The 66,999-nt window shown below is 45.9% G+C and overlaps 9 protein-coding genes across 15 annotated transcripts; 5 read left to right on the top strand and 4 right to left on the bottom strand.

Moving 5' to 3' along the window:
• The first annotated feature begins 15,552 nt into the window (after positions 1–15,552).
• Positions 15,553–18,941, top strand: LOC123112205 (probable LRR receptor-like serine/threonine-protein kinase At1g67720). Its single transcript, XM_044533136.1, has 9 exons — positions 15,553–15,834; positions 15,928–16,477; positions 16,570–17,039; positions 17,154–17,289; positions 17,375–17,446; positions 17,538–17,606; positions 17,754–17,825; positions 17,962–18,030; positions 18,140–18,941. Exons 1-9 carry the CDS (start codon positions 15,753–15,755, stop codon positions 18,171–18,173), a joined length of 1,554 nt encoding a protein of 517 aa, XP_044389071.1. The 5' UTR covers positions 15,553–15,752; the 3' UTR covers positions 18,174–18,941.
• Positions 18,942–19,349: 408 nt separating this feature from the next.
• LOC123112208 (uncharacterized) lies at positions 19,350–20,651 on the bottom strand. Its single transcript, XM_044533140.1, has 3 exons — positions 20,508–20,651; positions 19,957–20,161; positions 19,350–19,819 (listed from the first exon to the last, which is right to left on the bottom strand). The coding sequence occupies exons 1-3, from the start codon at positions 20,597–20,599 to the stop codon at positions 19,505–19,507; spliced, it is 612 nt and encodes a 203-aa protein (XP_044389075.1). The 5' UTR covers positions 20,600–20,651; the 3' UTR covers positions 19,350–19,504.
• On the top strand, positions 20,432–26,909 carry LOC123112206 (uncharacterized). Of its 3 annotated transcripts, XM_044533139.1 has the most exons (6): positions 20,433–21,832; positions 22,524–22,681; positions 22,755–22,977; positions 26,208–26,279; positions 26,416–26,484; positions 26,594–26,909. In XM_044533139.1, exons 1-4 carry the CDS (start codon positions 20,761–20,763, stop codon positions 26,228–26,230), a joined length of 1,476 nt encoding a protein of 491 aa, XP_044389074.1. In that variant the 5' UTR covers positions 20,433–20,760; the 3' UTR covers positions 26,231–26,279; positions 26,416–26,484; positions 26,594–26,909. The 3 variants fall into 3 exon arrangements, with proteins under 3 accessions (XP_044389073.1, XP_044389074.1, XP_044389072.1); XM_044533138.1 differs by lacking the exons at positions 26,208–26,279; positions 26,416–26,484; positions 26,594–26,909 and having other exon boundaries at positions 20,432–21,832; positions 22,527–22,681; positions 22,755–24,910; XM_044533137.1 differs by lacking the exons at positions 26,208–26,279; positions 26,416–26,484; positions 26,594–26,909 and having other exon boundaries at positions 22,755–24,910.
• Positions 26,910–27,803: 894 nt separating this feature from the next.
• LOC123112210 (uncharacterized) lies at positions 27,804–29,103 on the bottom strand. Its single transcript, XM_044533143.1, has 3 exons — positions 28,960–29,103; positions 28,410–28,614; positions 27,804–28,273 (listed from the first exon to the last, which is right to left on the bottom strand). The coding sequence occupies exons 1-3, from the start codon at positions 29,049–29,051 to the stop codon at positions 27,959–27,961; spliced, it is 612 nt and encodes a 203-aa protein (XP_044389078.1). The 5' UTR covers positions 29,052–29,103; the 3' UTR covers positions 27,804–27,958.
• On the top strand, positions 28,895–35,359 carry LOC123112209 (uncharacterized). Of its 2 annotated transcripts, none has more exons than XM_044533141.1 (6): positions 28,895–30,284; positions 30,974–31,131; positions 31,205–31,427; positions 34,657–34,728; positions 34,865–34,933; positions 35,043–35,359. In XM_044533141.1, the coding sequence occupies exons 1-4, from the start codon at positions 29,213–29,215 to the stop codon at positions 34,677–34,679; spliced, it is 1,476 nt and encodes a 491-aa protein (XP_044389076.1). In that variant the 5' UTR covers positions 28,895–29,212; the 3' UTR covers positions 34,680–34,728; positions 34,865–34,933; positions 35,043–35,359. The 2 variants fall into 2 exon arrangements, with proteins under 2 accessions (XP_044389076.1, XP_044389077.1); XM_044533142.1 differs by having other exon boundaries at positions 30,977–31,131.
• An 893-nt stretch (positions 35,360–36,252) lies between these two features.
• LOC123112212 (uncharacterized) lies at positions 36,253–37,553 on the bottom strand. Its single transcript, XM_044533147.1, has 3 exons — positions 37,410–37,553; positions 36,859–37,063; positions 36,253–36,722 (listed from the first exon to the last, which is right to left on the bottom strand). Exons 1-3 carry the CDS (start codon positions 37,499–37,501, stop codon positions 36,408–36,410), a joined length of 612 nt encoding a protein of 203 aa, XP_044389082.1. The 5' UTR covers positions 37,502–37,553; the 3' UTR covers positions 36,253–36,407.
• LOC123112211 (uncharacterized) lies at positions 37,333–43,810 on the top strand. 3 transcript variants are annotated; one of them, XM_044533146.1, is made up of 6 exons: positions 37,335–38,734; positions 39,424–39,581; positions 39,655–39,877; positions 43,108–43,179; positions 43,316–43,384; positions 43,494–43,810. In XM_044533146.1, the coding sequence occupies exons 1-4, from the start codon at positions 37,663–37,665 to the stop codon at positions 43,128–43,130; spliced, it is 1,476 nt and encodes a 491-aa protein (XP_044389081.1). In that variant the 5' UTR covers positions 37,335–37,662; the 3' UTR covers positions 43,131–43,179; positions 43,316–43,384; positions 43,494–43,810. The 3 variants fall into 3 exon arrangements, with proteins under 3 accessions (XP_044389080.1, XP_044389081.1, XP_044389079.1); XM_044533145.1 differs by lacking the exons at positions 43,108–43,179; positions 43,316–43,384; positions 43,494–43,810 and having other exon boundaries at positions 37,333–38,734; positions 39,427–39,581; positions 39,655–43,082; XM_044533144.1 differs by lacking the exons at positions 43,108–43,179; positions 43,316–43,384; positions 43,494–43,810 and having other exon boundaries at positions 39,655–43,082.
• Positions 43,811–44,699: 889 nt separating this feature from the next.
• Positions 44,700–46,000, bottom strand: LOC123112215 (uncharacterized). Its single transcript, XM_044533150.1, has 3 exons — positions 45,857–46,000; positions 45,306–45,510; positions 44,700–45,169 (listed from the first exon to the last, which is right to left on the bottom strand). The coding sequence occupies exons 1-3, from the start codon at positions 45,946–45,948 to the stop codon at positions 44,855–44,857; spliced, it is 612 nt and encodes a 203-aa protein (XP_044389085.1). The 5' UTR covers positions 45,949–46,000; the 3' UTR covers positions 44,700–44,854.
• Positions 45,777–52,799, top strand: LOC123112213 (uncharacterized). Of its 2 annotated transcripts, none has more exons than XM_044533149.1 (4): positions 45,777–47,181; positions 47,874–48,028; positions 48,102–48,324; positions 52,543–52,799. In XM_044533149.1, the coding sequence occupies exons 1-4, from the start codon at positions 46,110–46,112 to the stop codon at positions 52,677–52,679; spliced, it is 1,587 nt and encodes a 528-aa protein (XP_044389084.1). In that variant the 5' UTR covers positions 45,777–46,109; the 3' UTR covers positions 52,680–52,799. The 2 variants fall into 2 exon arrangements, with proteins under 2 accessions (XP_044389084.1, XP_044389083.1); XM_044533148.1 differs by having other exon boundaries at positions 45,778–47,181; positions 47,871–48,028.
• The last annotated feature ends 14,200 nt before the right edge of the window (positions 52,800–66,999 follow it).

The following is a 66,999-nucleotide window of genomic DNA, read 5'->3' on the forward strand; positions in this document are numbered from 1 at the left end:
CTCCGGTAGAAACTTTGGGGCACTCTTTGAAGTACTTTGTGTTGGTTGAATAGATGAATCTGAGATTGTGTGATGCATATCGTATAATCATGCCCACAGATACTTGAGGTGACAATGGAGTATCTAGGTGACATTAGGGTTTTCATTGATTTGTGTCTTAAGGTGTTATTCTAGTACGAACTCTTGAATAGATTGATCCGAAAGAATAACTTTGAGGTGGTTTCGTACCCTACCATAATCTCTTCGTTCGTTCTCCGCTATTAGTGTCTTTGGAGTGACTCTTTGTTGCATGTTGAGGGCTTGTTATATGATCTATCTATGTTATTATTGTTGAGAGAACTTGCACAGGTGAAAGTATGAACCCTAGGCCTTGTTTCCTATCATTGCAATACCGTTTACGCTCACTTTTATCGCTTGCTACCTTGCTGTTTTTATTATTTCAGATTACAAATACCTTTATCTACTATCTATTTTGCACTTGTATCACCATCTCTTCGCCGAACTAGTGCACCTATACAATTTACCATTGTATTGGGTGTGTTGGGGACACAAAAGACTCTTTGTTATTTGGTTGCAGGGTTATTTGAGAGAGACCATCTTCATCCTACGCCTCCTACAGATTGATAAACCTTAGGTCATCCACTTGAGGGAAATTTGCTACTGTCCTACAAACATGTGCACTTGCAGGCCCAACAACGTCTACAAGAAGAATGTTGTGTAGTAGACATCAAGCTATTTTCTGGCGCCATTGCCGGGGAGGCTAGGTAAAGGGTACTCACACCCCGTCAACTAAGCTCTTTTTTTGGCGAGGTGAGTGCTTGAAGGTATATCTTTAGATCTTGCAATCGAATCTTTTTGTTTCTTGTTTTATCACTAGTTTAGTTTATAAAAGAAAACTACAAAAAATGGAGTTTAGTTTGTCTCATACGCTTCGTCTTTTTAATATCTTTCGTGAGAATGATGGAAAGGAAAATTGTGCTCGAGTGCTAGAAGAAGAATTACGTAGAATGCTTGGCATGAAATATGTGAATTATGAGCATGATTGCAATGTTGTTAGTATGAATTCCTTGAATATCCATGATACTAATGATATGCAAAGCCACAAGCTTGGGGAAGCTATGTTTGATGAAGATGATATTTTTTGTACCCCAAGCTTTGATGAGCAAAATTACTATGATGAAAGCATGCCTCCTATCTATGATGATTATTGTGATGACACGTATGCTTTAAAGAAAAATGATAACCATGAAACGTGTCATCTTGATCTTAATTTTCAATCACATGGTAGTTATTTTGTTGAGTTTGCTCCCACTACTATTCATGAGAAGAAATTTGCTTATGTTGAGAGTAGTAAATTTTCTATGCTTGTAGATCATGAAAAGAATGATTTTGGTGCTGGTTATATTGTTGAATTCATTCATGATGCTACTGAAAATTATTATGAGGGAGGAACATATGCTTGTAGGAATTGCAATAATATCAAGTTTCCTCCCTATGTGTTGAAAATCTTGAAGCTATGCTTGTTGTACCTTCCTATGCTAGTTGATTATTGTTCCCATAAGTTGTTTGCTCACAAAATCCCTATGCATAGAAGTGGGTTAGACTTAAATGTGCTAGTCATATGCTTCATGATGCTCCCGTTATGTTTCAATTCTTATCTTCTATGTGAGCATCATTGCCATCATCATGCCTAGCTAAAAAGGCATTAAAGAAAAGCGCTTGTTGGGAGACAACCCAATATTTATCCTTACTGTTTTTGTGTGTCCACATGATTATGCTACTGTATTAATTATGTTTTATAGCTTTTGTTTCAATAAAATTCCAAGTAGAACCTTTGGGAAGACTTGGGTGAAGTTTATGTGATCTTGCTGTGAAAAACAGAAACTTTAGCGCTCACGAGAATAGCTGCCATTTTTTACTGAAGAGTGCTTTTAGGTTTATTCTTTGTGCAGATGATTATTAGACAAATTTCTCAGGTCCAGAAATTTATTTCATAAATTTTGGGGTTTCAGGAGTATACGTTTTATACAGATTACTACAGACTGTTCTGTTTTTGACAGATTCTGTTTTCTATGTGTTGTTTGCTTATTTTGATGCATCTATGGCTAGTATTAAGTGGTATGAACCATAGAGATGTTAGAATACATTATATATTACACCAATATGAATTTAAAATGAGTTCATTACAGTACCTAAGTGGTGGTTTTATTTTCTTATACTAACGGAGCTTACGAGTTTTGTTTTGAGTTTTGTGTGGTTGAAGTTTTCAAGTTTTGGGTAAAGATTAGATGGACTATGGAATAAGGAGTGGCAAGAGCCTAAGATTGGGGATTCCCAAGGCACCCCAAGGTAATATTCAAGGATAACCAAGAGCCTAAGCTTGGGGATGCCCCGGAAGACATCCCCTCTTTCGTCTTCGTTCATCGGTAACTTTACTTGGAGCTATATTTTTATTCACCACATGATATGTGTTTTGCTTGGAGCGTCATTTTATCTCGTTAGTTTTTGCTTTCTGTTAGTTAGAATAATGATTTTCATCTTTAGTTTCAATAAAAAAGTCAAGGATAGCCTTTGCCATGGTTATTTTGCTACTATACATGTTGCTGTTTGAAAACAGAAAGTTTACCGCTGCTGCAAAAATTCCCTAGAAAAGTCAGAGAATGGTATAACGTTGAATATTTTTGCATATTAAGCTCTGATAAAATTATTACAGTGGGAATTTTAGTTCATATTTTTTGGAGTCAGGGAAGTATTGATACTCTTGCATTCTTTACAGACTGTACTGTTTTGGCAGATTGCTGTTATGGTTGCATTGTTTGCATATGTTTGCTTGTTTAATGATTCTATTTGAGGATAGGAGTATTAAATATACAGAGGCATTTAGTATTCAATGTTGAATAATAATTTTAGTTATTTGTTACAGTAGAATATGATAAGGTTTTGCATTGATTTATACTAACCTATCTCACGAGCTCTTGTTGAGTTTGTTGTGAATGAAGCTTTTGATAAAAAGAGAAACCATGATATGAGAGGAATTAAGGAGACACAAAAGTTCAAGCTTGGGGATGCCCAAGGCACCCCAAAATAATATTTCAAGAAGTATCAAGCATCTAAGCTTGGGGATGCCCCGGTAGGCATCCCACCTTTCTTCTTCGGCAATCATCGGTTAGTATCGGTTGAACCTAAGTTTTTGCTTCTTCACATGAGTTGTGATATCCTTGAAATGTCATTTTATTTTGTTTTGCTTGCTGCTTGAATACAATACCAAGATCTGAAATTCTTAAATGAGAGAGAGATCCATACACCAATTGGAATTTGCTTGAATATTTTATGTGCTTCACTTATATCTTTTGAGTAGTTTGTCGTTTGCTCTAGTACTTCACTTATATCTTTTAGAGCACGGTGGTGGATTTGTTTCAAAGAAACTATTGATCTCTCATTCTTAACTTAGATTATTTTGAGAGTCATTAATAGCATGGTAATTTACTTAACATTAATATACTTGGTATTCAAGATATGTGAAACTTTCTTTTGAGTGCGTTGAATACTAAGATAAGTTTGATGCTTGATAATTGTTTTGAGATATGGAGGTGATAATATCAAAGTGATGCTAGTTGGGTGATTATGAATTTAAAGAATTCTTGTGTTGAACTTTGTGATTCTCGTAGCATGCACATATGGTGAACCGCTTTGTGATGAAGTCGGAGCATAATTTTATTTATTGATTGTCTTCCTTATGAGTGGCGGTTGGGGACGAGCGATGGTCTTTTCCTACCAATATATCCCCCTAGGAGCATGCGCATAGTGCTTTGGTTTTTGATGACTTCTAAATTTTTGCAACAAGTGCATGACTTCTTTTGATTAATGCTGAGTCCATGGTTATACGCACCCTTTCACCCTTCCATTATTGCTAGCCTCTCTTGTGCCGCGCAACTTTCCCTGGTACCATACACCCACCATATACCTTCCTCAAAACAGCCACCATACCTACCTATTATAGCATTACCATAGCAATTCCGAGATATATTGCCATGCAACTTTCCACCGTTCCGTTCATATGACACACATTACTTTTGTCATATTGCTTTTTGCATGAACATGTAGTTGACATTGTATTTGTGGCAAGGCCACCTTCATAATTTTCATACATGTCGCTCTTGATTCATTGCATATCCCGGTACACCGCCGGAGGCATTCATATAGAGTCATATTTTGTTCTAAGTATCGAGTTGTAATTGTTGAGTTGTAAGAAAAATAAAAGTGTAATGATCATCATTATTAGAGCATTGTCCCAGTGAGGAAAGGATGATGGAGACTATGATTCCCCATAAGTCGGGATGAGACTCCGGACAAAAAATTAAAAAAAGAGGCCATAAAAAAATAGAAAAGGCCCAAACAAAAAAAAACAAAAAAAATGAGAGAGAAAGAGAGAAGGGACAATGCTACTTTCCTTTTACCACACTTGTGCTTCAAAGTAGCACCGTGATCTTCATGATAGAGAGTCTCTTATGTTGTCACTTTCATATACTAGTGGGAACTTTTTATTATAGAACTTGGCTTGTATATTCCAATGACGGGCTTCCTCAAAAGTGCCCTAGGTCTTCGTGAGCAAGCAAGTTGGATGCACACCCACTTAGTTTCTTTTGTTGAGCTTTCATATACTTATAGCTCTAGTGCATCCGTTGCATGGCAATCCCTACTCACTCACATTGATATCTATTAATGGGCATCTCCATAGCCCGTTGATACGCCTAGTTGATGTGAGACTATCTTCTCCTCTTTTGTCTTCTCCACAACCACCATTCTATTCCACATATAGTGCTATGTCCATGGCTCACGCTCATGTATTGCGTGAAAGTTGAAAGAGTTTGAGATTATTAAAGTATGAAACAATTGCTTGGCTTGTCATCGGGGTTGTGCATGATTTAAATATTTTGTGTGGGGAAGATGGAGCATAGCCAGACTATATGATTTTGTAAGCATAACTTTCTTTGGCCATGTTATTTTGAGAAGACATAATTGCTTAGTTAGTATGCTTGAAGTATTATTATTTTTATGTCAATATGAACTTTTGTCTTGAATCTTTCGGATCTGAATATTCATGCTACAATTAAGAATATTTACATTGAAATTATGCCAAAGTATCACTCCGCATCAAAAATTCTCTTTTTATCATTTACCTACTCGAGGACAAGCAAGAATTAAGCTTGGGGATGCTTGATACGTCTCCAACGTATCTATAATTTTTGATTGCTCCATGCTACTTTATCTACTGTTTTAGGCAATATTGGGATTTATTATCCACTTTTATATTATTTTTGGGACTAACCTATTAACCAGAGGCCCAGCCCAGATTTTTTGTTTTATGCCTATTTTAGTGTTTCGAGGAAAAGGAATATCAGACGGAGTCAAAACGGAATGAAATCAACTGGAGAAGTTAATTTTGGAAGGAAACCCACTTGATAGACTTGGGGTGCATGTCAGGGGAGTCCCGGGCTGCCCACGAGGGTGGGGGGAGCGCCCACCCCCTAGGGCGCGCCCGCCTGCCTCGTGAGCACCCCGGAGGTCCACCGACGTACCCCTTGCACCCATATATACTCACGTACCCTAAAACTTCTAGAACGGAAGATATATCAGGAGTTCCGCCGCCGCAAGCCTCAGTAGCCACCAAAAACCTCTCGGGAGCCCTTCCCGGCACCCTGCCGGAGGGGGGATCCATCACCGGTGGCCATCTTCATCATCCTGGCGCTATCCATGACGAGGAGGGAGTAGTTCACCCTCGGGGCTGAGGGTATGTACCAGTAGCTATGTGTTTGATCTCTCTCTCTCTCTCTCTCTCTCTCTCTCTCTCTCTCTCGTGTTCTCTCTCGTGTTCCCTCTATGGCACGATCTCGATGTATCCCGAGCTTTGCTATTGTAGTTGGATCTTATGATGTTTCTCCCCATCTACTCTCTTGTGATGAATTGAGTTTCCCCTTTGAAGTTATCTTATCGGATTGAGTCTTTTATGAGAACACTTGATGTATGTCTTGACGTGCTTATCTGTGGTGACAATGGGATATCATGTGCCTCTTGATATATGTTTTGGTGACCAACTTGCGGGTTCCGCCCATGAACCTATGTATAGGGGTTGGCACACGTTCTTGAATCTCTGTTAGAAACTTTGGGGCACTCTTTGAAGTACTTTGTGTTGGTTGAATAGATGAATCTGAGATTGTGTGATGCATATCATATAATCATGCCCACGGATACTTGAGGTGACAATGGAGTATCTAGGTGACATTAGGGTTTTCATTGATTTGTGTCTTAAGGTGTTATTCTAGTACGAACTCTTGAATAGATTGATCCGAAAGAATAACTTTGAGGTGGTTTCGTACCCTACCATAATCTCTTCATTCGTTCTCCGCTATTAGTGTCTTTGGAGTGACTCTTTGTTGCATGTTGAGGGCTTGTTATATGATCTATCTATGTTATTATTGTTGAGAGAACTTGCACAAGTGAAAGTATGAACCCTAGGCCTTGTTTCCTATCATTGCAATACCGTTTACGCTCACTTTTATCGCTCCCTACCTTGCTGTTTTTATTATTTCAGATTACAAATACCTTTATCTACTATCTATTTTGCACTTGTATCACCATCTCTTCGCCGAACTAGTGCACCTATACAATTTACCATTGTATTGGGTGTGTTGGGGACACAAGAGACTCTTTGTTATTTGGTTGCAGGGTTGTTTGAGAGAGACCATCTTCATCCTACGCCTCCTACGGATTGATAAACCTTAGGTCATCCACTTGAGGGAAATTTGCTACTGTCCTACAAACATGTGCACTTGCAGGCCCAACAACGTCTACAAGAAGAAGGTTGCGTAGTAGACATCAACAAGTGAATAAACACTCATCGTGAGAATAACACATCTAGCATGGAAAACACCGGCCACCCCTCACTGCCTCGCGAGCGGTACGAGCACACAAAAGAGAAATTTATTTTGAAAATTAGAGATGGCACATGCAAATTTGCTAAGAACGGCACGGGAATACATGATGTAGACAAGATCTATTTATGTAGAAATAGACCCCATCTTGTTATCCTTAATAGCAACGATACATACGTGTCGTTTCCCTTTTTGTCACTGGGATCAAGCACTGTAAGATCGAACCCATCACAAAGCACCTCTTCCCATTGCAAGATAAATAGATCAAGTTGGCCAAACAAAACCCAAATATCGGAGAAGAAATACGAGGCTATAATCAATCATGCATATAAGAGATCAAAGAAGACTCAAATAACTTTCATGGATAAAAACATAGATCTGATCATAAACTCAAAGTTCATCGGATCCCAACAAACACATCGCAAAAAGACTTACATCATATGGATCTCCAAGAGGCCATTGTATTGAGAATCGAGAGAGAGAGAGAGAGAGAGAGAGAGAGAGAGAGAGAGAGAGAGAGAGGAAGCCATCAAGCTACTAACTACGGACCCATAGGTCTACAAAGAACTACTCATGCATCATCGGAGAGGCATCAATGGACATGATGAACCTCTCTGTGATGGTGTCTAGATTAGATCTGGTGTTTCTGGAACTTGCCACGGCTGGAATTGATTTTCGTCAACTCCCCTAGGGTTTCTGGAATATTGGGGTATTTATAGAGCAAAGAGGCGGTGTGGGAGGCCACCGAGGTGGGCACAACGCACTTGGGTGCGCCTGGGTGTCTTGTGCCCCCCTCGGGCTCCCTCTCCGATACTTCTTCGGCCGACTGGATGTCTTCTGGTCCAAAAAAATCCACAAAAAGTTTTGCTGCGTTTGGAATCCGTTTGATATTGATTTCCTGCGATGTAAAAAAACAAGCAGAAAACAACAACTGGCACTGGGCACTATGTCAATAGGTTAGTACCAAAAAATGATATAAAATGATTTTAAAACATCCAAGAAGGATAATATAACAGCATGGAACAATAAAAAAATATAGATACGTTGGAGATGTATCATGGGCAGGCTGACATCTGGATATGGGAGCGGCTGGTGACATTGCCAATGCTAGCACACCTGGTGCACTGGGATGTACAACCTATCCCCTTCCCGTGGCAGGCTAGATGTGGACGGGGGGAGAGGAAGTGGATGAGGTCAGACCCCCCGCATGCTTGCATAAAAAAGGACGACGACCGCGACGCTTCCAGACGCTGCCATGTGGTCCCGAGTTAGGTGGCCACATTGACTATGGCTGACGCTGGTAGTTGGGCCACCGCAAACACCAAAAGTACGCATGGCACGTTCGTTTCGTGTCCACATGGACGCAATCCGGACACAAATTTGGGTCTGAAATGCGTCCATAACTCAAGATGGACACCGAGCGCACTCGTTTTGGGTTTGGGTTCGCATGTTGGGCTGCAAATTGGTCCATTTTGACCCAAACGACAGACAATTTGTTCAGTCCAACCCCTCCACTGTGCGGCAGGTGGATCGACATCATCTCCAGCCAGTCTGCTCGTCAATTCGGCTGGTTTTTCTCCGACTCCTCCATGAACGTTGCTTCATTACCAGGGTGTTGTCTTGTTTCCTAGCAGGCATGTTCCATCAGGCTGTCTAGTAGTGTTCTAATCCTGGGATTACCATAGCCTTGTGCTGGTGTGTGGTCTCACGGGAGTGGTTGGCTTTGGTTATCAGATTTGTGCACAGGAAGGCTCTACAATGCCGGGGAGGGTTCAGGTGGTCAAAAGAAGGAAGCAAGGGGAAGAGTTTGCAAGCGCAAGCGAAAGCGATCCAATGGTATTGGGTCCTCCAATTCGGAGGGTCACCGGGAGCAATGAAAACACTCTGTTGGAACTACCGCGGGATTGGCGATCCCGCGACGGTTAGTGAGCTCCGCGATCTCGTGGAGGCATGTGTGCCGTCGGTCCTATGTCTAGTTGAAACTTAGCTTGCTAAAGATCAAGTGGAAGGTTTGGTAGCTACTTTAGGTTTTGCGGGAAGATTTGTAGTTGCTACTAGTGAATGCAGTGGCGGCCTATGTATTTTCTGGAAACATGGCATAAATCTTGAAATAAAGAATTTTTCACAATATCACATTGATACAGTGATTGTTGAACAGGGAAGAGATCCCTGGTGCCTTTCATGCTTTTATGGAGAGGCCACAAGGAACTCGCAGTATAAAACTTGGGACACGATGAAGTTTCTGCGTGGGGAAAGCACACTTCATTGGGTTTGTATTGGGGACTTCAACGAGATTCTCTGACCCGAAGAGCAAATGGGATCGAATCCTAGAGATGGCTCCCAAATCACTGGTTTCAGAGAAGCTGTCGATGTGTGCGAACTGGCTGATCTGGGATACAAGGGACTAGACTGGACGTGGGAGAAAAAAGTGGCCGGGGACCACTACTGCAGAGTTCATCTAGACCGAGCATTAGCATGTTCAAGCTGTTCTAATATGTTTCCGTTTGCCACAGTTGAGCATCTAACTGCAGCGAAATCAGATCATAGCCCAATTCTCTCGATGAATGAGCTGGAAGCAAATAACATACAGATTACTCTGAAGAAACCCTTTCGGTACAAGTGCATGTGGGAGGCTGATGGCAGATTCCGGGACATGGTCGAGGAAGCTTGGAATATAGATCAGCCAATGGCGTCAGTGGAGGAATTAGCTCGAAAACTTGATAGTGTGGCTGCCTCACTGTCCCATTGGGGGAAACACACTTTTGGCTCGGTATGGGGTGAACTAAGGCTGCTATGTCGGAGATTAGCAGAGCTCAGGGCCGAGCCAATGAGGGTAGTGCCCGGAGCCAAAGAGAAAAAGGTGGAGGACAGGCTGATTGAGCTATGTTATAGGGAGGAGGTTATGCTAAGACAACGATTATGCTTTCTATGGTTGTTTGAAGGTGACAACAACACGCAGGTCTTTCAGAGGAAGTCCAACGCTCGTAGGTCAAAGAATCACATCTCTAAACTTGAACGGACAAATGGGACGGTGAGCTCAAATCCGAGGGAGCTTGCTGATATGGCTCAAGAATTTTACTCAAACTTATATACGACCGAAGGAACTATAGGGATGGAAGAGGTGTTGTCACAGATCCTGTCTTGTGTAAGTGGTGATTTAAGCACCTGCCTGAACGCCACTTACACAAAAGAAGAGGTAAAAGAAGCTTTATTACAGGTGTTCCCAACAAAGGCGCCCGGTCATGATGGATTCCCAACGCATTTTTTCAGCGGCATTGGGATTTATGTGGTGAAGAAGTGACAGGTTTGATCATAAGAGTGCTTGAAGGAAAGGACTCTCCGGAGGAGATAAATAGTACATTCATCGTCTTGATTCCCAAGATCTCTAGTCCAACAAATTTAGGACAATTTCGGCCTATAAGCCTTTGCAATGTGATTTACAAGATTGCTTCAAAGGTCTTAGCAAACAGGCTGAAAATTATTCCCCCCCCCCCCCCCCCCCCCGTGGTTATTTCTGAAGAGCAATCAACTTTCGTTCCTGGACGTCTCATCACGGACAATTTCATCACAGCCTATGAATGCTTGCATTATATGAAAACCAGGAGGGTCAAGGGAAATCGTTTTTGTGCACTAAAGTTTGATATGATGAAGGCTTATGAAAGATTAGAGTGGAGTTATTTGAAGGCAGTTATGCTCAAGATGGGTAGTAGCCCTCGATTTACAGAGACAATCATGAGATGTGTGTCATATGTCTCCCTTTCAGTCCTTTTCAATGGTGGTAGTATGGATCCTTTTAAACCCTCGAGAGGGTTGAGCCAGGGGAACCCGATTTCTCCATACTTATTTTTACTGGCGGCAGAGGGACTATCGTGCTTGCTTAAAGCACATGATGGCATCCAGGGTGTGGCAGTGGCAACTTCAGCCCCTCCAGTGAACCACTTGTTATTTGCTAATGATAGCCTCCTTTTCTTTGAGGCCACCGTTGAAGGCGCCACTCGAGTCCAAGATATTCTGAGGAAATATTGTGATGTGTCTGGACAAAGGATCAATGCTCACAAGTCCTCTGTTTTCTTTAGCAAGGGAATGAGTGAGAATACTCACAATGAAATAAAAAATGTACTGCACGTACAGAATGAAGCGCTTACGGAAAAATACTTGGGCCTACCTTTTGACGTGGGAAAATCAAAAGAAGGCCGCTTCAAGTACTTGAAAGACAGAATTTGGAAACGTGTGCAAGGGTGGATGGAGAAGTGTTTATCTGCTGGTGGTAAGGAAGTTTTGATCAAGTCCGTAGTTCAATCTATACCCACATATTCTATGGCCTGTTTCAAGCTACCGAGAGGTCTCTGTGAACATATTACTTGCCTAGTTCACAAATTTTGGTGGGGAAGCAAGAAGGGTGAAAGGAAGACGGCTTGGGTATCCTGGAACACTATGATGAAGCCAAAATTCATGGCAGGGCTTGGATTTCGTGACATCGAGCTATTTAATTTGGCGTTGCTTGCGCGTCAAGCTTGGAGACTTTTGCAGGAACCAACTACACTCAGTGCTAGAGTTCTCAAGGCCAGATATTACCCTAACTGCAACCTCCTGGATGCTACCTTAGGATCATCACCATCTCAGGTATGGCGGTCCATTCTGGAGGGAAGAGACATATTAGCGTTGGGCTTAATCAAGCATATCGGTTCTAGAGCTTTGACCAATGTATGGGGTGACAACTGGTTGCCCAGGGACTACAAATTGCAACCAATCTGCTGCAGATCTACTGACCCACCGATAGTAGTGGCTGATCTCATTGATCCCAGTACTAGGACGTGGAACATACAAGTGCTAGCTGACCACTTTATTGCCCCTGATATTGAGGTCATCCTAAATATTTCGCGAAGCATGAGGGTGAAGATGATTTTTGGTCTTGGCACTATGACAAGAGAGGGGTCTTCTCCGTTCGATCTGCTTACCGAATGTCTTCCGCGATCAAATCTCAAAGAGCAGACTGGTCAGAACATCGCCCTAGTCACTCAAATCAACAAGCTACTAAACCATCTTGGTCTACACTCTGGAAAGTGAAAGTACCTTCTAAGGTACGAATTTTTGTTTGGAGGTTGGCACACACTTCTCTCCCGACATATGGCGGACTCTTCGGTCTGCACAATTTGCAGTTATGATGTTGATTCTTGGCGCCACTCTTTGTTAAACTGCAGGATGGCGAGGTGTGTATGGGCCCTTGGGGATGAGGAAACCCTTGAGCACGTGATATCAAACAGGAGTGATGATGCAAAACTATGGCTTTTCTGGTTGTTCGAGACATTGAAGGAGAAGGAGCCGACGAGGGTTTTGATTACTATGTGGTCCATTTGGTGGGCAAGAAGGCGTGAAATACATGATGATCACTTTCAGAGTCCATTGTCTACTATATCCTTCATCAACAGGTACCTTGAGGAGCCGGACATTACTTCAGTTCGGCCGAACCGCGGCACAACTCCGTCTGTACCGATAGCTCGGCAACGGAAGTGGATTCCCCCTTCAGGTGATGCGGCAAAACTGAATGTCGATGGGGGTATTTCAAGTCTGGGAGACAAAGGAGTAGCAGCGGCAGTAGCCCGTGACAAGTCTGGACATTTTCTTGGTGCATCGGCTCTTGTTATTACAAGACTTGTCGATCCAACCAGTCTTGAAACACACGCATGCAGCGAGGCACTGAGTAATGCTACACGTACAAAAGATACAAGCTTTTACACAAAGATGGATTTTGATTGGATGTTGCTTGTATCCCTCTTGATTTGAACCTTGAATAAATCCCTAGATTTACACTAAAAAACAATCCCTTTAGAGCAACTCCAATGGGGCAATCCATTTCATCCGCTGCCGTCCGTTTGGGTCGGCGCGGACAAAACTGGAGGCACAATGCACCGGCCCAAACCCAAAACGCGTTCGCTTCGCGTCCGCGCCGACGCATTTGCGGCCCAAATTTGCGCCCCAAATGTGTCGGTGCGGACGCGGAATGGACGCCACGCGCGCCTTCTCGACGCCCGCCGCGGCCCCACCTAGCGGTCGCCTAACTACCCGCCCCCTCGCCGGTCAGCTTAATTTATGACCCCGGGCTCACACGTCAGCGACGGCGGTCGTCCTTTTTTAAGCCGACCGTGTGGCGGGGCCGTCCTCATCCACTTCCCGTCCCCATCTAGGCCACACTCGCTCCCCCATCGCCGGCAAGCAAACCCTAGCCACCCTAGCCGCCCAAATGGGGCTCTTCTCCGGCAGCAGCAGCAAGTCGAAGGGCAAGGCCCCGTCGTCCCCTTCCCCGCGGAGTTCACCCCGCCTCCGCCTGCGCCGGCTCGCCGACAGAGGCAGCGGGTGAACATGCCCGTGCACCAGGCGGAGTGGCACTGGCGCCACCGCGTGCCGCTGCCGTACCCCGATGTGACGCTGCCGCACGACTGGCATCTAGATCCGGAAAGGATCCCATTGCCGGCGGCGCCGCGGTCGGCTAGGGCGCATGCAGAGGAGGTGCGTCGCCAGCGGGCGCTCCTGACGCTGGAGCAGCGCCGCGACGAGGCGTACACCTTCGACTCGCCCAACTGGGTGCGCTGGTTCGCCTTCGAGCACGAGGAGGCGAGACGGTGCGGCGTGCGGGAGGTCAACCGCAGCGTGCCGTCGCCGCCGCTCGTCGTCAGGGCGGAAGACCAGGCGGCAGAGGACGCCTACCAGGCGGCCCTTGCGGCCGTCTACCAGAAGAGCGAGGAGGACGAGCGGCGCAGGGCGGAGGCGGCAGAAGAAGAGGAAGCTCGGTACGAGGCGGCCATGGCGCAGGCCATGGCCCTTTCCGCGGCCGGCGACTGCGTGGTGCAACCGGTGGCCCCGTCGTTCCCTCCCTGACGCCTCGTCAAGGCCGACCCGGAGCCGCAGATGCAGCTGGAGCTGGAGCCGGGCTCCATCGCGAGCTTCTCCTGGACAGGAGTGGTGCGTGAGTGGGTGTCCGCACCACCGGTTTGGATGGGGGCGACCCCGGCGCAGGAGGCGGCCTACCTTGAGCACTGGCGCCAGCGACGGCTGGCCGAGGAGCGGCGTCAAGGCGAGTACGAGGAGATGCTTGAGCGCAACCTCGATGAGGAGGCACGCGAGGCTGAGGAGGAGGCGCGCCAGGCCACGGTTGCACAGGCGGCGGCACAGCCCCCAGCGCCGGCACTACCCCCGCCGGAACAGCTGCACTCGGACTACGTCGTCGTCGCATGGGCCACGACGTTCCCCTGGGCCGGCCCTCCGCCGACACTCATCGACCTCACCGATCCCGAGGACGACGCCGCCGCCGCCTCCTAGGGTGCGCTGAGCAGCGCGCCGCCTCGTAGTTAGGTTGTTTTTAATTTCTTTTTAATGCTAAATGCGGACACGTGGACTCTCGCCGGCCTTCCTGGCTGGCTTTAATGTTTAATTAAGTTATTTTCAGTAGAAATATGCATGCACGGTTTTTTTGTCGGCGCCGTCAAAATGGGTCGAGCGCGCGTTGGATGCATACGCCGGCCCAAACACGGAAGCGGACGTCCGTGTCCGCTTGGTCAACGCAAACAAACAAAAAACGGACGAAATTGCCATCCGTTTGGGTCGGCCCGTTGGAGTTGCTATTAAATTATGCCCCATGAAGTTGTGAGTCCTTCTCTGCGTCCATGAGGCAGTCACCGAGTATACTGTAGTACACGAATACTCCCTCCCTTCCGGTTTATAGGGCTCAAATCTCAAATCTCATCAACCAAGGCATTTTGTGAGTGGAGGAATGTATCTCGTACATTACAAAACTACCCAATTAAACTCATGCATTAATTTGGATTAATTACAGTGCATGCATGCTTGGCCACTAGATGAGTAGGAACATTACATGCATTGGTTTGTTCCTTTTTAATTCTTGCATGCAAAGATTTAATGCGCATTGAAAACTAAAAATGAGATGAAGATGAGCCCTCTAAATTGGAAAAACAAAAAAAATGAGATAAGCTTTATAAACCGGAAAGGAGGGAGTAACAATCCAGTTAAATCATGCCCAGTCCGGCGTTTCCGGCGGCACCGGACGCCGAGATTGCGGTGCCAATCATTGCCACGTTCAGTTCAACCAATCGAAGCCTCCTGGGTCGCGTTGACACATATCCGCGCCCGCGTACAGCGTGTGCCGAGCTGCTGCTGCCTGCCTGTTCGTCCAAAGTCTTATCCGCGTGCACTATCTTCAGAGAGATTCGGCTGCTGCGCGCACGCCCTACCTTGGTCACTCGAGGTTCGTTGGGCAGTTGATGCGAGCACGTCGCCCAGAATCAAACGCCAACCCAACAATCGGATCGGACGAGCACGGAGCACGGAGCACCCCCTACACATGTGCTAGTAGTATCACAGAAAAGGAGCAAGAACAAAAATACGCAAGGCCTTGGGTGGATGGACACAAGCAAGGAACAAAACACCCACGTCCACGGACGGAGGAACACCGGACGCAACGAATCAACCCCAGCAGCCTCACCCTCACGGCAAATGGCGATTCCACGACACCCAAACAGTCCGGCGTCACGGCCACACCGGGGAGACGCCAACTGGGCGCAGATCGTGGACACTGCGTCGCACTGCAGCTAGCCCGGAACGGGTCTGAAATTGTGGGCCACCAACCAACCGAGAAATATTCCATTTTTCTAAACAGAGAGCCTCTGAAGAAACTGCCGCCCAGCCCAGGCAAAACAACCGAGAGGTCGCGACTCGCGAGCCGGCCAGCCCACAGCTGTTGTGGAGTCGTCGCCGGCTCCTCGATCCTCATTGCAGTTGCCGCCCCTACGGTTGGCGCGTTCCCCGATGGTCGCCCCGCTCTCCCGAGTCCTCGCCGTCCTCCTCGTCGGCCTCGGCCTCTGCGTCCACGGCGCCGACGCTCTTTCAGGTGGAGTTTGATTGATCACCTCAGGTTCGTGCTTCTTGCTTGTGCCTAATGAGCAATGGGCCTGATCGGCATTCGCTCGTCCGTTCACCGCAGGGTACCAGATAAACTGCGGGGCGGGCGGCGAGCGCGTGGCCGGCAACGTGACATGGGTCCCGGACGGGCCGTTCGTGCGCGCCGGCAACGCCGCCGCCGTCCCGTCCCCGCCGGGGATGCCGCCGATGCTCGCCTCGCTCCGCTACTTCCCGGACGCGTCGGCCAGGAAGCACTGCTACGTGCTCCCCGCGGCGAGGAAGGCCAAGTACCTGGTCCGCACCACGTACTACTACGGCGGGTTCGACGGCGGTGAGGCGCCGCCCGTGTTCGACCAGATCATCGAGGGCACGCGGTGGAGCGAGGTGGACACGGCGGCCGACTACGCCCGCGGCCGCGCCACCTACTTCGAGGCCGTCGTGCGCGCCACCGGCCGGCAGGTCAGCGTGTGCCTGGCCAGGAACGCGGGCACCGCGCCCACGTCCAGCCCCTTCATCTCCGCGCTCGAGGTGGTGCCGCTGGACGACTCCGTGTACAACTCCACCGACTTCTCCTCCTACGCCCTCAGCACCATCGCGCGCCACAGCTTCGGCCACGACGCCTCCGTCCTCAGGTAACGGTCACACCGACACAGGGGGGCACCATGGCCGCCATGTTTATGTGCGATCATGAATTCTTGATCACGCGAAATGCGCCATTCTGCAGCCATCCAGATGCAGGAGATCAGTTCAACCGGTACTGGGAGCCGTACAGCGACGGGAGCCCGGTGGTGGAGAGCCAGGGGAGCGTGGCGCCGGCGGCGCTCTGGAACAAGCCGCCGGAGGACGTGTTCCGGCGCGGAGTGACGGCCAGCCGCGGGGACGCCCTCGAGCTCCAGTGGCCGCCGGCGCCGCTGCCCAAGGCGAGCTACTACCTGGCGCTCTACTTCCAGGACAACCGGGCGCCGAGCCCGCTCAGCTGGAGAGTCTTCGACGTCGCCGTCAACGGCCAGGCCTTCTTCGCCGGCCTGAATGTCTCGACGGCGGGGTCGATGCTGTACGGCGCCGCATGGCCGCTCTCCGGGCAGACCAAGATCACGCTGACGCCCGCCCCGGGGTCACCGGTCGGGCCGGTGATCAACGCGGCGGAGGTTATGATGGTTGTTCCGCTCGGAGGGAGGACCCATCCTAGAGATGGTAACAAGATCCGATCAATGCAGCTGCAGCTTCCATTGCGCCATGGCTGATTCAGCCGTTCCTCACGACAACTCTGTAATAAATCATCCATGCATTTTTATCATTTTGCTGCAGTGATCGGCATGGAGGGGCTCGCGAGAGGCTTCGCCAACCCGCCGTCGGACTGGAGCGGCGATCCTTGCTTGCCCGTGGGGAACTCCTGGACCGGTGTTTCCTGCAGCCAAGGCGCACTTGCTCGAGTAACTGCTCTGTAAGTTGCAAACAGGATCAGTACGTTCTTTCCGATTTCAATCTCTCATCAGTGGACGATGACCTTCGTGCATTTGCTGCTGCAGCAACCTCACCAATTTCAGTGTTGGAGGGTCGATATCTGACCACATTGCTAATCTTACTGCGATCTCGAGCGTGTAAGATTCTTGACACAAACTCATGTCAGATCTGCATGCTAAATTATAAATGAGAAGTTAGGTTTCTGATTGGAGATAGGCTTTGTTGCAGCTGGCTTGTGGGGAACAATCTGACAGGACCAATTCCAGTTATGAGCTCCCTGCATCATTTGGCATCACTGTAAGTAGAAACATACCACTTGATGATTGCTTATGCAAAATGATTTTCTGGAGGTTCATAATTACTACTACTACTACTAGTCGACAAAATGAAGACGCTGGCTGTTCCATTTCACTAGTTAACCCGGGTTGCATTTTTGACCTGAAGGCACCTGGAGGACAACCAAGTGACAGGGCCGATTCCTCCGTCGCTGGGAGACCTTCCAAGACTTCAGGAACTGTAAGTGGCTTCAGCATGCAGTCCATGCTTTGCCAAGCCGTTGCTGCATTATCCAGCCATGATGCTGCTCAATTGACATACATTTCGCAATTGAGCTCTGTTGCAATTTCTGACATCTTGAATTCTTGTCCAACAGGTTTGTGCAGAATAACAATTTACAGGGCAGCATTCCAATCGGCCTCAACAGAACGAGCATTACATTCAAGTGAGTGATCACCAACATTGTTTTACAGCATTATCTTTAGTGAGCATTCTATTTTTGAACTTTATTACCATATAGTCATGCACTGCATAACGAATTCATGCTTTGACAGGTATACACCTGGGAATAACCTTAACCAACAATAATGTCGCAAGGGATAATGAGAAGCCATCGACAGACAACAGTATGATAATGAGGACATGCATATCTAACCGGCAGAAAATGTTGTATTATTTCCCTTTTGGTATTGCCAATGTTTTTGTTCTTTCTTGATTTTCTTTTTCTTTTTGGGAGACAAAGGTGTTACTATTGTATATGCAACTGCACACGATGAACTTCATCGCGCTTGATTCCATTTATTTATGTGTATATGTAAATATGTAATTTTGTTAGAGAGGCAATCACGAAGATAATATGCTTTGTTTTTTATCGATGTGGATGCTAGAGGCAACCTCGCTATTCGAAGAAAGTTTAAGGCCTCATTTTTTCACGATTACAAGGAAGACAGACCCAAGCAGACATAACAAAGTTCTCTACTCTGCTGCAGCTGGCATCGAAACGATCTGACGCCATGCGCATATCTTCTTACGGCACTCAACGCAGTTTTGTATAGCTCATTCGGTAGAAATTTCTTCCACGCCATAGTCCGAAACGGAATGGCCTCCTTTGTATGTACTTCCGACAGGGTGCTTGATTTTCTCAGCACATACATAGCAATTTTCCATGTCATTCTTATATCCTGGGATGTACTTACACTCAACTTCTTTTTTACGGCCACCTATGAAAAAAATAAGAGTGAATTCCATTTTTTACCTTGTAGTTGTACATTTGTGACACATATTACCCTATTTAGCGGAACTTTTATCGAAATGTCAGATTTTGGAGACTTTTAACACGGTTTTACCCCAGTTTTATATTTTGTCTGTTTATGGTCGATAGGATCGGCATGTTGCGTCATTGATTTGTAAAAAAAACTGTAAGGATCGGAGGGCATCATTGGCGATCTTGTCCAAGCTTCTCTTGTCTATCTGTTCCACTCCTTGTGGCCGTCCACATGTTTTTGGATACAGGGCGTCACCTCACACCTTACCTGATGGACACGCATCAAAAAACAAGGGTCCAAAGATTTCAAAAGGGGTATTCTAGACGAATTTAAACTCGAAGGGGTAATTAGTGTCACAAATGTATAAATATGGGGTAAAAAGTGGAATTCACTCAAAAAATAACCGCGTTAGGGTTCCAAGAAGTAAATACAAGCATTCATACCAAACATTCCATCATTGGTACTCTACATGACAGTTAGGTGAAAAAAGGGTCTCCTTCAGTCCAAAACTAGTTTGATATATTACACATACAGTCAGAAACATAATAATTAGTACTCCCTCCGTCCGGAAATGCTTGTCATCAAAATGAATAAAAGGGGATGTTGCGGAAATACTTGTCATCAAAATGAATAAAAGGGGATTTGACGGAGGGATTACAAGAACAATGCATATTCCAGAGTTTCTGGAAATAAAATAAAAAATAATGTGATGGCATCAAAGCCTGCGGATAAAAAGAAAAGGAGCTTACCAGCAGAGTTACCATCAACAATGTCGCATGCACTGACGCGATAATATCCATTGGAGGCATTGTCGTTACTATCCATTTCTGCCATCAACTCGGAAAAGAAGATTTGCTCTGACCCTGTGGCGACGTTCCTTGCCTTGAAGTTCATGTGCAAATAGGCGAAGTAGCCCTCGATGAAATCAAAAACATCGTTCAAGCGCACGTGTGTAAACTCGTAGCGATCCTGCGGATGAAAAGATTTAATTAAGTCGGAAGTCAAAATGAAGAATGCGAGCGAAAAGGACAGATATGAACAGAACATTTTCAGATAAAAAAAAAGGAAGAACGTGTAGGAACCGATAAAGCAAAACAAGAGCTTACAGGGTGACTCTTATGATAGAAAACCAAGGACATGTTGGCTCTCTTCTTGTATAGACGCCTCCAACGGGATATCCGTTCATCTGGTGTCAAAAAGAGTAGCTGACGGCCAGTAAACTCTGCTCCGGCATCACATGCACCGCCTTCCTCTGTTTCGCTCTCTCCAGCAGGTTTGACTCCTGATGTTTCCGCATCAGTTACAAGTTTGCTGCAGCCACCAATATGATGCAATTTCAATATCTGGATAAGGTAGCTAACGGTGGAAATTTGAATCAAAAGACTAAAAGTTTCTGAACTTATAATCAAATGGTGAAAATAAAATTATCCTTTTGCTTCCTAAAATACTACTAGTACTTTGAAGCACTTAGTGCTTTCACGCAACATCCATAGCATCTGGCGTCGTTAGGTTTCAGCCGCAAGTAGTAAGTTTTAATAAGTCTCTGAAAGACATAATAAGCGCATTCGACCCTGATAAAAGCTACCGAAGGGAACAGGGTGGAGCAAACGGCGCAACTTTGAAGCGATCTGTAGAGGCCGGAGGGGTAGCAGCTTACACGGAACGGCCCGCCGGCGGGGACGCATCGCGGGCACGCTTGGACTGCAGTCGGGCGCTCCTGCGCGGTTCTGCCGCTGCCAGCCGATTCATGGCGAACCGAACGCCGCGGAATCGACGGTTCGTCTTCTAGTGGAAGGGGAAGGAGGGACGAGGGTTTCGTTTTAGGAAGACCCCACGAAACAGAAACAAGTGTAGTTAATCATCGGGACGAGGGACGAGTCTATTTTAAGGCGGCCGCTAGCTTAGCCCAGATGGGATCGCCGTCTCCGGCGCCGCCGCCGCCGCCGCCCAAGTGGATTATGCTGCGCCGCGTTCCGCAAGTGTGCCATGATCTCTACGCTGACTTCTCCGTCACGCTCGCCGAGCCCCCGCGCCCCACCGAGCTCGTCGTATCCCCGCATCTCGCCCCCGATGGCGTCTCCGCCGACTGTTTCCCTTTGGTCCACGCCGCCGATCCGTCCGGAATCCTCCTCGTCTCCGCCACCTACGACCGCTGCTCCATGGCCCCTCCCTCCGCCGACAAGCAGGCGGGGGATTACACGACCAACTACTTCGCCTGGCATGCCGCCATCGACTACACCCACCGCCTCCCGCCACATGAGGACTCTGTAAAGCACACCGGCAACGTCGGCCTCGTCGTCGACAAGTACAATTTCATGGTCGCCGAGCTCCTGCCCGCCGGCGACGGCGACCGCGCCAGTCTACTCTGCTATTGGTCATATGATCGTGAATGGGTGAAGAAAACTCTCCCCTTTCCCCTCAAATGCCCTTGGTCTAGTGCCCGTACCTTCTCGCACCAAGGGAAGCTCTGGTGGTTGGATCTTTCGCAAGGTCTTCTCTGCTGCGATCCTTTTGCTAAAGAGACGGAGCTCCTCTTCGTGCCATTCCCTGATGATATAGATACACACACTCGAGGCAGAGATGTCGGCAACCGTCGCTGCGTAAATCTGAGCAATGGTGCGCTGTGGTTAGCGGAGATGACTTACCACCGCCGTGCGCTGTTCGTTAAGATGTGGAAGCTGGGCACTCAAGGGCAATGGACTCCCGATTACACAGTTAAGTTTGCGGATATCTGGGCTGACAGGAGCTACAAGGAAACTGGAATACCGAAGAAGAAGCCGGCATTGGTAGCCATCAACCCTGATGATCCCGAGGTGCTTTACTTCTCTTTGGAGGGTAATCTCCTCCAAGTTAACATGTGTGCCAAAAGAGTTGAGCTGTGTGTGGCTTTCAGGCGCCCTACCACAGATTTGAAAATAGACCAGGGGTCCTCGCAGTTTATTCTCACTTGGAATCTTCCGACATCGATAGTTTCATCATCAGGTGATACAAATGTTGTGTTTTTGCAAACTGCTCGGCATTACTTGTTACCGTTTGAGTTATTGTGTTGCTTTGCTGAATTGATTTTGTGTGCCGCAAAGTCTAGATATCATTACTCGTCTACAATGCCATCCGTTTGTACTGCCCAGATTACATGTGAAATCGAGAATGTATTAGTAGCTTGAGCTATGTCATTCTGGAGTTTGCGCCAGATAATATTGTTTGGTTTGCTGAATCGGTTATGTTTGCTGCGTAGTTTACCTATATGGATTAACACACATATACTGTGTAGCTTATGTAAGACATCATGAATGGGTTTGAAAGTTGAGTCGTGTCGCTCTGAAGTTCGACTTTACATTGTTGTGTTGAATTAATTATGTTTGCTGCATACCATGGTTCTCATTTCTCCTCTAAAATCTTGTCCATGCGTACTGTTTAGATTACACAATAAACCGAGAAAGGTTTTGACACTTTTGAGTTGTGTGGTTCTGGAGTTTCTGTCGTATATCATTCTGTAGCTTTGCTGAATCGATAGTGTTTGCTGCATAGAGTATATATATATATATTGCTTTAATCATCTAGATTCTAGTTGATGTATGTGTTTACCACTTGGATTACACAAGACATTTAAAGCTGATTTGTTTTTACATGACAAATTGAGAAAGGAGCTGTGTTCATATCTTTTCATTTTCAGTAGGACGAAAGCAAGAAGAGCGGTCATCGAGGGATTCAGCTTTTGATATGATTGCAGATTCGTTCACCAATGCATGCGCTAGTGTGCTTGATGATATGGAATTTAATCAGCTGGCTATGACTGCAATTGAATACCTTAACCAGAGCCGAAAGGAAGAGGTAATTGTGCCCTAACTTATTTGATGCTAAAGATGACACATTGGATTTGTTATTGACATTTGCTATTTTATAGAAGGTCAAGTTCAGATTGTCTGAGCGTCTCTGCCAATGTTATTTTGACGAGGAGGAGGCTAGTACTTCCCACAGAAAGCAATATATCCATATGAACTTCTATGTTCACACGGAGTCTGAAAGGCTTCCGCAGCTTGTGTTTGCGGAGTTTGTCGAAGCTAATAGGAACGATGATTGTTCCTGGGATTTGTTGTCATGCAAAACTATAACCAAGAACAGTCCTGGTACATTTTATTTCCTCTCAATAGTTGTTCTAATTTTGGATTAATCCTTGTTCACCTATTGATAGAAGGGAGTTATTTTGAGATACACATAGTCAATAATTGTGAAATCTGAACTTCTCCTAAGATCTTTCTTGGTATTAGGATTGCACACGTGATACTGGTAGATGTAGATATATCTAAAAAAGTACTTCCTCTATAAACTTTTATAAGACATTTTAGATCACTACTTATAAAAGTTTACAGAGGGAGCACTTTCCTAATATTAAAGATTTATCGAGTTTATTAATATATTGCAACAACAACAGTGCAGTACTTTGTTGAACCAGGCTAGTTAAGATGAACATATGGTTCATTACTTGGTTGAACTTGGTTACATCAGAATATTAGATGAACTAGATGCTGAGCTATGCATCCTTTGTTCACTATTATGTGCCTTATAACTAGAAATCAACCTAGTACTTTATTCCAATTTAATGTTACTACTGAGCCCTACAAGCTGTAGCCCTCAAGCTTCTAATGGTGTACTAATAGACAAGACTAAGAGTTAATGACAGTAGTTCTTTCTAGGAGTAAATGGCAAGCAGTTTTATGTATTTTGATGTGTTAGGTGTTGAGGCCTTGTGCCTATCGTGACCAAATTGTGCGGCGATTAGTGTTCCATTTTTTAGCGGCAGTAATTATGTACCACAATCTTGCAGAAATTTTCACTTTGCCAGAAAATTGTTCAAATACTGAGACATGCTATTAAAGAGCAACGCACTAAGAGCATGCGTATTCTCAAGTATTGATGCGACTTACTCCAGTGCTACAAAAGTCTTGTTGTTTTGGACATTGAAATGTTCACCAATATGGATCTTCGACCATTACCTTCTCTATTCATTTATTACTAAAGTTACAGAAAATATGATGACATGAAAGTACTTTGACAAACCTATTACTTGGTTTCACAATATTTATCCCAAATGCATATCTAGGAGGTACCGAACTAAAAAATGATTTGATATAATCCAACCATACTTGCTCTCACTGATAAATTAGTCGTTCTCTATTTAAATAGAATCAAGTATGGTAAGATTCCATCAAATATTAATTGACTCCATCTTGTAGTTACGAGCAGGGGTTTGCTGCTGTGAAACGGGGGGAGTAGTACCATCTTCATATAAAGCATATAAATAGATTTACATATATTAGTGGTTGACGGTGTCACGACCCAGGGTGCCTCAAGATCCTAGAAGTTAGTTCACCAGACTGCTCAGGAGCCCTAGGCCGCTATACGGCTTGGCCATCAGCCTGACTTGGGAGGCCTGGAGAAGGAAGGAACCGACTTCCTTGCTGTGCAAGACAAGGAGGCCAAACATCCTTCAACCACCTTAGAACCGACTAGACTCTTTAACCCTAGGCCCCTGGCATCCTTTATAATCTCATGCTTGGGCTAATCGATACCATCATTATACCTATGATCCCTGATATTTGTATTGTCCTCTGTACCCTCATCCAATCAATACAATAAGAGCAGGAGTAGGGTTTTACCTCCATAGCGTGAGGGCCTGAACCTGGGTAAATTATCCCCTATTCCTTCTCTGGGCTTTCCAGCTAGTTGCAGGACCCTATCGAGGGGCCTCCCGGAATTCACACCAACAATGGCGCGCCAGACACGGGTCGTGCTTGCTGGAACTGAGATCTAGATGGATCTGACATCAATCGTGCCGCCTTCTCTATTGGGCAGATGTTTGCTTTCGGGCGATGAACTGCATCACCAACTCGGCGGAGCAGATTGAGCCATTGACACCTACAAGCCAGGCCAGATTCTCCTCTTCGGGGGCCTGGAATTCATCACCGACTCGCGCGGCAAGCTTCGCCTCTGTGGCCAGTCGCCTTGTTGAGCACATGAGTCAGGAATTGAAGTTCCTCAGGGAGATTCTTCGTCTTTCTGCGCAGCCCAGAGTGATCTGTCCTAGAAGAACCTGGTCAATCTTGGGTACAATCAGTTTCCCTGGTGTACTCATACATCAGTTAAGCCCGGGCCTTGATGGCTAGATCCGCGTGTCCAAGTAGGCCATCATCACATCTGCCATCATCAGACCAGTAAAATCTATGGGGACGTTTGGCCAGTAAAACCCGCCCTCTTGCCATTTCCTATTGGAAGTGGGCAGGGGGCACTTGATGTACCCGGATCTGTATCGCTTCGTGATGGCGGCTCTGCCGCACTCATAGCTCTCGCCATCGTTGGTCTGGAGCTTGACCTGGAAATACCAGCGCTAAAGCCCGAATGCGGCTGGATTGTTGGGAAACACTCACACACCATTATGAAACATACAATGTCTAGAATCCCATTTGGCGTTAGGCGATGAAGTTGGAGCTAGTAGAAGTAGCGGAGGCCACAAAAAATATTGTGGCAGCGACAAACCTCGCACGAGGAAGGACACATACAAGATCCACTCTGCTTCACGCGCCGTCAGAGAGACCTTCGCCATGCCATTAATCGCTTCATCGGCGACCTCCAGACAACGTGGTCCCGCAGCAGCAAATAGACCTACACCCCTGCCCGACGAGGCTGTTGAGCTGAGGTGGGGATGTTGTTGATGCCATCCACTCCCCCTTCGTATCCAAGGGGGTGGTGATTTTTCCCTTGTCGCCGCCGCTGCCCTTGCTCGAAGTGTTGCCCTTCATTTTGTTGTCACCCCGACCCTTGGTCGATTGGGGGCCATTGGTAGGTGGCGGCGTGGAGTGGTGGAGAAAGGTAGGAGCTTGAGCTCAGAGGCATGGAAATGGAAGCTTGGGCTAAAGGAATGACGGGGGTGAAGAAATGGGAGAGGTGTGGCATGGCTGGGTGCGGATCTCCCTATAAAGCCCCGATGGGAGGCTAAATGTCGTTGTTAATGTCGTGACACGCGGCCACAATCTTCTGCCATATCCCTACTAGGCACGGGAATTGAGGCGCTCCTTAAATGGCACCTGAGCCCGAGGAGCCATATCCCTACTAGGCACGGGAACAGCATAGGCTTTGTTGCAGCTGGCTTGTGGGGAACAATCTGACAGGACCAATTCCAGTTATGAGCTCCCTGCATCATTTGGCATCACTGTAAGTAGAAACATACCACTTGATGATTGCTTATGCAAAATGATTTTCTGGAGGTTCATAATTACTACTACTACTACTAGTCGACAAAATGAAGACGCTGGCTGTTCCATTTCACTAGTTAACCCGGGTTTGCATTTTTGACCTGAAGGCACCTGGAGGACAACCAAGTGACAGGGCCGATTCCTCCGTCGCTAGGAGACCTTCCAAGACTTCAGGAACTGTAAGTGGCTTCAGCATGCAGTCCATGCTTTGCCAAGCCGTTGCTGCATTATCCAGCCATGATGCTGCTCAATTGACATACATTTCGCAATTGAGCTCTGTTGCAATTTCTGACATCTTGAATTCTTGTCCAACAGGTTTGTGCAGAATAACAATTTACAGGGCAGCATTCCAATCGGCCTCAACAGAACGAGCATTACATTCAAGTGAGTGATCACCAACATTGTTTTACAGCATTATCTTTAGTGAGCATTCTATTTTTGAACTTTATTACCATATAGTCATGCACTGCATAACGAATTCATGCTTTGACAGGTATACACCTGGGAATAACCTTAACCAACAATAATGTCGCAAGGGATAATGAGAAGCCATCGACAGACAACAGTATGATAATGAGGACATGCATATCTAACCGGCAGAAAATGTTGTATTATTTCCCTTTTGGTATTGCCAATGTTTTTGTTCTTTCTTGATTTTCTTTTTCTTTTTGGGAGACAAAGGTGTTACTATTGTATATGCAACTGCACACGATGAACTTCATCGCGCTTGATTCCATTTATTTATGTGTATATGTAAATATGTAATTTTGTTAGAGAGGCAATCACGAAGATAATATGCTTTGTTTTTATCGATGTGGATGCTAGAGGCAACCTCGCTATTCGAAGAAAGTTTAAGGCCTCATTTTTTCACGATTACAAGGAAGACAGACCCAAGCAGACATAACAAAGTTCTCTACTCTGCTGCAGCTGGCATCGAAACGATCTGACGCCATGCGCATATCTTCTTACGGCACTCAACGCAGTTTTGTATAGCTCATTCGGTAGAAATTTCTTCCACGCCATAGTCCGAAACGGAATGGCCTCCTTTGTATGTACTTCCGACAGGGTGCTTGATTTTCTCAGCACATACATAGCAATTTTCCATGTCATTCTTATATCCTGGGATGTACTTACACTCAACTTCTTTTTTACGGCCACCTATGAAAAAAATAAGAGTGAATTCCATTTTTTACCTTGTAGTTGTACATTTGTGACACATATTACCCTATTTAGCGGAACTTTTATCGAAATGTCAGATTTTGGAGACTTTTAACACGGTTTTACCCCAGTTTTATATTTTGTCTGTTTATGGTCGATAGGATCGGCATGTTGCGTCATTGATTTGTAAAAAAAACTGTAAGGATCGGAGGGCATCATTGGCGATCTTGTCCAAGCTTCTCTTGTCTATCTGTTCCACTCCTTGTGGCCGTCCACATGTTTTTGGATACAGGGCGTCACCTCACACCTTACCTGATGGACACGCATCAAAAAACAAGGGTCCAAAGATTTCAAAAGGGGTATTCTAGACGAATTTAAACTCGAAGGGGTAATTAGTGTCACAAATGTATAAATATGGGGTAAAAAAGTGGAATTCACTCAAAAAATAACCGCGTTAGGGTTCCAAGAAGTAAATACAAGCATTCATACCAAACATTCCATCATTGGTACTCTACATGACAGTTAGGTGAAAAAAGGGTCTCCTTCAGTCCAAAACTAGTTTGATATATTACACATACAGTCAGAAACATAATAATTAGTACTCCCTCCGTCCGGAAATGCTTGTCATCAAAATGAATAAAAGGGGATGTTGCGGAAATACTTGTCATCAAAATGAATAAAAGGGGATTTGACGGAGGGATTACAAGAACAATGCATATTCCAGAGTTTCTGGAAATAAAATAAAAAATAATGTGATGGCATCAAAGCCTGCGGATAAAAAGAAAAGGAGCTTACCAGCAGAGTTACCATCAACAATGTCGCATGCACTGACGCGATAATATCCATTGGAGGCATTGTCGTTATTATCCATTTCTGCCATCAACTCGGAAAAGAAGATTTGCTCTGACCCTGTGGCGACGTTCCTTGCCTTGAAGTTCATGTGCAAATAGGCGAAGTAGCCCTCGATGAAATCAAAAACATCGTTCAAGCGCACGTGTGTAAACTCGTAGCGATCCTGCGGATGAACAGATTTAATTAAGTCGGAAGTCAAAATGAAGAATGCGAGCGAAAAGGACAGATATGAACAGAACATTTTCAGATAAAAAAAAGGAAGAACGTGTAGGAACCGATAAAGCAAAACAAGAGCTTACAGGGTGACTCTTATGATAGAAAACCAAGGACATGTTGGCTCTCTTCTTGTATAGACGCCTCCAACGGGATATCCGTTCATCTGGTGTCAAAAAGAGTAGCTGACGGCCAGTAAACTCTGCTCCGGCATCACATGCACCGCCTTCCTCTGTTTCGCTCTCTCCAGCAGGTTTGACTCCTGATGTTTCCGCATCAGTTACAAGTTTGCTGCAGCCACCAATATGATGCAATTTCAATATCTGGATAAGGTAGCTAACGGTGGAAATTTGAATCAAAAGACTAAAAGTTTCTGAACTTATAATCAAATGGTGAAAATAAAATTATCCTTTTGCTTCCTAAAATACTACTAGTACTTTGAAGCACTTAGTGCTTTCACGCAACATCCATAGCATCTGGCGTCGTTAGGTTTCAGCCGCAAGTAGTAAGTTTTAATAAGTCTCTGAAAGACATAATAAGCGCATTCGACCCTGATAAAGCTACCGAAGGGAACAGGGTGGAGCAAACGGCGCAACTTTGAAGCGATCTGTAGAGGCCGGAGGGGTAGCAGCTTACACGGAACGGCCCGCCGGCGGGGACGCATCGCGGGCACGCTTGGACTGCAGTCGGGCGCTCCTGCGCGGTTCTGCCGCTGCCAGCCGATTCATGGCGAACCGAACGCCGCGGAATCGACGGTTCGTCTTCTAGTGGAAGGGGAAGGAGGGACGAGGGTTTCGTTTTAGGAAGACCCCACGAAACAGAAACAAGTGTAGTTAATCATCGGGACGAGGGACGAGTCTATTTTAAGGCGGCCGCTAGCTTAGCCCAGATGGGATCGCCGTCTCCGGCGCCGCCGCCGCCGCCGCCCAAGTGGATTATGCTGCGCCGCGTTCCGCAAGTGTGCCATGATCTCTACGCTGACTTCTCCGTCACGCTCGCCGAGCCCCCGCGCCCCACCGAGCTCGTCGTATCCCCGCATCTCGCCCCCGATGGCGTCTCCGCCGACTGTTTCCCTTTGGTCCACGCCGCCGATCCGTCCGGAATCCTCCTCGTCTCCGCCACCTACGACCGCTGCTCCATGGCCCCTCCCTCCGCCGACAAGCAGGCGGGGGATTACACGACCAACTACTTCGCCTGGCATGCCGCCATCGACTACACCCACCGCCTCCCGCCACATGAGGACTCTGTAAAGCACACCGGCAACGTCGGCGTCGTCGTCGACAAGTACAATTTCATGGTCGCCGAGCTCCTGCCCGCCGGCGACGGCGACCGCGCCAGTCTACTCTGCTATTGGTCATATGATCGTGAATGGGTGAAGAAAACTCTCCCCTTTCCCCTCAAATGCCCTTGGTCTAGTGCCCGTACCTTCTCGCACCAAGGGAAGCTCTGGTGGTTGGATCTTTCGCAAGGTCTTCTCTGCTGCGATCCTTTTGCTAAAGAGACGGAGCTCCTCTTCGTGCCATTCCCTGATGATATAGATACACACACTCGAGGCAGAGATGTCGGCAACCGTCGCTGCGTAAATCTGAGCAATGGTGCGCTGTGGTTAGCGGAGATGACTTACCACCGCCGTGCGCTGTTCGTTAAGATGTGGAAGCTGGGCACTCAAGGGCAATGGACTCCCGATTACACAGTTAAGTTTGCGGATATCTGGGCTGACAGGAGCTACAAGGAAACTGGAATACCGAAGAAGAAGCCGGCATTGGTAGCCATCAACCCTGATGATCCCGAGGTGCTTTACTTCTCTTTGGAGGGTAATCTCCTCCAAGTTAACATGTGTGCCAAAAGAGTTGAGCTGTGTGTGGCTTTCAGGCGCCCTACCACAGATTTGAAAATAGACCAGGGGTCCTCGCAGTTTATTCTCACTTGGAATCTTCCGACATCGATAGTTTCATCATCAGGTGATACAAATGTTGTGTTTTTGCAAACTGCTCGGCATTACTTGTTACCGTTTGAGTTATTGTGTTGCTTTGCTGAATTGATTTTGTGTGCCGCAAAGTCTAGATATCATTACTCGTCTACAATGCCATCCGTTTGTACTGCCCAGATTACATGTGAAATCGAGAATGTATTAGTAGCTTGAGCTATGTCATTCTGGAGTTTGCGCCAGATAATATTGTTTGGTTTGCTGAATCGGTTATGTTTGCTGCGTAGTTTACCTATATGGATTAACACACATATACTGTGTAGCTTATGTAAGACATCATGAATGGGTTTGAAAGTTGAGTCGTGTCGCTCTGAAGTTCGACTTTACATTGTTGTGTTGAATTAATTATGTTTGCTGCATACCATGGTTCTCATTTCTCCTCTAAAATCTTGTCCATGCGTACTGTTTAGATTACACAATAAACCGAGAAAGGTTTTGACACTTTTGAGTTGTGTGGTTCTGGAGTTTCTGTCGTATATCATTCTGTAGCTTTGCTGAATCGATAGTGTTTGCTGCATAGAGTATATATATATATTGCTTTAATCATCTAGATTCTAGTTGATGTATGTGTTTACCACTTGGATTACACAAGACATTTAAAGCTGATTTGTTTTTACATGACAAATTGAGAAAGGAGCTGTGTTCATATCTTTTCATTTTCAGTAGGACGAAAGCAAGAAGAGCGGTCATCGAGGGATTCAGCTTTTGATATGATTGCAGATTCGTTCACCAATGCATGCGCTAGTGTGCTTGATGATATGGAATTTAATCAGCTGGCTATGACTGCAATTGAATACCTTAACCAGAGCCGAAAGGAAGAGGTAATTGTGCCCTAACTTATTTGATGCTAAAGATGACACATTGGATTTGTTATTGACATTTGCTATTTTATAGAAGGTCAAGTTCAGATTGTCTGAGCGTCTCTGCCAATGTTATTTTGACGAGGAGGAGGCTAGTACTTCCCACAGAAAGCAATATATCCATATGAACTTCTATGTTCACACGGAGTCTGAAAGGCTTCCGCAGCTTGTGTTTGCGGAGTTTGTCGAAGCTAATAGGAACGATGATTGTTCCTGGGATTTGTTGTCATGCAAAACTATAACCAAGAACAGTCCTGGTACATTTTATTTCCTCTCAATAGTTGTTCTAATTTTGGATTAATCCTTGTTCACCTATTGATAGAAGGGAGTTATTTTGAGATACACATAGTCAATAATTGTGAAATCTGAACTTCTCCTAAGATCTTTCTTGGTATTAGGATTGCACACGTGATACTGGTAGATGTAGATATATCTAAAAAAGTACTTCCTCTATAAACTTTTATAAGACATTTTAGATCACTACTTATAAAAGTTTACAGAGGGAGCACTTTCCTAATATTAAAGATTTATCGAGTTTATTAATATATTGCAACAACAACAGTGCAGTACTTTGTTGAACCAGGCTAGTTAAGATGAACATATGGTTCATTACTTGGTTGAACTTGGTTACATCAGAATATTAGATGAACTAGATGCTGAGCTATGCATCCTTTGTTCACTATTATGTGCCTTATAACTAGAAATCAACCTAGTACTTTATTCCAATTTAATGTTACTACTGAGCCCTACAAGCTGTAGCCCTCAAGCTTCTAATGGTGTACTAATAGACAAGACTAAGAGTTAATGACAGTAGTTCTTTCTAGGAGTAAATGGCAAGCAGTTTTATGTATTTTGATGTGTTAGGTGTTGAGGCCTTGTGCCTATCGTGACCAAATTGTGCGGCGATTAGTGTTCATTTTTTAGCGGCAGTAATTATGTACCACAATCTTGCAGAAATTTTCACTTTGCCAGAAAATTGTTCAAATACTGAGACATGCTATTAAAGAGCAACGCACTAAGAGCATGCGTATTCTCAAGTATTGATGCGACTTACTCCAGTGCTACAAAAGTCTTGTTGTTTTGGACATTGAAATGTTCACCAATATGGATCTTCGACCATTACCTTCTCTATTCATTTATTACTAAAGTTACAGAAAATATGATGACATGAAAGTACTTTGACAAACCTATTACTTGGTTTCACAATATTTATCCCAAATGCATATCTAGGAGGTACCGAACTAAAAAATGATTTGATATAATCCAACCATACTTGCTCTCACTGATAAATTAGTCGTTCTCTATTTAAATAGAATCAAGTATGGTAAGATTCCATCAAATATTAATTGACTCCATCTTGTAGTTACGAGCAGGGGTTTGCTGCTGTGAAACGGGGGGAGTAGTACCATCTTCATATAAAGCATATAAATAGATTTACATATATTAGTGGTTGACGGTGTCACGACCCAGGGTGCCTCAAGATCCTAGAAGTTAGTTCACCAGACTGCTCAGGAGCCCTAGGCCGCTATACGGCTTGGCCATCAGCCTGACTTGGGAGGCCTGGAGAAGGAAGGAACCGACTTCCTTGCTGTGCAAGACAAGGAGGCCAAACATCCTTCAACCACCTTAGAACCGACTAGACTCTTTAACCCTAGGCCCCTGGCATCCTTTATAATCTCATGCTTGGGCTAATCGATACCATCATTATACCTATGATCCCTGATATTTGTATTGTCCTCTGTACCCTCATCCAATCAATACAATAAGAGCAGGAGTAGGGTTTTACCTCCATAGCGTGAGGGCCTGAACCTGGGTAAATTATCCCCTATTCCTTCTCTGGGCTTTCCAGCTAGTTGCAGGACCCTATCGAGGGGCCTCCCGGAATTCACACCAACAATGGCGCGCCAGACACGGGTCGTGCTTGCTGGAACTGAGATCTAGATGGATCTGACATCAATCGTGCCGCCTTCTCTATTGGGCAGATGTTTGCTTTCGGGCGATGAACTGCATCACCAACTCGGCGGAGCAGATTGAGCCATTGACACCTACAAGCCAGGCCAGATTCTCCTCTTCGGGGGCCTGGAATTCATCGCCGACTCGCGCGGCAAGCTTCGCCTCTGTGGCCAGTCGCCTTGTTGAGCACATGAGTCAGGAATTGAAGTTCCTCAGGGAGATTCTTCGTCTTTCTGCGCAGCCCAGAGTGATCTGTCCTAGAAGAACCTGGTCAATCTTTGGGTACAATCAGTTTCCCTGGTGTACTCATACATCAGTTAAGCCCGGGCCTTGATGGCTAGATCCGCGTGTCCAAGTAGGCCATCATCACATCTGCCATCATCAGACCAGTAAAATCTATGGGGACGTTTGGCCAGTAAAACCCGCCCTCTTGCCATTTCCTATTGGAAGTGGGCAGGGGGCACTTGATGTACCCGGATCTGTATCGCTTCGTGATGGCGGCTCTGCCGCACTCATAGCTCTCGCCATCGTTGGTCTGGAGCTTGACCTGGAAATACCAGCGCTAAAGCCCGAATGCGGCTGGATTGTTGGGAAACACTCACACACCATTATGAAACATACAATGTCTAGAATCCCATTTGGCGTTAGGCGATGAAGTTGGAGCTAGTAGAAGTAGCGGAGGCCACAAAAAATATTGTGGCAGCGACAAACCTCGCACGAGGAAGGACACATACAAGATCCACTCTGCTTCACGCGCCGTCAGAGAGACCTTCGCCATGCCATTAATCGCTTCATCGGCGACCTCCAGACAACGTGGTCCCGCAGCAGCAAATAGACCTACACCCCTGCCCGACGAGGCTGTTGAGCTGAGGTGGGGATGTTGTTGATGCCATCCACTCCCCCTTCGTATCCAAGGGGGTGGTGATTTTTCCCTTGTCGCCGCCGCTGCCCTTGCTCGAAGTGTTGCCCTTCATTTTGTTGTCACCCCGACCCTTGGTCGATTGGGGGCCATTGGTAGGTGGCGGCGTGGAGTGGTGGAGAAAGGTAGGAGCTTGAGCTCAGAGGCATGGAAATGGAAGCTTGGGCTAAAGGAATGACGGGGGTGAAGAAATGGGAGAGGTGTGGCATGGCTGGGTGCGGATCTCCCTATAAAGCCCCGATGGGAGGCTAAATGTCGTTGTTAATGTCGTGACACGCGGCCACAATCTTCTGCCATATCCCTACTAGGCACGGGAATTGAGGCGCTCCTTAAATGGCACCTGAGCCCGAGGAGCCATATCCCTACTAGGCACGGGAACAGCATAGGCTTTGTTGCAGCTGGCTTGTGGGGAACAATCTGACAGGACCAATTCCAGTTATGAGCTCCCTGCATCATTTGGCATCACTGTAAGTAGAAACATACCACTTGATGATTGCTTATGCAAAATGATTTTCTGGAGGTTCATAATTACTACTACTACTACTAGTCGACAAAATGAAGACGCTGGCTGTTCCATTTCACTAGTTAACCCGGGTTGCATTTTTGACCTGAAGGCACCTGGAGGACAACCAAGTGACAGGGCCGATTCCTCCGTCGCTGGGAGACCTTCCAAGACTTCAGGAACTGTAAGTGGCTTCAGCATGCAGTCCATGCTTTGCCAAGCCGTTGCTGCATTATCCAGCCATGATGCTGCTCAATTGACATACATTTCGCAATTGAGCTCTGTTGCAATTTCTGACATCTTGAATTCTTGTCCAACAGGTTTGTGCAGAATAACAATTTACAGGGCAGCATTCCAATCGGCCTCAACAGAACGAGCATTACATTCAAGTGAGTGATCACCAACATTGTTTTACAGCATTATCTTTAGTGAGCATTCTATTTTTGAACTTTATTACCATATAGTCATGCACTGCATAACGAATTCATGCTTTGACAGGTATACACCTGGGAATAACCTTAACCAACAATAATGTCGCAAGGGATAATGAGAAGCCATCGACAGACAACAGTATGATAATGAGGACATGCATATCTAACCGGCAGAAAATGTTGTATTATTTCCCTTTTGGTATTGCCAATGTTTTTGTTCTTTCTTGATTTTCTTTTTCTTTTTGGGAGACAAAGGTGTTACTATTGTATATGCAACTGCACACGATGAACTTCATCGCGCTTGATTCCATTTATTTATGTGTATATGTAAATATGTAATTTTGTTAGAGAGGCAATCACGAAGATAATATGCTTTGTTTTTTATCGATGTGGATGCTAGAGGCAACCTCGCTATTCGAAGAAAGTTTAAGGCCTCATTTTTTCACGATTACAAGGAAGACAGACCCAAGCAGACATAACAAAGTTCTCTACTCTGCTGCAGCTGGCATCGAAACGATCTGACGCCATGCGCATATCTTCTTACGGCACTCAACGCAGTTTTGTATAGCTCATTCGGTAGAAATTTCTTCCACGCCATAGTCCGAAACGGAATGGCCTCCTTTGTATGTACTTCCGACAGGGTGCTTGATTTTCTCAGCACATACATAGCAATTTTCCATGTCATTCTTATATCCTGGGATGTACTTACACTCAACTTCTTTTTTACGGCCACCTATGAAAAAAATAAGAGTGAATTCCATTTTTTACCTTGTAGTTGTACATTTGTGACACATATTACCCTATTTAGCGGAACTTTTATCGAAATGTCAGATTTTGGAGACTTTTAACACGGTTTTACCCCAGTTTTATATTTTGTCTGTTTATGGTCGATAGGATCGGCATGTTGCGTCATTGATTTGTAAAAAAAACTGTAAGGATCGGAGGGCATCATTGGCGATCTTGTCCAAGCTTCTCTTGTCTATCTGTTCCACTCCTTGTGGCCGTCCACATGTTTTTGGATACAGGGCGTCACCTCACACCTTACCTGATGGACACGCATCAAAAAACAAGGGTCCAAAGATTTCAAAAGGGGTATTCTAGACGAATTTAAACTCGAAGGGGTAATTAGTGTCACAAATGTATAAATATGGGGTAAAAAGTGGAATTCACTCAAAAAATAACCGCGTTAGGGTTCCAAGAAGTAAATACAAGCATTCATACCAAACATTCCATCATTGGTACTCTACATGACAGTTAGGTGAAAAAAGGGTCTCCTTCAGTCCAAAACTAGTTTGATATATTACACATACAGTCAGAAACATAATAATTAGTACTCCCTCCGTCCGGAAATGCTTGTCATCAAAATGAATAAAAGGGGATGTTGCGGAAATACTTGTCATCAAAATGAATAAAAGGGGATTTGACGGAGGGATTACAAGAACAATGCATATTCCAGAGTTTCTGGAAATAAAATAAAAAATAATGTGATGGCATCAAAGCCTGCGGATAAAAAGAAAAGGAGCTTACCAGCAGAGTTACCATCAACAATGTCGCATGCACTGACGCGATAATATCCATTGGAGGCATTGTCGTTATTATCCATTTCTGCCATCAACTCGGAAAAGAAGATTTGCTCTGACCCTGTGGCGACGTTCCTTGCCTTGAAGTTCATGTGCAAATAGGCGAAGTAGCCCTCGATGAAATCAAAAACATCGTTCAAGCGCACGTGTGTAAACTCGTAGCGATCCTGCGGATGAACAGATTTAATTAAGTCGGAAGTCAAAATGAAGAATGCGAGCGAAAAGGACAGATATGAACAGAACATTTTCAGATAAAAAAAAGGAAGAACGTGTAGGAACCGATAAAGCAAAACAAGAGCTTACAGGGTGACTCTTATGATAGAAAACCAAGGACATGTTGGCTCTCTTCTTGTATAGACGCCTCCAACGGGATATCCGTTCATCTGGTGTCAAAAAGAGTAGCTGACGGCCAGTAAACTCTGCTCCGGCATCACATGCACCGCCTTCCTCTGTTTCGCTCTCTCCAGCAGGTTTGACTCCTGATGTTTCCGCATCAGTTACAAGTTTGCTGCAGCCACCAATATGATGCAATTTCAATATCTGGATAAGGTAGCTAACGGTGGAAATTTGAATCAAAAGACTAAAAGTTTCTGAACTTATAATCAAATGGTGAAAATAAAAGTATCCTTTTGCTTCCTAAAATACTACTAGTACTTTGAAGCACTTAGTGCTTTCACGCAACATCCATAGCATCTGGCGTCGTTAGGTTTCAGCCGCAAGTAGTAAGTTTTAATAAGTCTCTGAAAGACATAATAAGCGCATTCGACCCTGATAAAAGCTACCGAAGGGAACAGGGTGGAGCAAACGGCGCAACTTTGAAGCGATCTGTAGAGGCCGGAGGGGTAGCAGCTTACACGGAACGGCCCGCCGGCGGGGACGCATCGCGGGCACGCTTGGACTGCAGTCGGGCGCTCCTGCGCGGTTCTGCCGCTGCCAGCCGATTCATGGCGAACCGAACGCCGCGGAATCGACGGTTCGTCTTCTAGTGGAAGGGGAAGGAGGGACGAGGGTTTCGTTTTAGGAAGACCCCACGAAACAGAAACAAGTGTAGTTAATCATCGGGACGAGGGACGAGTCTATTTTAAGGCGGCCGCTAGCTTAGCCCAGATGGGATCGCCGTCTCCGGCGCCGCCGCCGCCGCCGCCCAAGTGGATTATGCTGCGCCGCGTTCCGCAAGTGTGCCATGATCTCTACGCTGACTTCTCCGTCACGCTCGCCGAGCCCCCGCGCCCCACCGAGCTCGTCGTATCCCCGCATCTCGCCCCCGATGGCGTCTCCGCCGACTGTTTCCCTTTGGTCCACGCCGCCGATCCGTCCGGAATCCTCCTCGTCTCCGCCACCTACGACCGCTGCTCCATGGCCCCTCCCTCCGCCGACAAGCAGGCGGGGGATTACACGACCAACTACTTCGCCTGGCATGCCGCCATCGACTACACCCACCGCCTCCCGCCACATGAGGACTCTGTAAAGCACACCGGCAACGTCGGCGTCGTCGTCGACAAGTACAATTTCATGGTCGCCGAGCTCCTGCCCGCCGGCGACGGCGACCGCGCCAGTCTACTCTGCTATTGGTCATATGATCGTGAATGGGTGAAGAAAACTCTCCCCTTTCCCCTCAAATGCCCTTGGTCTAGTGCCCGTACCTTCTCGCACCAAGGGAAGCTCTGGTGGTTGGATCTTTCGCAAGGTCTTCTCTGCTGCGATCCTTTTGCTAAAGAGACGGAGCTCCTCTTCGTGCCATTCCCTGATGATATAGATACACACACTCGAGGCAGAGATGTCGGCAACCGTCGCTGCGTAAATCTGAGCAATGGTGCGCTGTGGTTAGCGGAGATGACTTACCACCGCCGTGCGCTGTTCGTTAAGATGTGGAAGCTGGGCACTCAAGGGCAATGGACTCCCGATTACACAGTTAAGTTTGCGGATATCTGGGCTGACAGGAGCTACAAGGAAACTGGAATACCGAAGAAGAAGCCGGCATTGGTAGCCATCAACCCTGATGATCCCGAGGTGCTTTACTTCTCTTTGGAGGGTAATCTCCTCCAAGTTAACATGTGTGCCAAAAGAGTTGAGCTGTGTGTGGCTTTCAGGCGCCCTACCACAGATTTGAAAATAGACCAGGGGTCCTCGCAGTTTATTCTCACTTGGAATCTTCCGACATCGATAGTTTCATCATCAGGTGATACAAATGTTGTGTTTTTGCAAACTGCTCGGCATTACTTGTTACCGTTTGAGTTATTGTGTTGCTTTGCTGAATTGATTTTGTGTGCCGCAAAGTCTAGATATCATTACTCGTCTACAATGCCATCCGTTTGTACTGCCCAGATTACATGTGAAATCGAGAATGTATTAGTAGCTTGAGCTATGTCATTCTGGAGTTTGCGCCAGATAATATTGTTTGGTTTGCTGAATCGGTTATGTTTGCTGCGTAGTTTACCTATATGGATTAACACACATATACTGTGTAGCTTATGTAAGACATCATGAATGGGTTTGAAAGTTGAGTCGTGTCGCTCTGAAGTTCGACTTTACATTGTTGTGTTGAATTAATTATGTTTGCTGCATACCATGGTTCTCATTTCTCCTCTAAAATCTTGTCCATGCGTACTGTTTAGATTACACAATAAACCGAGAAAGGTTTTGACACTTTTGAGTTGTGTGGTTCTGGAGTTTCTGTCGTATATCATTCTGTAGCTTTGCTGAATCGATAGTGTTTGCTGCATAGAGTATATATATATATTGCTTTAATCATCTAGATTCTAGTTGATGTATGTGTTTACCACTTGGATTACACAAGACATTTAAAGCTGATTTGTTTTTACATGACAAATTGAGAAAGGAGCTGTGTTCATATCTTTTCATTTTCAGTAGGACGAAAGCAAGAAGAGCGGTCATCGAGGGATTCAGCTTTTGATATGATTGCAGATTCGTTCACCAATGCATGCGCTAGTGTGCTTGATGATATGGAATTTAATCAGCTGGCTATGACTGCAATTGAATACCTTAACCAGAGCCGAAAGGAAGAGGTAATTGTGCCCTAACTTATTTGATGCTAAAGATGACACATTGGATTTGTTATTGACATTTGCTATTTTATAGAAGGTCAAGTTCAGATTGTCTGAGCGTCTCTGCCAATGTTATTTTGACGAGGAGGAGGCTAGTACTTCCCACAGAAAGCAATATATCCATATGAACTTCTATGTTCACACGGAGTCTGAAAGGCTTCCGCAGCTTGTGTTTGCGGAGTTTGTCGAAGCTAATAGGAACGATGATTGTTCCTGGGATTTGTTGTCATGCAAAACTATAACCAAGAACAGTCCTGGTACATTTTATTTCCTCTCAATAGTTGTTCTAATTTTGGATTAATCCTTGTTCACCTATTGATAGAAGGGAGTTATTTTGAGATACACATAGTCAATAATTGTGAAATCTGAACTTCTCCTAAGATCTTTCTTGGTATTAGGATTGCACACGTGATACTGGTAGATGTAGATATATCTAAAAAAGTACTTCCTCTATAAACTTTTATAAGACATTTTAGATCACTACTTATAAAAGTTTACAGAGGGAGCACTTTCCTAATATTAAAGATTTATCGAGTTTATTAATATATTGCAACAACAACAGTGCAGTACTTTGTTGAACCAGGCTAGTTAAGATGAACATATGGTTCATTACTTGGTTGAACTTGGTTACATCAGAATATTAGATGAACTAGATGCTGAGCTATGCATCCTTTGTTCACTATTATGTGCCTTATAACTAGAAATCAACCTAGTACTTTATTCCAATTTAATGTTACTACTGAGCCCTACAAGCTGTAGCCCTCAAGCTTCTAATGGTGTACTAATAGACAAGACTAAGAGTTAATGACAGTAGTTCTTTCTAGGAGTAAATGGCAAGCAGTTTTATGTATTTTGATGTGTTAGGTGTTGAGGCCTTGTGCCTATCGTGACCAAATTGTGCGGCGATTAGTGTTCCATTTTTTAGCGGCAGTAATTATGTACCACAATCTTGCAGAAATTTTCACTTTGCCAGAAAATTGTTCAAATACTGAGACATGCTATTAAAGAGCAACGCACTAAGAGCATGCGTATTCTCAAGTATTGATGCGACTTACTCCAGTGCTACAAAAGTCTTGTTGTTTTGGACATTGAAATGTTCACCAATATGGATCTTCGACCATTACCTTCTCTATTCATTTATTACTAAAGTTACAGAAAATATGATGACATGAAAGTACTTTGACAAACCTATTACTTGGTTTCACAATATTTATCCCAAATGCATATCTAGGAGGTACCGAACTAAAAAATGATTTGATATAATCCAACCATACTTGCTCTCACTGATAAATTAGTCGTTCTCTATTTAAATAGAATCAAGTATGGTAAGATTCCATCAAATATTAATTGACTCCATCTTGTAGTTACGAGCAGGGGTTTGCTGCTGTGAAACGGGGGGAGTAGTACCATCTTCATATAAAGCATATAAATAGATTTACATATATTAGTGGTTGACGGTGTCACGACCCAGGGTGCCTCAAGATCCTAGAAGTTAGTTCACCAGACTGCTCAGGAGCCCTAGGCCGCTATACGGCTTGGCCATCAGCCTGACTTGGGAGGCCTGGAGAAGGAAGGAACCGACTTCCTTGCTGTGCAAGACAAGGAGGCCAAACATCCTTCAACCACCTTAGAACCGACTAGACTCTTTAACCCTAGGCCCCTGGCATCCTTTATAATCTCATGCTTGGGCTAATCGATACCATCATTATACCTATGATCCCTGATATTTGTATTGTCCTCTGTACCCTCATCCAATCAATACAATAAGAGCAGGAGTAGGGTTTTACCTCCATAGCGTGAGGGCCTGAACCTGGGTAAATTATCCCCTATTCCTTCTCTGGGCTTTCCAGCTAGTTGCAGGACCCTATCGAGGGGCCTCCCGGAATTCACACCAACAATGGCGCGCCAGACACGGGTCGTGCTTGCTGGAACTGAGATCTAGATGGATCTGACATCAATCGTGCCGCCTTCTCTATTGGGCAGATGTTTGCTTTCGGGCGATGAACTGCATCACCAACTCGGCGGAGCAGATTGAGCCATTGACACCTACAAGCCAGGCCAGATTCTCCTCTTCGGGGGCCTGGAATTCATCGCCGACTCGCGCGGCAAGCTTCGCCTCTGTGGCCAGTCGCCTTGTTGAGCACATGAGTCAGGAATTGAAGTTCCTCAGGGAGATTCTTCGTCTTTCTGCGCAGCCCAGAGTGATCTGTCCTAGAAGAACCTGGTCAATCTTTGGGTACAATCAGTTTCCCTGGTGTACTCATACATCAGTTAAGCCCGGGCCTTGATGGCTAGATCCGCGTGTCCAAGTAGGCCATCATCACATCTGCCATCATCAGACCAGTAAAATCTATGGGGACGTTTGGCCAGTAAAACCCGCCCTCTTGCCATTTCCTATTGGAAGTGGGCAGGGGGCACTTGATGTACCCGGATCTGTATCGCTTCGTGATGGCGGCTCTGCCGCACTCATAGCTCTCGCCATCGTTGGTCTGGAGCTTGAACTGGAAATACCAGCGCTAAAGCCCGAATGCGGCTGGATTGCTGGGAAACACTCACACACCATTATGAAACATACAATGTCTAGAATCCCATTTGGCGTTAGGCGATGAAGTTGGAGCTAGTAGAAGTAGCGGAGGCCACAAAAAATATTGTGGCAGCGACAAACCTCGCACGAGGAAGGACACATACAAGATCCACTCTGCTTCACGCGCCGTCAGAGAGACCTTCGCCATGCCATTAATCGCTTCATCGGCGACCTCCAGACAACGTGGTCCCGCAGCAGCAAATAGACCTACACCCCTGCCCGACGAGGCTGTTGAGCTGAGGTGGGGATGTTGTTGATGCCATCCACTCCCCCTTCATATCCAAGGGGGTGGTGATTTTTCCCTTGTCGCCGCCGCTGCCCTTGCTCGAAGTGTTGCCCTTCATTTTGTTGTCACCCCGACCCTTGGTCGATTGGGGGCCATTGGTAGGTGGCGGCGTGGAGTGGTGGAGAAAGGTAGGAGCTTGAGCTCAGAGGCATGGAAATGGAAGCTTGGGCTAAAGGAATGACGGGGGTGAAGAAATGGGAGAGGTGTGGCATGGCTGGGTGCGGATCTCCCTATAAAGCCCCGATGGGAGGCTAAATGTCGTTGTTAATGTCGTGACACGCGGCCACAATCTTCTGCCATATCCCTACTAGGCACGGGAATTGAGGCGCTCCTTAAATGGCACCTGAGCCCGAGGAGCCATATCCCTACTAGGCACGGGAACAGCATAGGCTTTGTTGCAGCTGGCTTGTGGGGAACAATCTGACAGGACCAATTCCAGTTATGAGCTCCCTGCATCATTTGGCATCACTGTAAGTAGAAACATACCACTTGATGATTGCTTATGCAAAATGATTTTCTGGAGGTTCATAATTACTACTACTACTACTAGTCGACAAAATGAAGACGCTGGCTGTTCCATTTCACTAGTTAACCCGGGTTGCATTTTTGACCTGAAGGCACCTGGAGGACAACCAAGTGACAGGGCCGATTCCTCCGTCACTGGGAGACCTTCCAAGACTTCAGGAACTGTAAGTGGCTTCAGCATGCAGTCCATGCTTTGCCAAGCCGTTGCTGCATTATCCAGCCATGATGCTGCTCAATTGACATACATTTCGCAATTGAGCTCTGTTGCAATTTCTGACATCTTGAATTCTTGTCCAACAGGTTTGTGCAGAATAACAATTTACAGGGCAGCATTCCAATCGGCCTCAACAGAACGAGCATTACATTCAAGTGAGTGATCACCAACATTGTTTTACAGCATTATCTTTAGTGAGCATTCTATTTTTGAACTTTATTACCATATAGTCATGCACTGCATAACGAATTCATGCTTTGACAGGTATACACCTGGGAATAACCTTAACCAACAATAATGTCGCAAGGGATAATGAGAAGCCATCGACAGACAACAGTATGATAATGAGGACATGCATATCTAACCGGCAGAAAATGTTGTATTATTTCCCTTTTGGTATTGCCAATGTTTTTGTTCTTTCTTGATTTTCTTTTTCTTTTTGGGAGACAAAGGTGTTACTATTGTATATGCAACTGCACACGATGAACTTCATCGCGCTTGATTCCATTTATTTATGTGTATATGTAAATATGTAATTTTGTTAGAGAGGCAATCACGAAGATAATATGCTTTGTTTTTTATCGATGTGGATGCTAGAGGCAACCTCGCTATTCGAAGAAAGTTTAAGGCCTCATTTTTTCACGATTACAAGGAAGACAGACCCAAGCAGACATAACAAAGTTCTCTACTCTGCTGCAGCTGGCATCGAAACGATCTGACGCCATGCGCATATCTTCTTACGGCACTCAACGCAGTTTTGTATAGCTCATTCGGTAGAAATTTCTTCCACGCCATAGTCCGAAACGGAATGGCCTCCTTTGTATGTACTTCCGACAGGGTGCTTGATTTTCTCAGCACATACATAGCAATTTTCCATGTCATTCTTATATCCTGGGATGTACTTACACTCAACTTCTTTTTTACGGCCACCTATGAAAAAAATAAGAGTGAATTCCATTTTTTACCTTGTAGTTGTACATTTGTGACACATATTACCCTATTTAGCGGAACTTTTATCGAAATGTCAGATTTTGGAGACTTTTAACACGGTTTTACCCCAGTTTTACATTTTGTCTGTTTATGGTCGATAGGATCGGCATGTTGCGTCATTGATTTGTAAAAAAACCTGTAAGGATCGGAGGGCATCATTGGCGATCTTGTCCAAGCTTCTCTTGTCTATCTGTTCCACTCCTTGTGGCCGTCCACATGTTTTTGGATACAGGGCGTCACCTCACACCTTACCTGATGGACACGCATCAAAAAACAAGGGTCCAAAGATTTCAAAAGGGGTATTCTAGACGAATTTTCACTCGAAGGGGTAATTAGTGTCACAAATGTATAAATATGGGGTAAAAAGTGGAATTCACTCAAAAAATAACCGCGTTAGGGTTCCAAGAAATACAAGCATTCATACCAAACATTCCATCATTGGTACTCTACATGACAGTTAGGTGAAAAAAGGGTCTCCTTCAGTCCAAAACTAGTTTGATATATTACACATACAGTCAGAAACATAATAATTAGTACTCCCTCCGTCCGGAAATGCTTGTCATCAAAATGAATAAAAGGGGATGTTGCGGAAATACTTGTCATCAAAATGAATAAAAGGGGATTTGACGGAGGGATTACAAGAACAATGCATATTCCAGAGTTTCTGGAAATAAAATAAAAAATAATGTGATGGCATCAAAGCCTGCGGATAAAAAGAAAAGGAGCTTACCAGCAGAGTTACCATCAACAATGTCGCATGCACTGACGCGATAATATCCATTGGAGGCATTGTCGTTATTATCCATTTCTGCCATCAACTCGGAAAAGAAGATTTGCTCTGACCCTGTGGCGACGTTCCTTGCCTTGAAGTTCATGTGCAAATAGGCGAAGTAGCCCTCGATGAAATCAAAAACATCGTTCAAGCGCACGTGTGTAAACTCGTAGCGATCCTGCGGATGAAAAGATTTAATTAAGTGGGAAGTCAAAATGAAGAATGCGAGCGAAAAGGACAGATATGAACAGAACATTTTCAGATAAAAAAAAGGAAGAACGTGTAGGAACCGATAAAGCAAAACAAGAGCTTACAGGGTGACTCTTATGATAGAAAACCAAGGACATGTTGGCTCTCTTCTTGTATAGACGCCTCCAACGGGATATCCGTTCATCTGGTGTCAAAAAGAGTAGCTGACGGCCAGTAAACTCTGCTCCGGCATCACATGCACCGCCTTCCTCTGTTTCGCTCTCTCCAGCAGGTTTGACTCCTGATGTTTCCGCATCAGTTACAAGTTTGCTGCAGCCACCAATATGATGCAATTTCAATATCTGGATAAGGTAGCTAACGGTGGAAATTTGAATCAAAAGACTAAAAGTTTCTGAACTTATAATCAAATGGTGAAAATAAAATTATCCTTTTGCTTCCTAAAATACTACTAGTACTTTGAAGCACTTAGTGCTTTCACGCAACATCCATAGCATCTGGCGTCGTTAGGTTTCAGCCGCAAGTAGTAAGTTTTAATAAGTCTCTGAAAGACATAATAAGCGCATTCGACCCTGATAAAAGCTACCGAAGGGAACAGGGTGGAGCAAACGGCGCAACTTTGAAGCGATCTGTAGAGGCCGGAGGGGTAGCAGCTTACACGGAACGGCCCGCCGGCGGGGACGCATCGCGGGCACGCTTGGACTGCAGTCGGGCGCTCCTGCGCGGTTCTGCCGCTGCCAGCCGATTCATGGCGAACCGAACGCCGCGGAATCGACGGTTCGTCTTCTAGTGGAAGGGGAAGGAGGGACGAGGGTTTCGTTTTAGGAAGACCCCACGAAACAGAAACAAGTGTAGTTAATCATCGGGACGAGGGACGAGTCTATTTTAAGGCGGCCGCTAGCTTAGCCCAGATGGGATCGCCGTCTCCGGCGCCGCCGCCGCCGCCGCCCAAGTGGATTATGCTGCGCCGCGTTCCGCAAGTGTGCCATGATCTCTACGCTGACTTCTCCGTCACGCTCGCCGAGCCCCCGCGCCCCACCGAGCTCGTCGTATCCCCGCATCTCGCCCCCGATGGCGTCTCCGCCGACTGTTTCCCTTTGGTCCACGCCGCCGATCCGTCCGGAATCCTCATCGTCTCCGCCACCTACGACCGCTGCTCCATGGCCCCTCCCTCCGCCGACAAGCAGGCGGGGGATTACACGACCAACTACTTCGCCTGGCATGCCGCCATCGACTACACCCACCGCCTCCCGCCACATGAGGACTCTGTAAAGCACACCGGCAACGTCGGCCTCGTCGTCGACGAGTACAATTTCATGGTCGCCGAGCTCCTGCCCGCCGGCGACGGCGACCGCGCCAGTCTACTCTGCTATTGGTCATATGATCGTGAATGGGTGAAGAAAACTCTCCCCTTTCCCCTCAAATGCCCTTGGTCTAGTGCCCGTACCTTCTCGCACCAAGGGAAGCTCTGGTGGTTGGATCTTTCGCAAGGTCTTCTCTGCTGCGATCCTTTTGCTAAAGAGACGGAGCTCCTCTTCGTGCCATTCCCTGATGATATAGATACACACACTCGAGGCAGAGATGTCGGCAACCGTCGCTGCGTAAATCTGAGCAATGGTGCGCTGTGGTTAGCGGAGATGACTTACCACCGCCGTGCGCTGTTCGTTAAGATGTGGAAGCTGGGCACTCAAGGGCAATGGACTCCCGATTACACAGTTAAGTTTGCGGATATCTGGGCTGACAGGAGCTACAAGGAAACTGGAATACCGAAGAAGAAGCCGGCATTGGTAGCCATCAACCCTGATGATCCCGAGGTGCTTTACTTCTCTTTGGAGGGTAATCTCCTCCAAGTTAACATGTGTGCCAAAAGAGTTGAGCTGTGTGTGGCTTTCAGGCGCCCTACCACAGATTTGAAAATAGACCAGGGGTCCTCGCAGTTTATTCTCACTTGGAATCTTCCGACATCGATAGTTTCATCATCAGGTGATACAAATGTTGTGTTTTTGCAAACTGCTCGGCATTACTTGTTACCGTTTGAGTTATTGTGTTGCTTTGCTGAATTGATTTTGTGTGCCGCAAAGTCTAGATATCATTACTCGTCTACAATGCCATCCGTTTGTACTGCCCAGATTACATGTGAAATCGAGAATGTATTAGTAGCTTGAGCTATGTCATTCTGGAGTTTGCGCCAGATAATATTGTTTGGTTTGCTGAATCGGTTATGTTTGCTGCATAGTTTACCTATATGGATTAACACACATATACTGTGTAGCTTATGTAAGACATCATGAATGGGTTTGAAAGTTGAGTCGTGTCGCTCTGAAGTTCGACTTTACATTGTTGTGTTGAATTAATTATGTTTGCTGCATACCATGGTTCTCATTTCTCCTCTAAAATCTTGTCCATGCGTACTGTTTAGATTACACAATAAACCGAGAAAGGTTTTGACACTTTTGAGTTGTGTGGTTCTGGAGTTTCTGTCGTATATCATTCTGTAGCTTTGCTGAATCGATAGTGTTTGCTGCATAGAGTATATATATATATTGCTTTAATCATCTAGATTCTAGTTGATGTATGTGTTTACCACTTGGATTACACAAGACATTTAAAGCTGATTTGTTTTTACATGACAAATTGAGAAAGGAGCTGTGTTCATATCTTTTCATTTTCAGTAGGACGAAAGCAAGAAGAGCGGTCATCGAGGGATTCAGCTTTTGATATGATTGCAGATTCATTCACCAATGCATGCGCTAGTGTGCTTGATGATATGGAATTTAATCAGCTGGCTATGACTGCAATTGAATACCTTAACCAGAGCCGAAAGGAAGAGGTAATTGTGCCCTAACTTATTTGATGCTAAAGATGACACATTGGATTTGTTATTGACATTTGCTATTTTATAGAAGGTCAAGTTCAGATTGTCTGAGCGTCTCTGCCAATGTTATTTTGACGAGGAGGAGGCTAGTACTTCCCACAGAAAGCAATATATCCATATGAACTTCTATGTTCACACGGAGTCTGAAAGGCTTCCGCAGCTTGTGTTTGCGGAGTTTGTCGAAGCTAATAGGAACGATGATTGTTCCTGGGATTTGTTGTCATGCAAAACTATAACCAAGAACAGTCCTGGTACATTTTATTTCCTCTCAATAGTTGTTCTAATTTTGGATTAATCCTTGTTCACCTATTGATAGAAGGGAGTTATTTTGAGATACACATAGTCAATAATTGTGAAAATCTGAACTTCTCCTAAGATCTTTCTTGGTATTAGGATTGCACACGTGATACTGGTAGATGTAGATATATCTAAAAAAGTACTTCCTCTATAAACTTTTATAAGACATTTTAGATCACTACTTATAAAAGTTTACAGAGGGAGCACTTTCCTAATATTAAAGATTTATCGAGTTTATTAATATATTGCAACAACAACAGTGCAGTACTTCGTTGACCAGGCTAGTTAAGATGAACATATGGTTCATTACTTGGTTGAACTTGGTTACATCAGAATATTAGATGAACTAGATGCTGAGCTATGCATCCTTTGTTCACTATTATGTGCCTTATAACTAGAAATCAACCTAGTACTTTATCCAATTTAATGTTACTACTGAGCCCTACAAGCTGTAGCCCTCAAGCTTCTAATGGTGTACTAATAGACAAGACTAAGAGTTAATGACAGTAGTTCTTTCTAGGAGTAAATGGCAAGCAGTTTTATGTATTTTGATGTGTTAGGTGTTGAGGCCTTGTGCCTATCGTGACCAAATTGTGCGGCGATTAGTGTTCCAATTTTTAGCGGCAGTAATTATGTACCACAATCTTGCAGAAATTTTCACTTTGCCAGAAAATTGTTCAAATACTGAGACATGCTATTAAAGAGCAACGCACTAAGAGCATGCGTATTCTCAAGTATTGATGCGACTTACTCCAGTGCTACAAAAGTCTTGTTGTTTTGGACATTGAAATGTTCACCAATATGGATCTTCGACCATTACCTTCTCTATTCATTTATTACTAAAGTTACAGAAAATATGATGACATGAAAGTACTTTGACAAACCTATTACTTGGTTTCACAATATTTATCCCAAATGCATATCTAGGAGGTACCGAACTAAAAAATGATTTGATATAATCCAACCATACTTGCTCTCACTGATAAATTAGTCGTTCTCTATTTAAATAGAATCAAGTATGGTAAGATTCCATCAAATATTAATTGACTCCATCTTGTAGTTACGAGCAGGGGTTTGCTGCTGTGAAACGGGGGGAGTAGTACCATCTTCATATAAAGCATATAAATAGATTTACATATATTAGTGGTTGACGGTGTCACGACCCAGGGTGCCTCAAGATCCTAGAAGTTAGTTCACCAGACTGCTCAGGAGCCCTAGGCCGCTATACGGCTTGGCCATCAGCCTGACTTGGGAGGCCTGGAGAAGGAAGGAACCGACTTCCTTGCTGTGCAAGACAAGGAGGCCAAACATCCTTCAACCACCTTAGAACCGACTAGACTCTTTAACCCTAGGCCCCTGGCATCCTTTATAATCTCATGCTTGGGCTAATCGATACCATCATTATACCTATGATCCCTGATATTTGTATTGTCCTCTGTACCCTCATCCAATCAATACAATAAGAGCAGGAGTAGGGTTTTACCTCCATAGCGTGAGGGCCTGAACCTGGGTAAATTATCCCCTATTCCTTCTCTGGGCTTTCCAGCTAGTTGCAGGACCCTATCGAGGGGCCTCCCGGAATTCACACCAACAATGGCGCGCCAGACACGGGTCGTGCTTGCTGGAACTGAGATCTAGATGGATCTGACATCAATCGTGCCGCCTTCTCTATTGGGCAGATGTTTGCTTTCGGGCGATGAACTGCATCACCAACTCGGCGGAGCAGATTGAGCCATTGACACCTACAAGCCAGGCCAGATTCTCCTCTTCGGGGGCCTGTAATTCATCGCCGACTCGCGCGGCAAGCTTCGCCTCTGTGGCCAGTCGCCTTGTTGAGCACATGAGTCAGGAATTGAAGTTCCTCAGGGAGATTCTTCGTCTTTCTGCGCAGCCCAGAGTGATCTGTCCTAGAAGAACCTGGTCAATCTTTGGGTACAATCAGTTTCCCTGGTGTACTCATACATCAGTTAAGCCCGGGCCTTGATGGCTAGATCCGCGTGTCCAAGTAGGCCATCATCACATCTGCCATCATCAGACCAGTAAAATCTATGGGGACGTTTGGCCAGTAAAACCCGCCCTCTTGCCATTTCCTATTGGAAGTGGGCAGGGGGCACTTGATGTACCCGGATCTGTATCGCTTCGTGATGGCGGCTCTGCCGCACTCATAGCTCTCGCCATCGTTGGTCTGGAGCTTGACCTGGAAATACCAGCGCTAAAGCCCGAATGTGGCTGGATTGCTGGGAAACACTCACACACCATTATGAAACATACAATGTCTAGAATCCCATTTGGCGTTAGGCGATGAAGTTGGAGCTAGTAGAAGTAGCGGAGGCCACAAAAAAAATTGTGGCAGCGACAAACCTCGCACGAGGAAGGACACATACAAGATCCACTCTGCTTCACGCGCCGTCAGAGAGACCTTCGCCATGCCATTAATCGCTTCATCGGCGACCTCCAGACAACGTGGTCCCGCAGCAGCAAATAGACCTACACCCCCGCCCGACGAGGCTGTTGAGCTGAGGTGGGGATGTTGTTGATGCCATCCACTCCCCCTTCGTATCCAAGGGGGTGGTGATTTTTCCCTTGTCGCCGCCGCTGCCCTTGCTCGAAGTGTTGCCCTTCATTTTGTTGTCACCCCGACCCTTGGTCGATTGGGGGCCATTGGTAGGTGGCGGCGTGGAGTGGTGGAGAAAGGTAGGAGCTTGAGCTCAGAGGCATGGAAATGGAAGCTTGGGCTAAAGGAATGACGGGGGTGAAGAAATGGGAGAGGTGTGGCATGGCTGGGTGCGGATCTCCCTATAAAGCCCCGATGGGAGGCTAAATGTCGTTGTTAATGTCGTGACACGCGGCCACAATCTTCTGCCATATCCCTACTAGGCACGGGAATTGAGGCGCTCCTTAAATGGCACCTGAGCCCGAGGAGTCACCTTCTAGTCGCATCCCTCTGGCCGATTGGGTGTGGCCTTTGTGGTCCCCACGACCCATCACGTCCTTCGCTTTGACCGACAGTCGGAGGAGGTGGTCCGACTTGACTAGGTGAGCAAGCTAGGTGCGACTCTCGACCCGTGCCTTCGTCACGGAAATTCAAAGTGCATCCCGGCAAATTGGCTCGCGGAGGTTGGATATTTATTGAAACAAAATGAGGCCGGTGCACTGCGTCACACATTACCTCAAGGCAGGTTGACGCAACCTGTCTTTTGTGGAACTTCATGAGCCTGCCAAGACCTCGGGGAGCTACCGGAAGACAGCGAATTCAGATTGGCCGAAGACCGGAAGATGCCAAATCCTTGAGCCTGTTCGGGGGCTACTGACGGTGTCACTGCCAGGGGTGCCTCAAGAGTCAAGACCCGGGAAGTCTGCCCACCAGGCCGGCTCAGGAGCCCTAGGCCACTATACGGCTTGGGCCGTCAGCCTGTCTTGGCCTCGAGAAGGAAGTAACCGGCATCCTTGCCATGCAAGACAAGGAGGCTGAACCACCAGCCTTAGAACAGACTAGGAGTCTGCAACCCTAGGCCCCTGGCATCCTTTCTAAGCCGTGGATGACACGCTTTTAGTCATCACCCTTCGGTATACCTACAGTCCCTGAGGTTTGTCTTGTACTTTGTACCCCCATCAAATCAATCAATACAATAATGGCAGGAGTAGTTTTTTACCTCCATAGCGAGGGCCTGAACCTGGGTAAATGGTCTCCTATTTCCCTTCTGTGTGGCAATTGTTTGTTGTTGGTACTTTGACTAGATACAATATGTTAGGTTATCTCTGTGCATATTTTTATTATCATTGAGCTCAGGTATTGGTATAATTCTGGTGGTTATGTAGAAATATCATTTTATTTGTAAATATCCTTTTCCTCTTGTTGACAAAACACTGTCAATAGGCCTCTCATATGTTCTTCAATAGAGCTTTTTCTCTGTTCTTCAACTGTATGGATGGTTGGATGTGCCAAATGCCCGAAAGTGGCATCTCTTGAAACAACATATTATGATGTCGTGTTCATCCCAGGATACCTAACGCACAAGCTAGATACTTGTTCATGCTAGATGATCTCATTTGAAGGATTGTATTTGTGTCATGTTATACAAAGAGCTTATGGATCTTGGAGATTGCTAATACAAGATTGATTTCTTGAGGGTGGACGTTTTAAGTTACTGAAATCACTTGTTTTTTTGTAGGCGTCCTGTATAACACAAATGTTGATGTGGGACAGAAGAGGAAGAGATCACTTCGTTGTTATGCATGCGAGGGTAAAATGAAGCATCCAAGCAGCGGATTTTCAGCTGTGTCTCGTACTGATGCTAGCTACGACTGAGCGTTAAGTGCAGATGATGACAACACTCCTCATGCTCTTCTTTAGGTTAAGGGTGTCTTGTTTGCGGGATTCTTATGCTTTGCTAGACATTTGGATTCGAGCTAATTAACCTATTTTTACGTGCCAAATTATGAAACTAGTGTATTATATATATGCAATCACGAGTAATTGACAAAAAACTACCACATTTCACATAACCGTCCCACAGAACTACCACATTTTGAAAACTGGCCAAAAACTCCAGTTTAGTGCTGATTTCGTGACAAAAAACTACCAGATGGAGTTGATGACAGGTTGAAGTATTTTAAACGACTTTCTGACAGATCCGGCCCACCGGTCAGGACGGAGGCCATGCTAACGGCTAACGGCACTCGCATGCCCGTTAGCCGCGCGTGTCAGTCGGGCTCGGTCGGAGCAGGACTAACCTGGCCGACCGGCTAGCTCATCGTCCTCCCCACCTCACTCTCCCCCGAGCCTCATTGTCCTATCCCTAGGCGGATCCAAACTCCGGCGCCGAATCGCTTGGAGGAGCGCCCCCCGACGTGCTGGGCGGCGGGGATGCCATCTTCGTTGAGGTTGATAACTGGCTAGGCAGCAGTAGCTTTGCGGTTGAAAACCAATCCCAGACTCAATCTCAGCCGTCCCAGACGATTGTGAGGCGGCGTGTAGCAGCAGCATCGAAGAGAAGAAGCGCAGCTCGAGGCCGGGGCAAATTTGAACCATGTTTGAGCACAACGGGAATTGAAATCTATTGGGAACATTAACAATTTGTTTTGTTGTGACTGAATCCAAAATGTCAGAAAATAGAAAATTTGAACTGTCTGACACTAAATACTGTGTAGACCATTTAATTATAAATTTTCCAATTTGTGGTGCAGTATTGATGACCCAAAGTGGGAAATTTGGTTCCATTTCTTAGCCAGAGAATCTGTGGTTAGAGGAATTTACCAGTCAGACATATCATTTTTGACTATGGTTTCTCTTATTTGGAGTGAGGGCTATGGAGCTGATGATTATATGTACTATGTTCTCGATGAGGAGAAAGGAATAGAAGATATGGAGCATCTTGGTTCTGAACATGATGTGCAGCAGATGTTGATCCACTTTGAGAAGGAAAAGAGTGTGAACATACGAGTTGTCAGGGCAGATGAGCAATGTAATGCAGATGAAAATAAAGATAGTTATTTTGCTGAACATTGCATTAACACTCAACAAAGTTGCACAAAGTTGGTGGATGCAGTCAGTGACAGAAAGGATGAGCTTAAGCAAAGTAGTCTGCAGATGGAAGCTGACTTTAACCATTTTGAAGGTGACACTGATGTGTCTGAATTTCTTTCTGATGATGTGCAGTCAGGTTCAGATGACAACAATGTGCAATTACATCCAGGTTCCCCCTCTGAAGAAGAAGATGCAGAAGTAGATACATCAGTGGTCAAGAAACTTAAGCCAGTCAGAAACCCTGTGTAACACCCACGATGCGGCTATATCTCCCATGTGTCGAAGCACGACTTAGAGGCATAACCGCATGGTGGTTTTGTCGCAAGAAGGGTCATCTTCACACAATCCCATGTAATGAACAAGATTGGGATAAAGAGAGTTGGCTTACAATCGCCACTTCACACAATACATAATTAAGATCATACATCATTCAAATACACTCATAGACCGACTACGATCAAGTTCAAATGAAAAGAAGACAAACCCAAATGCTAGATCCCCGATCGTCCCGACTGGGCTCCTCTACTGATCATCTGGAAACGATACATAGTAACGACCAAGGGCCTCATCAAATTCCCACTTCAGCTCAGTTGAGCCATCTGCGCCAGTATCCTCGGCACCTGCATCTGTTTTGGTAGAATCTGTGAGTCACGAGGACTCAGCAATCTCACACCCGCGAGATCAAGACTATTTAAGCTCATAGGTAGGAAAAGGTGTAATATGGTGGAGCTGCGGCAAGCACTAAGCATATATGGTGGCTAACATACGCAAGTGAGAGCGAGAAGAGAAGCAACGCGTCGGTCGAGAAGCTAGAAGTGATCAAGAAGTGATCCTGAAACTACTTACGTCAAGCATAACACAAACCGTGTTCACTTCCCGGACTACGCCGAGAAGAGACCATCACGGCTGCACACGCGGTTGATGCATTTTAATAAAGTCAAGTGTCAAGTTATCTACAACCGGACATTAACAAATTCCCATCTGCCTCATAACCGCGGGCACGGCTTTCGAAAGTTTATATACCCTGCAGGGGTGTCCCAACTTAGCCCATCACAAGCTCTCACGGTCAACGAAGGAATAGACCTTCTCCCGGGAAGACCCGATCAGTCTCGGAATCCCGGTTCGCAAAACATTTCGACAATGGTAAAACAAGACCAGCAAAGCCACCCGATGCGCCGACAAATCCCGATAGGAGCTGCGCATATCTCGTTCTCAGGGCACAACGGATGAGCAAGACGTCGGGTTGGTATAGACCCTGGTTGCCCAGGGGACGCCGGACATCGCCCAGGTTGGACCAACACTCGAAGGAGCACTGGCCCGGGGGGGGGGGTAAATAAAGATGACCCTTGGGCTCGCGAAAACCCAAGGGAAAAGGGCTTAGGTGGCAAATGGTAAAACCAAGTTGGGCCTTGCTGGAGGAGTTTTATTCAAAGCGAACTGTTAAGGGGGTCCCATAAATCACCCAACCGTGTAAGGAACGCAAAATCAAGGAACATAACACCGGTATGACGGAAACTAGGGCGGCAAGAGTGGAACAAGTCACCAGGCATAAGGCCGAGCCTTCCACCCTTTACCAAGTATATAAGGTGCATTAATTAAGCAGGAGATATTGTGATATCCCAAAATATCCATGTTCCGACCAGGAACAAACTTCATCTTCACCTGCAACTAACAATGCTATAAGAGGGGCTGAGCAAAAGCGGTGACATAGCCAATCAACGGTTGCTAGGACAGGATGGTTAGAGGTTTAGCATGGCAATAGGGAGGCATGGTAAACAAAGGCAGGTAGGGCTAACATAGCGAAAGAGCGAGTACTAGCAAGCAAAGATAGAAGTGATATCGAAGGTATGGTCATCTTGCCTGCAAGGTTCTCAGAGTTGTCGAAGGCTTGATCCTCGTTAGCGTACTCAACAGGTTCCTCGTGCACGTACTCGTCTCCCGGCTCTACCCAAAGCAAGAACACAAGCAAAGGAACCACAATAAATCACGGTGCAATGCACAAGCAACATGATGCAATACATGTCATGATATGCGAGATGTCATATGCAATGCATATGCGTGCTTCGGAAGGAAAGATGATGAACAAGGCATCAACTTGGCAAACCAAGTATGCCGCTGGAAAGATGAGATGATTTCGGTTGAAATCGATATAAAGATCACCGGGAACGGATGCACGGTTTGCAAATGGCAAGCAAGACAAGAATGGCACAAAGCTGTGATTAACAGCATGATGCTACTTAGCATGCAACAAGAAACTATGCTACAGCACCCCAACATAAAAACAAAACATATGGAAGTGATCTACAGGAGATGCTTTACAAAAGAGGAACACTGAGCTACGGCTAAATCACATCATAACAGGTTCAAACAAGCATGGTGAAAGTGCAAAAAATTATCAGGTTGGACATGGCATAAACAGCATCATGAGGCAATGTTCAGAGCAGGTTATCAACATGCTACAGGAACTTATAATAGCAAACTAAGGGATGGCATGAATCTACTCAAAGCATAGATCAAAAGTCCCTTACTGACCATAAGCCAAAAAGGACCATAGAATATGATGGCACCCACGTAAACATAGCAAGTTTCGTTAACAGATTCAGCAAACAAAGCATGGCATTGAAATAATTACGAAGGCACCTTTGCGAGCTCAATGCACTCACTATAGAGCACCTCATGATAAACTAAGCATACATCCATCAAGAAGACATGTCATAGAAGCTATACATGGCAAGAAACAACATCATAGCATACACTGATCAACTACAACAACCTTGGCCAAATTGAATAACATGTAAACAATCTGCCAGGAAACATTTTGAAGCAAAAGTAAAGCACGAAAATGGCATGCTAGACTACTCCATAATTGCAACAACGACCATGGATGGATAGAGCATAACCATGTTTTCAAAACACCCTTACTGAAGTATCTCAAATTATGCATGGATCTCTCTGTAGCAACATGTTTACATGGCATCAAAATTACAGCAGAACAGGAACTAAAACCAGCGTTAACACGAAGCCTAGTTTGCATGCTTGTGCTAGTCACCACATTGGTCAAAATAATACATGGTAAGCACCTCTGTAAAGAAGACATAGCCTAGTTCAAAACACATTTAGGGATCAACCTCATAGGATGCACACATTAAACATGGCAAAAATGACAAAAGAGCTCGTTCTGATAAGAATCTGAAACTAACAATATGAAGCCCTCTTCCAACAGAATTTCGGGCATCAAGATGGGCTCAAATGTAAATGATGCAATGAAATGAAATTATGTACTCTTCGAGGCGAACAATTCGGTATATTACACGCCCAAAACGGAGCCACGGGTGCGAAGATGTGATGCGATGAAGATGCACAATTTTTATGGCAGATTATTGACAGTGAAAAACTGGGGGGGGGGGGAAGTCAACCTAGTGCTGGATCTGGATCTGGCCGGATGCGCGAGCTTCGAGGTTCGCCGGAGTCGGGGGTGGCCGGAGAGGCTGCCGGAGCTCGGGGAAGATGGCCGGGGCGGCGGAGGAGGTCGCCGGAGAGGCGGCCGCGGAACGGCGCGGTCGCCGGAGCGCGGGCGGCGCGACCGGGCGTGGCGCGCCCGGTGGCGGGACCGGGCGGCGGCGCGGCCGGTAGCGGAGGACGACACGGCGGCGGGGGCGATCGGCGGCGGGAGCAGAGGCGGTCGGCGGCGGGCGCGGAGAAGCTTGGGCGGGGTCGCCCGCGGGCGGCGACGCGAGGAGATGGGCTCAGGGGGGCCGATCCGGGCCTCGCCGGGCCGGCGGCACGGGGCGGCGGCGGGAGACACGTGGCGCGGCCTGATTCGCTGCGGCGGGCGGCGCAGACACGTCCGGCCCGACGCGGACACGTCCGGCGGCGCGGGGAGGAATAGCTAGGGTTTGGACTGCGAGATTTTTGGGGGAGCACATATTTATAGGTAGAGGGAGCTAGGAGTGTCCAAATGGGGTGTAGTTTTCGCCCACACGATCATGATCGAATGACCGAGAGCATGGAGGGGAGTTAGATGGGTTATTGCGCTGTTTTGGAGGGGTGTTGGGCTGCAACTTAAAAGAGGCCTTTGCGGATATGCAGATAACCGTTGGAGTACCAAACGAGCTCCAAATGACCCGAAACTTGACAGGTGGTCTACGGGTGCTATACCAGGGCCACTTGGCAAGGCTCGGTCCATTCCGAGAACGTTCAACACCCGCACACAAAAAGAGACAAGAGGGGGGCGCCGGTGCATGTGGGAGTGTCGGATTGCGAAACGGACAACGGGGAAAATGCTCGAATGCATGAGACGAACACGTATGCAAATGAGATGCACATGATGACATGATATGATATGCATGACATGAATAAAATGCGAAACAAAAGACAAAACCCAACCACAGAGGGAATATCATATCACATAGCCAAAAATGGCAAGAGTTGGAGTTACAAAGATGGAAAGTTACATCCGGGGTGTTACAACACTCCACCACTACAAGAGGATCTCGTCCCGAGATCTAGGACTGAAAGAACTCCGGATATTCGGAACGGAGGTGATCCTCGTGCTCCCAGGTGGCTTCTCGGTCGGAATGGTGTGACCACTTCACTTTCAGAAATTTGATTGACTTGTTGCGAGTCTTGCGCTCGGTTTCTTCAAGAATAGCAACGGGGTGCTCATGATAAGAGAGATCTTCTTGGAGGTCGATTTCTTCGAAGTTGATAGTGCGCTCAGGAGTCTTGAAGCACTTGCGAAGCTGTGACACGTGAAACACATCGTGCACGTTTGCAAAGTTGGATGGAAGCTCAAGTTGATAGGCGAGGTCGCCTCTTTTGCCAATGATCTTGAAAGGACCCACGTATCTAGGGGCAAGCTTCCCTTTGATACCGAAGCGACGAGTGCCTTTCATTGGAGAGACGCGGAGGTAGACATGGTCTTCGATTTCAAAAGCCAAGTCACGGTGCTTGCTATCATAGTAACTCTTTTGTCGCGATTGCGCGGCTTTGAGATTCTCACGAATGACTTTGCACATTTCTTCGGCTTCTGTGATCAAGTCGTTGCCAAGAAGTTGGCGTTCACCTGTCTCAGACCAATTGAGAGGAGTACGACACTTTCTGCCATAGAGAATTTCGAATGGGGCCTTGCCCGAACTCGCTTGGAAGCTGTTGTTGTAGGAGAACTCGGCATATGGAAGACAATCTTCCCACTTCATACCGAAAGAGATGACACAAGCCCTGAGCATATCTTCAAGGATTTGATTGACTCGCTCGACTTGGCCACTTGTTTGAGGATGGAAAGCTGTGCTGAAACGAATGTTGGTGCCCATGGCCGTCTGAAAGGAGTCCCAGAACTTAGAAGTGAAGATGCTTCCACGATCTGAAGATATCAATTGTGGAATGCCGTGCAAGGAGACAATTCTGGAGGTGTATAGCTCTGCCAGCTGAGCTGCTGTGATAGATTCTTTGATAGGAAGAAAATGAGCCACTTTGGTAAGCTTGTCAATGACAACGAAGATAGCATCATTTCCACGCTTGGACTTAGGAAAACCAGTCACGAAGTCCATCTCGATATGGTCAAACTTCCATTCCGGAATAGCAAGAGGTTGGAGGAGACCAGCTGGTCGTTGGTGTTCTGCTTTCACTCTTCTGCAGACATCACATTCATTCACGAATTGAGCAATCTCTCGCTTCATTCGAGTCCACCAATATGACTGCTTGAGGTCATGGTACATCTTTGTACTTCCAGGATGAATGGATAGGAGGGAATTGTGTGCCTCATTCATGATGACTTTTCTCAGATCACCTTTTGGAACCACAATTCGATCCTCGAAGAAAAGAGTATCTTTGTCATCCAAGCGATAGCACTTGTATTTAGGAATGCCCTTGTCAATACCACGTTTCACCTTCTTCACCATGGTATCCAGGAGTTGTGCCTCACGAATTTGATCTTCCAAAGTAGGAGAGACTATGAGGTTGGCAAGAAAGCCTTGAGGAACAACTTGAAGATTCAGCTTGCGAAAGCCTCACAAAGATCCGGTTGAAACGGCTTGAGAATTAGACTGTTGCAATAAGCCTTTCTGCTCAGAGCATCTGCAATCACATTCGCCTTGCCAGGAGTATATTCGATACTCGGATTGTACTCTTGAATCATTTCGACCCATCGAGTTTGCCTGAGGTTAAGGTTGGGTTGAGTGAAGATATACTTGAGGCTCTTGTGATCGGTGAAAATGTCCACTTGCCTTCCCAATAAGAGATGTCTCCATGTTATCAATGCATGGACAACTGCCGCCAACTCAAGATCGTGAGTGGGGTAGTTCTTTTCGTTGGGCTTCAACTGACGAGAGGTATAGGCCACAACTTTTTTCTCTTGCATCAACACAGCACCGAGACCTTGAAGGGAAGCATCACAGAATACTTCGAATGGCTTGGATTCATCAGGAGGAGTCAAAACAGGAGCTGTGACTAGCTTCTCTTTGAGGGTGTTGAAAGCGACGTCGCACTCAGGCGTCCAGACATACTTGACATGCTTCTGGAGGAGGTTGGAAAGAGGCTTTGCAATCTTAGAGAAGTTCTCAACGAATCTTCGGCAATAGCTTGCAAGACCAAGAAAACTGCGGAGCTGCTTGACATTCTGAGGAGGTTCCCAATTCAGAACTGCAGAAACCTTTGCGGGATTAACAGCAATGCCCTTGGCAGAGATGATATGGCCAAGGTAAAGAACTTCATCAAGCCAGAACTCACATTTGGAAAACTTCGCATAGAATTGATGCTCTCTGAGCTTGTCGAGCACCAATCGCAAATGTTTGGCATGATCCTGCTTATTCTTGGAGAAGACCAAAATATCATCGAGATACACCAGAACGAATTCATTGGTGTAGGGGTTGAAGATAAAGTTCATCATGCGAGAGAACGTTGGAGGAGCATTGACAAGGCCGAAAGACATGACAGTATATTCATAAGAACCATAGCTTGTTCTAAATGTTGTCTTGGGAATATCTTGTTCACGAATGCGAATCTGATGATAACCCATACGAAGGTCAAGCTTGGAGAAAACTTTAGCGCCTTTGAGTTGCTCGAAAAGCTCATTGATGTTGGGAAGTGGATACTTGTTCTTGATTGTCTTCTTGTTCAATGGACGGTAATCGACGCAAAGTCGGTCCGTGCCATCCTTCTTCTGGACAAAAAGAACTCCACAACCCCATGGGGAAGAACTCGGTCTGATCAAACCCGGACGCTCTTGTTCATCGAGCTGCTTCTTCAATTCCTTCAGCTCCTTGGGTCCAAGCTTGTAAGGACACTTGCAAACGGGTTCCGTTCCAGGCTCAAGATCAATAACGAACTCGACTGGCCGATGAGGAGGCATACCCGGAAGCTCTTCTGGAAAGACATCTTGGTACTCACAAACGACTGGAATTTGAGAAATAGCATCCAATTTGCCCTTATCATTGAGAGAAAACAACCGAATGGTTTCATCACGAGCAGCATAGATGATAACATCCTCAGAAGGGTGTGTCAATTGAATTTGCCTGGCGGCACAATCAAGCTGAGCCTTGTGCTTAGAAAGCCAGTCCATCCCAAGAATTAGATCAATATCAGAGTCACCAAGAACCATTGGAGAAGATAGAAATGTATAGTCGCCCATCTTGATAGAAACATCTGGAGCCATCATTTTGGTGTTCATGAATAAACCCGGAGAGGAAACCGCTATCGGCTTAGGTAGATCAACAGTATGCAAATCGTGCATGGATGCAAAAGGCTTTGATATGAATGAAATAGAAGCACCCGTATCAAATAAAACTTTTGCAGGAATATCATTAACTGGAAGATTACCCATGATCACATCTGAAGAATCCTCTGCCTGAGCTGCATTCATCATGTTCACCTTTGCAGACTTTGGATTATGCTTGACCACTGCATTGCTTGAAGATCTCACAGGAGGAGGAGGAAGGCGCCTTTGATTCAAGCATTTGTTCGCGTAGTGACCTTTCTGCTGGCACTTGTTGCAAGTCACTTCTGAGAGCGGACGGTGATAAGGAGCATTCGACTTTGAAGCTTGAGGATGAGACTTGTTCTGATAGCTTGGGTTGGGTGGGTGGGAAGATCCACGACCACCTGAGTTCTTCTGCTAGTAAGGCTGACGAAACGGAGGAGGAGGCAGGTAGAACTTCTGCTGCTTAGCTGCCACTTGTGAGGAAGAAGAAGATTGCACTGCATCTCTGATTCTCTTCTTAGAAGCCTCACACTTGAGCTGAGCACCTTATTGCTTGAGTGCCATATTGTAGAATTGATCAAACTGAGTAGGCTCAACAAGAATGAGAGCTAATTGCAGATCCTCTCTAAGGCCACCTCTGAACTGATAGATCATATTCTTCTCATCTGGAACATCTTGCTTAGCAAAGCGCGCAAGTTTCTGAAACTGCTTGTTGTATTCGTACACTGACATGTTGCCTTGCTTGAGATTGCGGAACTCCTCACGCTTGCTCTCAACAACACTGGTAGGAATGTGGTGAGCTTTAAAGTCCCGACAGAAATCAGTCCAAGTAATCACTCGACCACCTCTGGAATCCTTGTATTGCTGGAACCAATCAGCTGCGTGATCCTTGAGCTAAAAAGAAGCGAACTTGACATAGTCCTCAGGCCTGACATTGCTGCATTCAAAATGCTTGTTGATATCCATGAGCCAATCATCGGCGTCTGTGGCCTCGACACAATAGCTGAAAGACTTCGGCTGATTTGCCAGGAATTGGTTGAGGGTAGGAAATAGAGGCTGATGATTGAACTGCCCTTGACCTTGATTCCCTTGGTTGCCTTGGCCTTGGTTGCGCTCTTGCATGAGCTGGATCATCATCTGAGCATGGGCGTTAGAGGCTGCCATCAAAGCTTGCCATGCCTCCGGAGGCGGAGGTGGAGGTGGAGGGTTCGCCTGACTCCCATCATTGCGATCCGGATTCTGACGCGTTGGCGGAGCCATCCTGAAGAGGGTGACATCCGTTAGCATCTTGATAGACAGATAGACAAGTTGAATCAACGGATAGAAATAGCAACATATAGTCTTCACAATAAACATTCGAACAAAGATGAACGAATGAATTCCAAAGCAAACATCACACGTCCATTAAGGTGAGAAGCCACTTGAATAGAGATTGATGAATGAAATAAACAAGGTACAACTGGAACAAATAAGTGGTAAGGATTACCCAATCACGAACCAAATATCTGCGAGAAGAAATGTTAGAGCTACTTGAATCCCACCTATAAACTCCCGAAACTTTCTGGTTATGCAATCTGGTGTTGGGGATACAGGGGAAGCAATATATCTCACCCAAACTAACAATCTCTACATCCAGTTGTATCCATCCGTCAACACATAACCAAGAAACCTTCAGAAATCGTGTACCTCAACCTTCGAAAAGCATCCGTTATACGAGTTATGGCAATACTCCCGAGCTCGCCCCAGTACTGGGTTATTGGGGTTATCTCACCAACAACTGCATAAAAGAGATTTTCGATGTCGGCAAAACTCAGGTATTCCAGAACTGCAACGATAAAATTGTGACGACAACACCTCGGAGCTCAACTCCCCGGGACACTGCCACAACCCCTAAATGTTAGGAGGCACAAAGAACAATGTTCTCGTCACAAAACCATCGGAACGATTCCAAGATACCCGCGTGATCCTAAAAATTTTTTTAGTGAAATTTGAGAAGAGGAAAGTCAAAACATCTACGTCAGGAGACCTCGCCAGAGCGACGAAGGGACTGAGGAGTAAAAAGAATCCTACTCTCCGATATATATAATCCTAAGACTCAAAACATTTTTGTTTCTAGACTCAACATCGGCAGCAAACAATCAAGCAGGGGCTCCTAAGTCGGGGATGGCTCTGATTACCAACTTGTAACACCCATGATGCGGCTATATCTCCCACGTGTCGAAGCACGACTTAGAGGCATAACCGCATGGTGGTTTTGTCGCAAGAAGGGTCATCTTCACACAATCCCATGTAATGAACAAGAATGGGATAAATAGAGTTGGCTTACAATCGCCACTTCACACAATACATAATTAAGATCATACATCATTCAAATACACTCATAGACCGACTATGGTCAAGTTCAAATGAAAAGAAGACAACCCCAAATGCTAGATCCCCGATCGTCCCGACTGGGCTCCTCTACTGATCATCTGGAAACGATACATAGTAACGACCAAGGGCCTCATCAAATTCCCACTTCAGCTCAGTTGCGCCATCTGCGCCAGTATCCTCGGCACCTGCATCTGTTTTGGTAGAATCTGTGAGTCCGAGGGACTCAGCAATCTCACACCCGCGAGATCAAGACTATTTAAGCTCATAGGTAGGAAAGGTGTAATATGGTGGAGCTGCGGCAAGCACTAAGCAAATATGGTGGCTAACATACGCAAGTGACAGCGAGAAGAGAAACAACGCGTCGGTCGAGAAGCTAGAAGTGATCAAGAAGTGATCCTGAAACTACTTACGTCAAGCATAACACAAACCATGTTCACTTCCCGGACTCCGCCGAGAAGAGACCATCACGGCTACACACGCGGTTGATGCATTTTAATGAAGTCAAGTGTCAAGTTATCTACAACCGGACATTAACAAATTCCCATCTGCCTCATAACCGCGGGCACGGCTTTCGGAAGTTTATATACCCTACAGGGGTGTCCCAACTTAGCCCATCACAAGCTCTCACGGTCAACGAAGGAATAGACCTTCTCCCGGGAAGACCCGATCAGTCTCGGAATCCCGGTTCGCAAAACATTTCGACAATGGTAAAACAAGACCAGCAAAGCCACCCGATGCGCCGACAAATCCCGATAGGAGCTGCGCATATCTCGTTCTCAGGGCACAACGGATGAGCAAAACGTCGGGTTGGTATAGACCCTGGTTGCCCAGGGGACGCCAGGCATCGCTCAGGTTGGACCAACACTCGAAGGAGCACTGGCCTGGGGGGGTAAATAAAGATGACCCTTGGGCTCGCGAAAACCCAAGGGAAAAGGGCTTAGGTGGCAAATGGTAAAACCAAAGTTGGGCCTTGCTGGAGGAGTTTTATTCAAAGCGAACTGTTAAGGGGGTCCCATAAATCACCCAACCGTGTAAGGAACGCAAAATCAAGGAACATAACACCGGTATGACGGAAACTAGGGCGGCAAGAGTGGAACAAGTCACCAGGCATAAGGCCGAGCCTTCCACCCTTTACCAAGTATATAAGGTGCATTAAATTAAACATGAGATATTGTGATATCCCAAAATATCCATGTTCCGACCAGGAACAAACTTCATCTTCACCTGTAACTAACAATGCTATAAGAGGGGCTGAGCAAAAGCGGTGACATAGCCAATCAATGGTTGCTAGGACAGGATGGTTAGAGGTTTAACATGGCAATAGGAAGGCATGGTAAACAAAGGCAGGTAGGGCTAACATAGCGAAAGAGCGAGTACTAGCAAGCAAAGATAGAAGTGATATCGAGGGTATGGTCATCTTGCCTGCAAGGTTCTCAGAGTTGTCGAAGGCATGATCCTCGTTAGCGTACTCAACAGGTTCCTCGTGCATGTACTCGTCTCCCGGCTCTACCCAAAGCAAGAACACAAGCAAAGGAACCACAATAAATCACGGTGCAATGCGCAAGCAACATGATGCAATACATGTCATGATATGCGAGATGTGATACGCAATGCATATGCGTGCTTCGGAAGGAAAGATGATGAACAAGGCATCAACTTGGCAAACCAAGTGTGCCGCTGAAAAGATAAGATGATTTCGGTTGAAATCGATGTAAAAATCACCGGGAACGGATGCACGGTTTGCAAATGGCAAGCAAGACAAGAATGGCACGAAGCTGCGATTAACAGCACGATGCTACTTAGCATGCAACAAGAAACTATGCTACAGCACCCCAACATAAAAACAAAACATATGGCAGTGATCTACAGGAGATGCTTTACAAAAGAGGAACACTGAGCTATGGCTAAATCACATCATAACAGGTTCAAACAAGCAAGGTGAAAGTGCAAAAAATTATTAGGTTGGACATGGCATAAACAGCATCACGAAGCAATGTTCAGAGCAGGTTATCAACATGCTACAGGAACTTATAATAGCAAACTAAGGCATGGCATGAATCTACTCAAAGCATAGATCAAAAGTCCCTTACTGACCATAAGCCAAAAAGGACCATAGAATATGATGGCACCCACGTAAACATAGCAAGTTTCGTTAACAGATTCAGCAAACAAAGCATGGCATTGAAATAATTACGAAGGCACCTTTGCGAGCTCGATGCACTCACTACAGAGCACCTCATGATAAACTAAGCATACATCCATCAAGAAGACATGTCATAGAAGCTATACATGGCAAGAAACAACATCATAGCATACACGGATCAACTACAACAATCTTGGCCAAATTGAATAACATGTAAACAATCTGCCAGGAAACATTTTGAAGCAAAAGTAGAGCACGAAAATGGCATGCTAGACTACTTCATAATTTCAACAAGGACCATGGATGGATAGATCATAACCATGTTTTCAAAACACCCTTACTGAAGTATCTCAAATTATGCATGGATCTCTCTGTAGCAACGTGTTTACATGGCATCAAAATTATAGCAGAACAGGAACTAAAATCAGCGTTAACACGAAGCCTAGTTTGCATGCTTGTGCTAGTCACCACATTGGTCACAAAAATACATGGTAAGCACCTCTGTAAATAAGACATACCCTAGTTCAAAACACATTTAAGGATCAACCTCATAGGATGCACATATCAAACATGGCAAAAATGACAAAAGAGCTCGTTCTGATAAGAATCTGAAACTAGCAATATGAAGCCCTCTTCCAAAAGCATTTAGGGCATCAAGATGAGCTCAAATGTAAATGATGCGATGGAATGAAATGATGTACTCTTCGAGGCGAATAATTCGGTATATTACACGCCCAAAACGGAGCCACGGGTGCGAAGATGTGATGCGATGAAGATGCACAATTTTTATGGCAGATTATTGACTTAGTGAAAAACGGGGGGGGGGGGGAAGTCAACCTAGTGCTGGATCTGGATCTGGCCGGATGCGCGAGCTTCGAGGTTCGCCGGAG

The sequence above is a fragment of the Triticum aestivum genome, chromosome 5B, assembly GCF_018294505.1.
Source record: "Triticum aestivum cultivar Chinese Spring chromosome 5B, IWGSC CS RefSeq v2.1, whole genome shotgun sequence".
NCBI classification, from domain to species: domain Eukaryota; kingdom Viridiplantae; phylum Streptophyta; class Magnoliopsida; order Poales; family Poaceae; genus Triticum; species Triticum aestivum.

What these genes read in the sequence shown, in the direction of transcription:
- LOC123112205 (XM_044533136.1), top strand. Translation starts at nt 15,753, where the DNA reads ATGGTCGCCCCGCTCTCCCGAGTCCTCGCCGTCCTCCTCGTCGGCCTC. An exon ending in CACGACGCCTCCGTCCTCAG is followed by an intron (nt 16,478 to 16,569) that starts GTAACGGTCACA and finishes GCCATTCTGCAG; the next exon opens with CCATCCAGATGCAGGAGATC. An exon ending in CTTGCTCGAGTAACTGCTCT is followed by an intron (nt 17,290 to 17,374) that starts GTAAGTTGCAAA and finishes TTGCTGCTGCAG; the next exon opens with CAACCTCACCAATTTCAGTG.
- LOC123112208 (XM_044533140.1), bottom strand. Translation starts at nt 20,599, where the DNA reads ATGAATCGGCTGGCAGCGGCAGAACCGCGCAGGAGCGCCCGACTGCAG. An exon ending in CCGCCGGCGGGCCGTTCCGT is followed by an intron (nt 20,162 to 20,507) that starts GTAAGCTGCTAC and finishes TGGTGGCTGCAG; the next exon opens with CAAACTTGTAACTGATGCGG. An exon ending in TCTATCATAAGAGTCACCCT is followed by an intron (nt 19,820 to 19,956) that starts GTAAGCTCTTGT and finishes TTTCATCCGCAG; the next exon opens with GATCGCTACGAGTTTACACA.
- LOC123112206 (XM_044533137.1), top strand. Translation starts at nt 20,761, where the DNA reads ATGGGATCGCCGTCTCCGGCGCCGCCGCCGCCGCCGCCCAAGTGGATT. An exon ending in ATCGATAGTTTCATCATCAG is followed by an intron (nt 21,833 to 22,523) that starts GTGATACAAATG and finishes TTTCATTTTCAG; the next exon opens with TAGGACGAAAGCAAGAAGAG. An exon ending in ACCAGAGCCGAAAGGAAGAG is followed by an intron (nt 22,682 to 22,754) that starts GTAATTGTGCCC and finishes GCTATTTTATAG; the next exon opens with AAGGTCAAGTTCAGATTGTC.
- LOC123112210 (XM_044533143.1), bottom strand. Translation starts at nt 29,051, where the DNA reads ATGAATCGGCTGGCAGCGGCAGAACCGCGCAGGAGCGCCCGACTGCAG. An exon ending in CCGCCGGCGGGCCGTTCCGT is followed by an intron (nt 28,615 to 28,959) that starts GTAAGCTGCTAC and finishes TGGTGGCTGCAG; the next exon opens with CAAACTTGTAACTGATGCGG. An exon ending in TCTATCATAAGAGTCACCCT is followed by an intron (nt 28,274 to 28,409) that starts GTAAGCTCTTGT and finishes GTTCATCCGCAG; the next exon opens with GATCGCTACGAGTTTACACA.
- LOC123112209 (XM_044533141.1), top strand. Translation starts at nt 29,213, where the DNA reads ATGGGATCGCCGTCTCCGGCGCCGCCGCCGCCGCCGCCCAAGTGGATT. An exon ending in ATCGATAGTTTCATCATCAG is followed by an intron (nt 30,285 to 30,973) that starts GTGATACAAATG and finishes TTTCATTTTCAG; the next exon opens with TAGGACGAAAGCAAGAAGAG. An exon ending in TATAACCAAGAACAGTCCTG is followed by an intron (nt 31,428 to 34,656) that starts GTACATTTTATT and finishes TTTGACCTGAAG; the next exon opens with GCACCTGGAGGACAACCAAG.
- LOC123112212 (XM_044533147.1), bottom strand. Translation starts at nt 37,501, where the DNA reads ATGAATCGGCTGGCAGCGGCAGAACCGCGCAGGAGCGCCCGACTGCAG. An exon ending in CCGCCGGCGGGCCGTTCCGT is followed by an intron (nt 37,064 to 37,409) that starts GTAAGCTGCTAC and finishes TGGTGGCTGCAG; the next exon opens with CAAACTTGTAACTGATGCGG. An exon ending in TCTATCATAAGAGTCACCCT is followed by an intron (nt 36,723 to 36,858) that starts GTAAGCTCTTGT and finishes GTTCATCCGCAG; the next exon opens with GATCGCTACGAGTTTACACA.
- LOC123112211 (XM_044533144.1), top strand. Translation starts at nt 37,663, where the DNA reads ATGGGATCGCCGTCTCCGGCGCCGCCGCCGCCGCCGCCCAAGTGGATT. An exon ending in ATCGATAGTTTCATCATCAG is followed by an intron (nt 38,735 to 39,423) that starts GTGATACAAATG and finishes TTTCATTTTCAG; the next exon opens with TAGGACGAAAGCAAGAAGAG. An exon ending in ACCAGAGCCGAAAGGAAGAG is followed by an intron (nt 39,582 to 39,654) that starts GTAATTGTGCCC and finishes GCTATTTTATAG; the next exon opens with AAGGTCAAGTTCAGATTGTC.
- LOC123112215 (XM_044533150.1), bottom strand. Translation starts at nt 45,948, where the DNA reads ATGAATCGGCTGGCAGCGGCAGAACCGCGCAGGAGCGCCCGACTGCAG. An exon ending in CCGCCGGCGGGCCGTTCCGT is followed by an intron (nt 45,511 to 45,856) that starts GTAAGCTGCTAC and finishes TGGTGGCTGCAG; the next exon opens with CAAACTTGTAACTGATGCGG. An exon ending in TCTATCATAAGAGTCACCCT is followed by an intron (nt 45,170 to 45,305) that starts GTAAGCTCTTGT and finishes TTTCATCCGCAG; the next exon opens with GATCGCTACGAGTTTACACA.
- LOC123112213 (XM_044533148.1), top strand. Translation starts at nt 46,110, where the DNA reads ATGGGATCGCCGTCTCCGGCGCCGCCGCCGCCGCCGCCCAAGTGGATT. An exon ending in ACCAGAGCCGAAAGGAAGAG is followed by an intron (nt 48,029 to 48,101) that starts GTAATTGTGCCC and finishes GCTATTTTATAG; the next exon opens with AAGGTCAAGTTCAGATTGTC. An exon ending in TATAACCAAGAACAGTCCTG is followed by an intron (nt 48,325 to 52,542) that starts GTACATTTTATT and finishes GTTTTTTTGTAG; the next exon opens with GCGTCCTGTATAACACAAAT.